The sequence below is a fragment of the Spinacia oleracea genome, chromosome 4, assembly GCF_020520425.1.
Source record: "Spinacia oleracea cultivar Varoflay chromosome 4, BTI_SOV_V1, whole genome shotgun sequence".
NCBI classification, from domain to species: domain Eukaryota; kingdom Viridiplantae; phylum Streptophyta; class Magnoliopsida; order Caryophyllales; family Amaranthaceae; genus Spinacia; species Spinacia oleracea.
Window position 1 is genome coordinate 85,224,667 of NC_079490.1, and position 57,901 is coordinate 85,282,567.

At 37.1% G+C, this 57,901-nt stretch overlaps 3 protein-coding genes across 3 annotated transcripts; all 3 read left to right on the top strand.

Moving 5' to 3' along the window:
• Positions 1–9,274: 9,274 nt before the first annotated feature.
• Positions 9,275–10,858, top strand: LOC130471674 (uncharacterized). Its single transcript, XM_056841927.1, has one exon. The coding sequence runs from the start codon at positions 9,275–9,277 to the stop codon at positions 10,856–10,858; it is 1,584 nt and encodes a 527-aa protein (XP_056697905.1).
• Positions 10,859–29,716: 18,858 nt separating this feature from the next.
• Positions 29,717–34,802, top strand: LOC130471675 (uncharacterized). The gene is made up of 4 exons (XM_056841928.1): positions 29,717–29,978; positions 33,566–33,584; positions 33,645–33,942; positions 34,320–34,802. Exons 1-4 carry the CDS (start codon positions 29,717–29,719, stop codon positions 34,800–34,802), a joined length of 1,062 nt encoding a protein of 353 aa, XP_056697906.1.
• A 1,607-nt stretch (positions 34,803–36,409) lies between these two features.
• LOC110796400 (uncharacterized) lies at positions 36,410–47,352 on the top strand. Its single transcript, XM_022001458.1, has 2 exons — positions 36,410–36,948; positions 47,157–47,352. The coding sequence occupies exons 1-2, from the start codon at positions 36,410–36,412 to the stop codon at positions 47,350–47,352; spliced, it is 735 nt and encodes a 244-aa protein (XP_021857150.1).
• Positions 47,353–57,901: the final 10,549 nt, after the last annotated feature.

The following is a 57,901-nucleotide window of genomic DNA, read 5'->3' on the forward strand; positions in this document are numbered from 1 at the left end:
CTCTCTATTCCCGATCCCAATGATGCAACATCTTCAAACCTGCAGATGGACAATGCTTATTGATCCTTAGAGACTGCTCACCAAAGATTGGGTCATCACAGGATCAATAAGGCATAGCCATGATCAACATGCACAAGCAAAAGCACGTAATCAGCAAAGCTGAGTACTACATACTAAATCAATAATAATCCTAACATGATTCTATTAAACGAACAACCCTAACATGATACTAATGAACACAAACAAGGGTAGACAAAACATGATAGTTTGACGACCATACTTGACCAGACTAGACTAGGCTAGACTTTTAGCAATAATATTATTTTAGTTGAAATAGACAATGGACCGAGTTGTCCGTCCGGCAGTCTTCACTAAGGAAGACGAGGTACAGGCGCGACTCCGTAACCTCAGAGACCTGCGATATCGAGGAACATTTGAATAAAAAATAGAACACGGTGATCAATCCGATCCCAGAAAAGGCCATGGGCTACCACCATGAACCCCAACTCCTGTTTGTCTGTCACTTTAGACGTGCACGGTCTAAAGCTATTGCTACTCAGGTTCACTTTACATGATTTACAAATTGAGACTCTGTTATGACTCAACAATCACATAAGGCATGCAATCCACATTTGTTCACAACTGTTTTTATCTTGGAATTAAGTAAGTGATCACAAAGGCATCAATCAAGACTCATTCCAATTTATCCAACCTTTCTTTAACCATGATCAACCCGTGTATATGGGTATAAAGTTTCAACTTACTAAACAAGGTCCACCGCCCTCATAGAGTAGTGAAAAGCTAAAAAGGGAACAACAACCAACGTATATAGAATAATCTAGCGTTCCCAACCAACATGTTTGTATGAATCATCCATACTAACATGTTACAATTCCCATAATGCCATATAAGTTCAATATGTCCGTCCAACAGTATTAAACATGCAATTTCAACACAACCAAGTTCGTCAATAATATCAACATAACCAAGTTCAACAACAATCTCAACACAACCAAGTTCACCAACAAATTCAACATGGTTTCAACAATTAGCGGACATTCCAAGCACACAGGTATGTACGTACCTTGTGTAAACAAACTGATAGGCCACTTTAACGAATTCAAAAGTCGCCTACAAAGAATTCTCCGCCTAAAAACAACCAATAAAATTCCCCAATCAATATCCAACAATTTACAGCAATACTAAAGTACTCTAAATACACCCTAAACATATTTTGAACCATCCCCAATATCGAAACTTAACTAAATAACCTCCAAGCATAATAACTATTAAACTAATGATCCCAAATCGTTCTAAACTCCAATAAAACATCCCTTTTAAAATTTCCAGCAATATGAAATAATTTCAAACGTCCACAAAACATACTCAACGTTCTTAAAATCATAAAAATAATAGCTTTAATAACTTATAATCATTCTACCATGATTTTAGAACATTAAAACCTAAAAAATTCACGCTTTAATAAGTAAAATCATGATTTCATTTCAATTACCTAATCTGAAAATTAGTAATTTAATTATGCAAACCTAAAATTCTGAAATCCACAATTAAATCATAAATCTTATAATTTAAATTCAAGAAACGCAATTTAAATTATTAAAACGTTATTAAATTCATTATTTAAACATAATATGTAAATCTGAAAATTCTAGTTAAATCATAAAAACATATTATTTAAATTCAAGAACATAATTTAAATTCAAGAGCATAAATTCAAATTAATAAACTTAATTAAAAGTTTTAAATAACTTAGGGTTTAAGAAATAACCAAAAGGAGAGAGAACAAGAAGCTGCCGGCGGACAAGGTGGTGCGGCAGCAAGCGGGCAGGTGGCGTAGCGGCTGAGCGACGCTGTTGGTGGTTGCGGTGGCCGTGCAGCGGCGGCTGAGTTTTTGGGGCAGGAAGAAAGAAGCAACGAGAGAAGGGAATGCCGTTGCGTGCGTGGAGGAGAAAGAAGGGAGATGAGAGGTTTCTGGTGTGGGCGAAGGACGCGGCGGTGCAGCAATGACTGGGCGGCGATACTGCAGTGGCGCGGAGGCTGAGCGAGAACAAAAATAGAGCAACTATTAATGGGTGTGCAACCGAGACCAAGGAGTTTAAGAGAACGAAAGAGAGAGAGAAGGAGAGGGAGGATTACCGGCGGCTGGCGAGGGACGACGGTGGTCTGGCGTGATTGGCTGGACGGCGGCGACAAGGAGAAGGCAGGGTTTGTGCGTCGTGGATGTTGAAGCAAGGAGAGAGAAAAACTGCTGAGAACTTGTTTGCTGTACGTTAAACAGAGAGGAATAAAGGACTTTGGTGTTTTACGTGAAAATAGTTTGGGTGGGGTTTTGAGCTTTGGATTTTAATGTTGGGCTTTCCCAAGTGGGCTAGAATTAGGATTTAGCTTTTATGATTCGAATCCAAAATTGAATAGGATTTGCTTTCTAATTTCAATAGAACGTGATTTCGAAATTCTAATTCGTTTTAACGTAAAATTCAAAAATACATTTTGATTTCATATATCATTAAAAGTATTCAGAATGAAATAAAATAATTATATCTTAATTACATATTCATTTCTAAAATCCGTAAGTTATATTTAAATATATTAATATACGTTAAAATATATAAACAAAATGTACAAAATTACGGGGGATTACAAACTTACTGTAGTTCTCATACACCAACATCTGCAAATCAGTCTTATCGGATAATAATGTACAACAACATAGCCATACGCGTATCAACAGAGAAGCTGTAGTCATCTCTGATCTAAAAACAAAAAAAAAATCAATTAATGAATTTCTATAATATAGTAAGGCTTGAGTTTCTAATACAATATCGCAAATTGTTAGGTACACTCGAGAGTACCGGGAGGAAGGTACTCTCGCGCGTTAAAATAACGTCAGGTTTGCTTTTAATGAAAAAAATAACATTAGCTTTGTAAAAAATAACATGAAAGTGAAAATAACATATATTTATAGGAAAATAACATAAGTCTATAGAAAATAACATAGGTTTAAAAGTGTTTGCCTCTAAATTTTAAACGGCTTATATTGCAAATTTACATCAAATTTAAATCTAATGGACTGAAATATGGTTTAAAAGATAAAAAAAAGTTAAAGGTTGAAGAGAAAGAAAATCACATATTAAGTATTAACCTGATTAAGAAACAAATAACACAAAGTGATACTAACGTAACATACATAGTAATATAAATAACACAAGATTTTAATTAATTATTACTCTGTTTTGCTTAGGAGAACAATTACCTTTTTTCATCTTCATTGTTATTCGTGCTTGAGCTTGCATCCCCTTTATCATCATTACTCTCCTCAATCAGATTCTCTTCATATTCGTTAGTTTCTATATGTTACAAAATAGCAAAATTTTAAATAATCATTGCAAAAACCCTAGGTATCATCGAATATACAATAAATAACATAAGTACAAGATAAAGTAACATATATTATGTCAAAAAAAACATGCGTAATACAAAATTATGAAAACATATTAGCTTAAATTGACGGAAATTACGAACTGAATTTTAATTCATGATGCAATTGTGTCACCGTCTTCAAGTTATTCAAAACTACAATTGTACAATAAAAAATAGGAAAATTTATTTTTAATAATCCAACCTTATAGCGGTTTTCTTTTGATAATCCAACCTATTGATTAATATGTAATAATCCAACCTTTATAACCCACTTTCTTTCATTGCACCTAACAGGTAAATGACCTGATGTAGAAAGTCATTCGTCCTACGTGGCATATTACCATTATAATTTTTACTTTAATAAAATTTCTTATAAAATATCTCTTAATATTTCATCTTCCCCTCTACTTTATTTTCCTGGTTTATAACGGAGGTACCTCCGTCTAGATATCTCCATTCTCGAGGGTGAGCTTTGAGCTTCCAGGGAGTAACACCCTCCACTTCCTATCTCTCATAGGAATATTCACCGTCAACAGTCTCTAATCTCTCCCCGCTGCCCTCTTATGCATTAGTCATCAGTTTATTAGCCTCAAATAATTTTTTGTTAAATTACAGTTTGAAATTTACCCAATTTTTGGCTGAAATTTTCTTTGGACTAAGATTCCTGTTTAAACTCAAAGAAAATTGTATTGCACGATAGTGGAGTTTGGGAAATATTGAACACCAACTATGTGATCGGATGTGTAAATTTTAGCTTGTTGCATCGATTTTAATGTTGTCAAACCGGCGAAATCTTGAAATCCTTCTCCGGCACATCAAGATTAGTCATGCCAGCTGAACGGATCAACGTCAAATTTATTTGTTTGAATATTCCTTCTGCGGGATTCGGGGTGAAATCGACATAGGGAAGAGACATTCCTACCCTTCCTTGTCTTGCTTCTTCATCGAAAATAATTTGTCATGTACTTTAACTTTTGCTTCGTTGGTTCCATTGAAGAATGAGACATTATAACTCATTATTTCAGACATTGATGATTAATTGGTGAAGGAATTGAGGTGTGGTGCAGTGGTGGAGATAAGCTGGAGTAATGCACTAAAATTTGCAGTTTACAAGTTCAAAAATTATTTGCGATAGTTTGGATGATTAACCAGTAACGTTTAATTGTTTTTGTTTATACTTTATGATGACTTTACACCTCCATAGCCGCATAATTGAAGTTAGGGAATCATGAATCATGTTTGGCCATTTTCGGTGAGTTGCTTTTTGTTTGGGAAAGAAGGGTGATTTTAAAAAATATATAAAAATAAAAGTAGTGACCTATTTTGTAGGTTGTCGGTCATTTGGGTGTAATAAAAGTAAATGGGTTATAAAGATTGGATTATTAGATAATAATCGATATGTTGGATTATTAAAGGTAAATCGCCATTATTAAAATTAAATTTTCCTAAAAAAAAAAACTAAAAAAAATTAGGGTTTATAAGTCAAAATCTTCAAAAATATGACAAAATTAGGAAGAAACTACATAATTATTTAGAAATTAGTGTTACTCACCTTGTACTTTGAGTTCCTTGTTTTCTGGATTTTTTCCAGGCTACATCTCTTCCATTTTACTTCAGAAATATTCAAAATTTGCGAGGAGAAATGTAAATGAAGAAGGACTTTTAAGAAATGTTAATGGATAGGAGAGATAAAGCTTAAAAATCTCCAAAAATGGTGGTTTGTGACAATATATTGTGGAGTGAGAAAGTGAAGAGGAGAGAGAAAACTTCGAAATGGCAATGACGCGTTATTGTAATTTTTCTTCATTTTAAGGTTATTTATACTTATAATTTTGGCAGTTATGCTATGTTACTTTTTTTTATTTCGTATGTTACGTCCGTCGTTTCACATGTTATTTTATGTTACCCAGGGTTCTATGTCGCGCACGTTTTATTTTGTATTTGTTGCGTTTTGCCCCGGGAGTACCATTTGGACGGTACTCTCGGGTGTATAATTCAACTATACACCCATAAAAATTTATATAAAAACCTCCGAAAGTATTCAACTCGAAGCCCATAATTCCAATTGAAATTTCTTCCAAGTACGGCAGAAAAATAAATTCAACAAATTTAATCTAATATATTATATATATATATATAAAGGAGGCATATTTACTGAAATATTAGAGCGCCACCTAGGATTACTATTTGTTTCGGCCAATGAAAAATAAGATTTGTAATTTATTTTTGTATTAAAAAAATCAAGTGTCACGTAGATAATTAACTAGGTGCCATATAGATATTTTAATTAATTAATTACTAATATATACAATTCCATTCAAAATCAAACACTCTAATAATTAAAAAAACAAATCTAAAATAAATTCATCCAAAACTATATGAGAAATTATTTCAAATAATTATTTAACGATAATTTTAGGTCGATAACAACCTTAGTCCAACATCCCGAGATTTTAGTTTGTCAACGTTACTAAAGCATTACAATTAATGAGCCTTTAATTGGGCTTAAAAGCCTTTGATAAATTTTTTCTCCCCCTCAAAGACGAGGTCTCATGAGACTATTAAAAAATAATTTCTCATGTATTATTTTTTGGTCACTGAAAAACATCAATCTAAATAACTTCGTAAACTTTTTTGAAAATTTGTCAAAACGACATGTTATTTTAGATAACTCGTCAAATTGGTATGCGCTTATTTTTTACAATACTCTCGCGCCTTTTGTCAACACCAATATATTCCGAGTCCGGCAAAAAAATAACTTATCAAAGACATGTGAAGAATACTTAAGGGGATCAACTAATTTAGTTGGTAAATTACCTGTAATAGAAGCCCGTTTAAACAGCAAAATCATATTTCAGCTTGCCTTTAGTGACTCTCTCTACTACATAAAAGCCACAGTTTGATCTTACCGAGTAGGAGAATAATAATTAACGGTACAGTGAAGATATGCCATCAACTAATGAAATCAATGAAAATTATTCAACTATTACCTATATTAACGTACAATTCCCCTTTTCCATTGTAATTCATTCAACATCCAATAGTAATACTCTTCTCTAAGAATTATCCCATCTACTCCGTAGCTAGATATAGCGTTTCCATTGATTAATTGTTAAAATTAATTTTGAATTAAAAAAATCGAGTGCCACGTAAATATGTTTATCAATTAATTATTAATATTACGCATATACAATTTCATCGAAAAACAGACACTCATAATTTTTTTTTAAATAATCTAAAATGAAATTCAATGCAAAATCAAAAACTAATCTAATCTAATATATAAAATTGGTATGTACATAGAAGTTTTATTTAAATATAACAATTTAATAGAATATGTGCATCACACGGGCTAAAATCTAGTATATATATAAAGGGGAGTTTTTTTTGGAGAGCATTGGGACCGTACACATAGGATTTCCACGTCATCACATATAATTAATTAATTTATTAACTAATTAAATAAATAATATTAAGAGTCTTGTTAAAAAAAAAAAAAAAAAAAAACTTGGTAGGTTTTAAGATAGATAGCTGTTGTGCGGTCAGACCAAATCAGTATGTATGCAACAATGTTAATTTTGAATTGGTGGCTTAATTATGTAACCTTGGAATCGAGAAATGAAAGAAAGAGAGGAAAATAAAGGGGTTTGTGGAGGCAAGGACCAAAAGACTGATGTTGCCATCTGAGACGGGGTGGATGGTACGGCTATAGTTTAAGGACCATTAACTACATGATCGATATGATGACGTTCAAAATGCAGCTTGAAGGAAATTGCTTGAAGATCGATATTAGAATGTATTATCATCTTTTCCTACTTGTCATTGCAAAGATAGATGCAAATGAATCCTTCAATCATATTCATCCACCCATCCATGCCACATGCATTCTGTGAATCTTACACTAATCGTAGCTACACCGCCTTTGCATTATTGTTTTTGGTTTGATAACTCCCATACGGGTCAAGTCATCGAGTTGAAGTTTACACTACAAACATATACTACCTCCATTATTACAAGGAAAAAACTATTAATTGAACAATGGTGATTTTGGTATCTTATTGAAATTGTTTCAGTTATGTGAATTGTGCAATTAGCTATAAAAGTTGTTATATTGGTGAATCATCATGCGTTACTTTTAACTAAATTGTTATTGGTGAACTCCTTCCACGGAATTTTGGATAGAAAACATCAAGTAATAACGCCACCAGTATATAACTTTAAAAAAATAAAAAATAAGATAACATATAGTTTTGCCGCATAAACCATAAATTTTGTTAAGAATAGAAAAGATAAATAAGTACTAAGTAAAAGATAATAAGAGAAAAGGACACTATAAGGAAGCGGTTGATTACCAACTGAATTTACCAACTGCCAAAAAAATGGTCAGTAAAACAAAATTTACCAACCGCTAAAAAAACGGTCGCTAATTTACCAACTGAATTACTAGCCGTCGCTATTTTATAAATTTACCGTCCGCTTGTACAGCAGTCGGTAATTTAGTGACCGCTTTTTCCTGTGTTCCGACTACGTAGCAGTCGCTAAATATCCGACTAATTCCAAAAGCCGTTTAAAATTTTAGTAACCGCTTATTTATGATCTCCCACCAATTAGCGGTCGGTATTTATTTATTTTTTTTTTAAAAAAAAGAGCGGTCAAACAATTAATGCCTTACCAACAACTCAATTCCTAATTGCTAGAAGGAGAAGCAGTCGTTAACATTCCCAAAAAAAAAAAACGCTAGAAGGAGAAGGAGAAGCAGTCGTACCCACCCAGGCAGCTGCCCACCCGCGCCACCCCACCCAGGCTAACCGCCCACCCGCGCCACCCCACCCGCGCCACACAACCGCACCGTCACCCACCCAGGCAGCCGCGGTACCTTCCCCCAAGCCGCGCGTTGTCCCGCTGTCCAGGCCACCCATCCAGCTACCGGCGATTTGGGCCGAATTTCATACCTCAGCTACCAACAGCCGGACCGGATGACCACCGGATTACCGAATTTCCTACCTCAGGTAACCTTTGTTCTTAATTTTTCATGGTATAATGGTTCAAATTTTCAAACCCTAATTTTGTTGTTTATATCAAATGTAGTTTATTCATCGTAAATCTCCGCCTCTGTAAACTCTTCGATCTTTTAAGGGTAAGTATTATTTTTTCTCTTCTAATTTAGTTGAATTAATGACTTATTATTCTTACTGATGTAGCATAGTCTGCCTTCAATTTTGTTTAATTATTGTCTGCCTTTAATTTTTTCCAAATTGGTTGGTTATAGTGGAAGCATAGTCTTTTTTGGGGGAAGGATGGATGACGTAGACTAGGCTTCTTGACAATTGGCATTATGTAGCTTTGAACATGGTCCATAATTAATTAACCGAAACTATAAAAGCAAACGAGTATAACGAAATATTTCATTAAGCATTTGTTTTCTGTAGTTACATCAGTAGTCAAATTAATCGTAGACATAATTTGATGGATTATCATCATACTTTATTCCATTAATGATAACTTTAACCTGAGGGCATTGTAAAAGTAATGATGCAAAACCAGGAAATTAAAAAAAAAAAGTTTAAAATAGTGATAACTTAATGATTATTAGAGATGAATGAAAATGATTATAAAAAAAATAGCATATACCAATATATCATTGACTGCGTAATTTATCATTGAGGCTATGCTGGTAGCAACGTAGAGTAACTATGACTATATAAATTTAGCTTGTATGCTTCTGGTTTTTAGAGAAACAACGAATAATTTAGAGAATGAATTTGAGTAGTAAGTAATTGTATTGAATTCGGTTAGTAACATGTTTTTTGTGAGATGTGTAGAATTTGGTATCATGAAAAGAAGAGAGCGTAGTTGGATGTATGATAGACTTGATGGGCGCAATCTTAAGCCCGACTTTCTCAAGGGGGTTGGAGAGTTCATTGAGTTTTGCAAAGAGCATCCAACCTGCAATGATGGTGACAAAATAAGATGCCCATGCCCCCTATGTGATAATAGACGTTTCCATGATACTGAAACAGTTAGAGTACATTTGTACAAGAAGGGGTTTGTTTGTAATTACTATCAATGGATATGTCAAGGGGAAAGCTTAGTAGAGTCCTCGCGTGTTCAGCCAAATCCATATCGGGATATGGTTATTGATGCTCTTGGAAATAATCAAGAGCATTTGTTGAATGAAGAGAGTAATTCAGTTGAAGAAGAACTAAATGATGAAGCTAAGAAGTTTATTGACCTTCTAAAGGCAGCTGGAGATCCATTATGTGAAGGGAGCAAACTATCTGTGTTGGAGATGGCATCAAGAATTGCAAGTTTGAAATGTGAATTCAACTTACAACACAGGTGTGTGGATGGGTTTGCATCTTTGTTCAATGATGCGATTCCAAATAACAACCAAATGGGTAGAACTTTCAATAGCAAAAAGAAGGTTATTGAGGGCTTGGAACTTCCTCATGAGAGGATCCACACATGTCCTAAAGGTTGTTTGCTCTTCTGGAAAGGCGATGCACATTTAGATAAATGTAGAGTATGTGGAAGTGATTGGTATAAGAAGACTAAAAAGGGCAAGCCTATTCCAGCAAAAGTTCTAATCTATTTTCCAATCACACCGAGGTTGCAAAGGTTGTATGCTACCAAGAACATTTCAGAGGATATGACTTGGCATGCCAAGAATCCCCGAGTTCAAAACACCTTCGCACATCCTAGTGATAGTGAAGCGTGGAAGCACTTGGATACAACCTTTCCTAATTTCGCATCAGAGCGACGAAATGTCAGGCTTGGTTTGTGCACGGATGGATTTTCCCCCCATAGTAAATTTGGATCCCAATATTCATGTTGGCCGGTTATTCTTACACCATACAACTTGCCTCCATCGATGTGTATGAAAAGACTATTCATGTTCCTTTCTTTGCTCGTTCCCGGTCCTAAAAATCCTAAAGGAAACTTGGATGTGTACATGCAATCACTCATTGAAGAGTTGAAACAGTTATGGGAGGTTGGGGCTATGACTTATGACATCTCAAGCAAGCAGAATTTCAACCTCCGCGCAGTCGTTTTGTGGACTATTAGTGATTTCCCTGCATATGGCATGCTATCTGGATGGTCCACTGCTGGAAAGAAGGCTTGCCCTTATTGTATGGATAAAAGCAAGTCATTTTGGCTTGAACATGGAGGTAAAGTTTCATGGTTTGATTGCCATCGACAATTCCTTCCACATGATCACCCTTTTCGAAAGAATAAAACAGCTTTCTGCAAAAACAAAGTTGAACATGGCATGGGTCCGCATATAATGTGTGGAGAAGAATTGTGCCAATGTGTGAAGGACTTGCCAAAAGCAACTGATGGTCTTGAAGCTCTTAAGAAGTTGAAGAGTGCCAAAAAGCACTACTACAAAAAAGGGAATAGAGAACTGTTGAAATAGGCTTTAAAGGACGCTTGAGGACCGTTCTCCTGCTAAGCGATCTCTATAGTTTAGGGGACGGTTGGTATAGGCGTTCTATATACATATGAATAGAGTATGCTGGTCTTAGTTAACCGTCCTCTATTCCCTTCCTTAAATCAGAAAATACAAAAGGAATAGAGAACGGTTGAGACACTTAACTGTTATGTATTTGTTAAAATAGAGGACAATTGGCTTAGATAGGCGTACTCTATTCCTCCTTTTTTTCATAAAGATAGAGGACGGTTTTCTTAGATAACCGTCCTCTATTCCATCTTTTTTTTATTAAAAAAAAATATATATTACAAATTCTAATTCTGAAACTGTCCTCTATATATTACAAATAATGGCCAAATCAGCTCTAATTCTAATTCTGAAACCGTCCTTTATATATTACAATTAGAATTTCAGAATTAGATAACCGTTCTCTGCAGTAGCTTTAGTAATGCAAGGGAATCAGTTTCAACCTCAAGGGAGCATTAGCCTGCTTCATAAGCATACTCATGCCAAACCTCTTGAAGAGCTGGTAGAGCAGCATCAATCCTCACGCCTGCAGCCATTAGCACGTCACCTACATTGTCTCTGAAGGAAATAATGCCCTTGGTCCAAGTATGCATTCTATGATAAGTCTAATAAATGCGGTTCAGTATTAATTAACAAGTTAATAATTCAGTGAGATCAAGTGAGCTGAATGCCTAGCTAGAGGCCGCTTCAGTTCAAGTGGAATTAATGATATTAATCCACAGCTTACTCTTGACTGAACCCGTAGGGTCACACAAATAGTACGTAAACGGATCAAGTATTTAATAGCATTAAATACTCCATCTATGAATATTCGGAACCGACGGATCTTGGTTTCAGTGGGAGCTAAGATCGTCACAGGCAAGGAATGAATACTCCGGAAACGATGATATTGCCGGAAACGGAAATATGGATCGTATCGGAAATATAAATATTATCCAAGTCGTAGGTGTTGCCGGAAACGGAAACATGGTACGTGTCGGAAAAATATTATCGGAAATGGAAAAATTGCCAGAATCGGAAATATTGCCGGAAACGTAAATATTGTTCGTATCGGAAATAAATTCCGGAATCGGAAAATTTAATCGGAAGCGCATCGTACGAATAAGCATCGGACGAGGCCTGCCGGACGAGGCCCAGCACGAAGCCAGGCCATCGCCCAGCAAGCCAAGCGCGCCGCACAAACAGCAACGCCAGGCCCAGCGCAAGGCCAGGCCCAGCAGGCTGCGCGCAGCGCGCAGCGCGCACAGCGCGCACAGCACGCATGGGGCCCATCGTGGCTGCCGTGCGTGTGTGTGCAAGTGTTTGTGTTCGTGCACGTTTCCTAAAACATGCAGAGTTCGGTTAATGATTAAATTCCTAATTCTATTTGATAAATTAATTAAATTAGAGTTCTTGTAGGATTCTAGGTTTAATTAATTTGTATCTGAATAGGATTTCGATTCCCTTTCCATACCGCTATAAATATGAGGCTAGGGCTCACAATTTATAACACAAGTTTCAAAGTATTCAAAGTGAGTTTTTGAGAGAAAAATTCAGTCACACATTTGCCTATAAAGTGCCGAAAATAATAGTACCTTAAGGGCGATTCTAGTTGGTCAATCTTAAGGCGGATCCGGACGTGCTGTGGACTATCTACGGAGGGACGACACTTGGAGTCCTAAAGACTTGTTCTTGTTCGGTTCGGGCGCAGCTAGGGAAGGCACGCAACAAAGAGTATGCATCTAATCTATGCTAAATGATTATGTGTAAATAATATGTTTTCCTGGGTTTATGGTTTTTCCGCATGATTTATGAATTGTCATATGTATCATAACCTAATAGTGGTATCACGAGCCCCTTATTATTTTCATAATCTAAATTGCATGAACATGGTTAAATATTACAAATTTGCAAGAATTAAAAGGGGTGATTAATTTTCGTAATTGTTAATTAATTGCAAATTGCGTTTATTTAATTTTACGTACGCAGTTTTTCGGCAGTTTCTTCGTTACTCATCCGTATTGAGTGATTTTTGTGTCAATTCCGCATGTAAAAGGCATTCTAAAATTTTGACAAAATTAGTATTTTTCTGCCGAACCCAGAATTCTCAAATTCGAAGCCTAACTATGACTTTTCGAAGGTTTTAGTTTTTCGAATGCAAAATTTCGTAAATTTAAGATGTTAAATTAAATATTTGCGATTCTTGTTGATAAATCTTGAATTTTTGATTGACCTACTGCATATGTTTAACAAGTTTGAATGCCTAGTCTTGTTAATTATGCAATCTAATTTGTAATTATGATTAATTTGTTGAAAATTAGAATAATTTAGAATTAATTTGATTTTCATAATTAATTGTAATTTAATTAGAAACCTATGATTAAAAACCACCATAAAAATTGTAAATTTACGATAAATTTTAAATTTTTATGACCTAGACTTGAATCCATAACAATCGGAAATCAATTGGATAATAAATTTTCGATTTTTTCGCCCTAAAATTATGAAATTAATATTATTTATTAATTTGTCATTAATTTTAAATATAAATTTTAAATTTTTATGCGATTCGTTCATATAACTTGCACGCACGAAGCAATGGACGCTTCGTGTTACCCTTAAGGGGTGTTGTATAATGCGGGCATGCGACGACGAGCAAGGGAGCTCGTCGCCCATGCGGCACGAATGCAATGAGCAAGGGCGTAGTGCACGAGCACAAGGCAGCAGCCCTGCCTTGTGTCGTGTGCCACGACCAATGAACGAATGGGCATGGGCGTAGGGCGAGCCAAGGCAGTCGCGTGTGGGCAGCAAGCGAGCTGCGCCACAACGCGCGCTGCCTCGCACAAGAGCGCGCAGCCTCGCGCGCAGCGAGCGCAAGCTCGCGTGCCACGAGCGCTGCGCCTAGCATTGCTCGCGCGCACAGCGAGCGATGTCGCCCGCCCAGCGAGCGATGTCGCGCGCCCAGCGAGCGATGGCTCGCGCGCCCAGCGAGCGATGTCGCGCGCCCAGCGAGCGATGTCGCGCGCGCACTGCGAGCGATAGCCCGCGTGCGATGAGCGCTGGCGCGCGCAGCGAGCACCAATGCGTGCGGAGGTTTGCGATAGGGATGCAGCAGCTATGCGACGAGCGCATGGGCTGCGCGCACATGGCCAGCAATGGCTGTGTGCGTGCGGCCCATGGGCGTGCAACGCGTAGGATGTTTGCGTTACGATTAGATCGTTTTGAATGTTTAATTTGAAAATTTCAGTTCACGTAATTTTAATTTTAAAATTAATAATTTAAATTACTTTCTTGGATTTTAATTTTGAATATTATAATTATAATAAATGTTATTTATTCTAATTATTTTACTAAAATTAAAATCATGAATTAATTTAAATACGACTGAAATTAAATTAAACTTTTTGGATTCAATTATAAATTTATATGAGCTTTAAATTTTAATTAAATTTGTATGTTTCCGGTTAGACTAGAAATACATTTTTATGTTTAAAATTGGTAAAGCATATGAATTTATTGGTTTAAGTGGGAGCGCTTTTTAGTCATAAACTCTTGATTAGGTCTACAAATCCTTAAGGTTAAAACAACTTGATTAGAATTAATAAGGACTGAATAATTGGTAGATTATTGGTGCCCTTGATTAATTGCTGCAAATGTTTACGTGATGCATAATGTGTTTTACTAACCAGCTATGTGGGCCATTCATGATAATGAATGGGTGAATGGTATATATTGTATATGTACTGTTTTGCAGGTTATGAAGTGACTAGTATGGCCCAAATAGGATAGAAAATATGGTCTGCGTACCATTAATTTGAATGTAATTGGTCTAAAGTACCAAAGTTATTTTTCAATTCAAATATGGTCTGCGAACCATCAAATAGTTGTAATTAGTTATAGCTTATCCTATTTGAAGAAAATGGTGCCTCCCACGGAGATTTTCAAGACGGACTTTGAAGTCAAAGCTTCAAGATGAAGTCGGGCCATACTAGATCACAAATATCTTATGCATGTTTTAAGTTATTTATTGTTTTAAATATGTCTTAAAATGCATGAGATCAAAAGCTTGATTATGTTGCATGATTAAGGATTTTAGTTCACTTAAAATCTAACCAACATAGTAAGAGCCTTAAGTTCCAAACTTAAAAATTGAGTTAAAAGGTGCCATGCCAAAATATACACTTGCTTGGATATCCTTTACATCAATCTAGTAATAGTTTTCGCTCAGCGAGGTGTTACTTATTGGTCCTAAAGGGGCAAGGTACACAAATAATTGTGAGTACATGTTACTTTTGGTGAAACTCAACGATATAAGTAAGGAGTCCTTTTATGTCGTGGCAAATTCGATAGGTTTACCTAATAAGTTCTTAGACGTACCTATCAACCAAGAATAGTTTCTAGACTATTAGCAAAAGGCTTTTGCTTACCTAAGATGTTCTAGGATTAAGTCGACAAACTGTGCTTAGTTCTTCAATGATTTTAGGATCTTGGAATCATTTTATTCACACCTGTCGGAACACATAATTTGAATAAAATGCTTAATAAACATTGAATTATGCATGTATGCTAGAATTTAAGTTTATTAAGAGAAACTGTGAATGGTTATTTATTTGTTTATTCTTTTCAATTGTAGTTTTTAATATGGCAAACAACAATTCATTCAACATTCGATCAATTCTCGAAAAGGAGAAGTTGAACGGGAAAAACTTCCTTGACTGGCAAAGGAACTTGCAAATAGTTCTTATGCAGGAAGAAAAGGAGTATGTCCTAGATGAGGCGATGCCCGAAGCTGCAGGCGACGGGGTCACTCAGGCAGCCCTCAATCGTTGGATTGATGCCAACAAGGATGTGAAATGTCTAATGCTCGCCACCATGAGTGCGGATCTGCAGAAAACGTTCATCAACTCAGATGCTTTCACAATCATCAGTGAGTTGAAGAACATGTTCCAAGATCTGGCTCGAGTCGAAAGATTCGAGACTCATAGGCAAATTCTTGAGACCAAGCTTAAGAAAAGCGAGCCCGTAAGTCCACATGTTCTCAAAATGATTGGACTCATTGAGAATATGAGTCGGCTGAATCAACAATTTTCTCAGGAAATGGCTATAGACACCATCCTCCATTCTCTTCATAGCGGGTATGATCAGTTCAAACTGAACTACAGTATGAATAGTCTGGACAAAACGCTCACTGAGCTTCACGGTATGCTGAAGACCGCTGAAAAGACGCTCAAAAGTGATAAGCAGGATGTGCTTATGGTGCGTGGGGGCAAGTTCAAGAAATATGAAAGAAGAGGAATGCTAAGAAAGGTGGCAACAAGGCCAGCCCAACTAAGCAAACTGGCGCCAAATCTGCAAAGAGAAAGGTCAGTCAACCCACTTCTGAATCCGAATGCTTCTACTGCAAGAAGAAGGGGCATTGGAAGAGAGATTGCTTGAAGCTAAAGGAAGATCAGAAGAACGGAACAGTCGTTCCATCTTCAGGTATTTTCGTTATAGACTGTATACTTGCTAATTCAACTTCTTGGGTATTAGATACAGGTTGTGGCTCACACTTATGTTCCAATCCACAGGGACTAAGAAGAAGTAGAAAGTTAAGCAAGGGTGAAGTCGACCTACGAGTGGGAAATGGAGCACGGATTGCTGCATTAGCTGTAGGAACTTACTATTTGTCGTTGCCCTCCGGGCTAGTTTTGGAACTGGAAGAATGTTTCCATGTTCCAAGTCTTACTAAAAACATCATTTCAGTTTCTTGCTTAGATGCTAAGGGATTTTCCTTTATAATAAAAGACAATAGTTGTTCGTTTTATTTTAAAGAGATGTTTTATGGATCTGCTAGATTAGTCAATGGACTTTATTTATTAGATCACGACAAACAAGTATATAACATAAATACCAAAAAGGCCAAAAAGGATGATTCAGATCTCACCTATCTGTGGCATTGTCGATTAGGCCATATAAACTTGAAACGCTTAGAAAGACTTCAAAGGGAAGGAATTCTAGAACCATTTGATTTAGAGGATTATGGTAAATGCGAATCATGTTTACTTGGCAAAATGACGAAGCAACCTTTCTCTAAAGTTGGAGAAAGAGCAAATGAACTATTGGGTTTAATCCATACAGATGTATGTGGACCAATGAGTACAAATGCTAGAGGTGGTTTCAGCTACTTTATCACTTTCACTGATGACTTCAGTAGGTATGGTTATGTCTACCTAATGAAGCATAAGTCTGAATCCTTTGACAAATTCAAGGAATTTCAGAGTGAAGTAGAGAATCAATTAGGCAAGAAGATTAAGGCACTGCGGTCTGATAGAGGCGGTGAATATCTGAGCTATGAATTTGATGACCATCTGAAAGAATGTGGAATTCTATCAGAATTGACTCCTCCTGGAACACCACAATGGAACGGTGTGTCAGAACGGAGGAACAGAACCTTGCTAGACATGGTCAGGTCAATGATGGGTCAGGCCGAACTTCCATTAGAATTTTGGGGACATGCACTAAATACAGCTGCACTCACTATAAATAGAGCTCCGTCTAAAGCTGTCGAAAAGACTCCATACGAATTATGGTTTGGAAAGCCTCCAAATGTGTCTTTTCTTAAGATTTGGGGATGTGAAGTATACGTCAAACGATTAATTTCAGACAAACTTCATCCAAAATCTGACAAATGTATCCTTGTGGGCTATCCAAAGGAAACAAAGGGGTATTACTTCTACAATACATCTGAGAACAAAGTGTTTGTTGCTCGAGATGGTGTCTTTTTGGAGAAGGATCACATTTCCAAAATGACAAGTGGGAGAAAAGTAGACCTCGAAGAAATTCGAGTCGAACAACAAACTCTAGAGAATGCTCAAGATGACATTCAGGATGAAACTCAGAGATCTTTAGAAGAATCTGGTGAGAATCATGGTCAATCTAGAAATGTTACCCCGCGTAGATCGCAAAGATATAGATCTCAACCGGAAAGGTACTTAGGTATTTTGACGAACGAGAGCTATGACGTTCTATTACTTGAAAGTGATGAACCTGCGACTTACAAACAAGCTATGACGAGCCCTAGCTCCAAGCAATGGCAAGAAGCCATGCAATCTGAATTAGACTCCATGTCTGAAAACCAAGTATGGGATTTGGTCGATTTGCCAGATGGCTACCAAGCCATTGGAAGCAAATGGGTTTTCAAACTGAAAAAGGACAAGGATGGGAAACTTGAGGTTTTCAAAGTTAGATTGGTCGCAAAAGGTTACAGGCAAGTCCACGGTGTGGATTACGATGAAACCTTTTCACCAGTTGCAATGCTAAAGTCTATTCGAATAATGTTAGCAATCGCTGCATATTACGATTACGAAATATGGCAGATGGATGTCAAAACTGCTTTCTTAAACGGCGTTTTAACAGAAACTGTGTTTATGACACAGCCTGAAGGTTTTGAGGATCCAAAGAATGCTAAAAAGGTATGCAAGCTAAAAAAGTCAATCTACGGATTGAAGCTGGCATCCAGGAGCTGGAATATACGTTTTGATGAAGCAGTCAGTGACTTTGGTTTCATCAAGAACGCGGACGAATCTTGTGTATACAAGAAGGTCAGTGGGAGCAAAATTGCTTTCCTAGTATTATATGTCGACGACATATTGCTTATCGGAAATGACATTCCTATGTTGAACTCTGTCAAGATTTGACTTGGGAAATGTTTTTCGATGAAGGATCTAGGAGAAGCACAGTACATATTGGGCATCAAGATTTACAGAGATAGATCTAAAAAGATGATTGGACTTAGTCAAAGCACTTATATAAATAAGGTGCTTGATAGGTTCAAGATGGCGGACTCCAAGCGAGGCTACCTACCCATGTCTCATGGAATGACTCTAAGCAAGACTCAGTGCCCAAAAACACTTGATGAGCGTAGACGAATGAATGGGATTCCATATGCATCATTGATTGGTTCAATAATGTATGCTATGATATGTACACGCCCGGATGTTGCGTACGCACTCAGTGCTACGAGCAGATACCAGTCAGACCCAGGAGAGGCGCATTGGACTGCTGCCAAGAACATTCTGAAGTACCTGAAAAGGCACAAAGATGAATTCCTGGTCTATGGTGGAGATGATGAATTAATTGTTAAAGGCTATACGGACGCAAGTTTCCAAACCGACAAAGATGATTTCAGATCACAGTCTGGGTTTGTCTTCTGCCTCAACGGAGGAGCAGTAAGCTGGAAAAGTGCTAAGCAAAGCACCATTGCGGATTCTACAACTGAAGCGGAGTACATTGCTGCACATGAAGCAGCAAAGGAAGATATATGGCTAAGGAAGTTCATAGGAGAACTTGGTGTAGTCCCCTCCATTAAAGGACCAATAGCCCTGTATTGCGATAATAACGGAGCTATTGCACAGGCAAAAGAGCCTAGACACCACCAGAGAGTCAAGCATGTACTTCGTAGATTTCACCTTCTACGAGAGTTCGTTGAAAGAAAGGAAGTCGAGATAAGCAAAATTGGAACTGATGACAACATATCAGATCCATTAACTAAACCTCTGCCGCAGGCGAAGCACAACTCGCACACTGCAGCTATGGGAATCAAGCATATTGGAGAATGACTTTGATGTCTCTGTTTAATGTTTTAAAGTTTTAGAGTTTAAGTCTTTGTAAAACATTATTGGTTAATCATTCACAATAAATGAAAAGAATTCATTTTTCCATTTAATTTGTGGTTTATTAAATGATGAGTCCCTTCAATTTGACGATATATTCAAGATAGACTGTCAGGACCAGTCCTGTGACTAAGAAATGTCTATCAAGTGAACTTGAATGTCAAAGGTTGAAAATGGTCCCTAATCGGAGTTTTCTATAAAATTGGACGCATAGAAAACGTTAGACGATTAGAATGCAAGATGACTAGTAGTTCTGTTTCTTGAACTATGTGGACATGGCAATGTCATAATCATTTGCATAGATACTTACTTTGGGAAGACTAGTATCGGACGAGACCTATGAAACTTTACTGTAAGAGATGAAAGTCTGTCATAAGTAAATTTCATTAAATTATTAGACACTAAATCCTCAATACCTGAGTGATTTGAAGATTACTTGTTTGAGAACTGGTTGCTTTGACGTTGACCAACCGTCGCACCGTAAAAGGAGGCTATAAAGGCAACGCTCAGGTAATCACCTATCAAACGAAGTCTAATCTCAAGATCGCAAGATTGGGATTGTCCTCCCATAAATCGGGATGAGATGCTTAAAAGTTGTACAAGGCCACTCGGAGAGCTAGAAACTGTGAAATGCATGGCCGTGCTCGGATGAATCATAGGCTATGATTATCTGTTTATTTGATCAGTTGAACTCTGAAACCGAGGAACACCTCTGAACATAATAAGGATGACAACTCTTACCTTATGTTCAAGAGCAAGCATCGAGCGACAAAGGAATTAGGAAATGCACACTTGTCCCTAAGGACAAGTGGGAGACTGAAGGAAATAATGCCCTTGGTCCAAGTATGCATTCTATGATAAGTCTAATAAATGCGGTTCAGTATTAATTAACAAGTTAATAATTCAGTGAGATCAAGTGAGCTGAATGCCTAGCTAGAGGCCGCTTCAGTTTAAGTGGAATTAATGATATTAATCCACAGCTTACTCTTGACTGAACCCGTAGGGTCACACAAATAGTACGTAAACGGATCAAGTATTTAATAGCATTAAATACTCCATCTATGAATATTCGGAACCGACGGATCTTGGTTTCAGTGGTAGCTAAGATCGTCACAGGCAAGGAATGAATACTCCGGAAACGATGATATTGCCGGAAACGGAAATATGGATCGTATCGGAAATATAAATATTATCCAAGTCGTAGATGTTGCCGGAAACGGAAACATGGTACGTGTCGGAAAAATATTATCGGAAATGGAAATATTGCCAGAATCGGAAATATTGCCGGAAACGTAAATATTGTTCGTATCGGAAATAAATTCCGGAATCGGAAAATTTAATCGGAAGCGCATCGTACGAATAAGCATCGGACGAGGCCTGCCGGACGAGGCCCAGCACGAAGCCAGGCCATCGCCCAGCAAGCCAAGCGCGCCGCACAAACAGCAACGCCAGGCCCAGCGCAAGGCCAGGCCCAGCAGGCTGCGCGCAGCGCGCACAGCGCGCACAGCACGCGCAGCGCGCAGCGCACGCGGGCGCTGAGTGGGCTGCTGCTCGCGCGCACGCATGGGGCCCATCGTGGCTGCCGTGCGTGTGTGTGCAAGTGTTTGTGTTCGTGCACGTTTCCTAAAACATGCAGAGTTCGGTTAATGATTAAATTCCTAATTCTATTTGATAAATTAATTAAATTAGAGTTCTTGTAGGATTCTAGGTTTAATTAATTTGTATCTGAATAGGATTTCGATTCCCTTTCCATACCGCTATAAATATGAGGCTAGGGCTCACAATTTATAACACAAGTTTCAAAGTATTCAAAGTGAGTTTTTGAGAGAAAAATTCAGTCACACATTTGCCTATAAAGTGCCGAAAATAATAGTACCTTAAGGGCGATTCTAGTTGGTCAATCTTAAGGCGGATCCGGACGTGCTGTGGACTATCTACGGAGGGACGACACTTGGAGTCCTAAAGACTTGTTCTTGTTCGGTTCGGGCGCAGCTAGGGAAGGCACGCAACAAAGAGTATGCATCTAATCTATGCTAAATGATTATGTGTAAATAATATGTTTTCCTGGGTTTATGGTTTTTCCGCATGATTTATGAATTGTCATATGTATCATAACCTAATAGTCTCGGACCACCATACCCAACCCTGTCATTCTCACCGATGTTGTAGCGTCTGTGTTCAGCTTGTATGGAGTATTTAGCGGGGCCTTCCACCGGCTGCTAGTTTGCTCACTCACAGGAGAAGGGGGGAGCTCTCGTGTATTAGCTGCTTCATGTTCACCAAGCATGCCAAGGGTTCTTGAGCAGCTAGCATTGGGTCAGTAGGCTTATAGAAGCAAAGAATACCATCAGAAGAACAGAGTAATATTGGAAAAGGCGGTAATAACCTACATTAGTAGTTTAGTACTTACCTAACTCTTAGAAGAATATCCCATTCAGGAAACGCTCGCCATTGCTATTACAAAAGCGGGAAACAGTGAGAGCCAACTGTCAAAAAAAAATGTGAGGAAATAAATCACTTCATAAAAGGTCTCTGTCTTGCCTTTCATTTTATCAAATCTCGCTGAGTCATTGTGGAATTATGGAGGAAAAAAAATTGATGGCAAACCAGTGTTTGTTTGTTTGTAAAGGGCATGTCATAGGTTCAATTCAGATATTATTGTCATAGCACTCTTCTAAAGTCGATCCATTGAGAAACTTGTCAAAAAGCTCAGCCTACAAAATTTTAGAAAAAAAAAAAATCAAAACAGCAGGCTATAATTACATTTAGCAACAAGAACTCAAGTAATATTTATTCAGATCTGGAAAGCATCATGATCTGGTGGCTTGTATGTTATCTAAGATATTGATGAACAACAAGCCATAGAATTAGAGACTATTATTCAGCACTTTATGCATGAATTTTCCACTCCAGGTATAGTACGATTAAACCTCTGAAGAACATAAACGTGAAAAGACTCTTACAAAGGTAACAAATGTATTAAAGACATCCAGAAAAAATTTCTCAGGGTAACATAAAATATTAGCCAGAAAAATGGTTTACTGTGCATGAGTAAACATGTGGGGGGACATCATCAGAAGGCATAACGACAGTGATAGATGAAAAACTTTGATGAGCTTAAGCTCACCTCTGCGCTTGATCTCAAAACCTTTAAGCTCTGCAAGGGTTCCATCATCATTAAAAACTGCATAGCGCTTCTTGATAAGTATCCCTTCTTCCTTGGAGGCTGGAATTATCATGGCCTATGTTCCAAAGAGATAGAATGGGCACAGTGCTAGATTTTGAAATGACAATGATATCCGTACAGAAATGCAGACTACCTTGTAAGGGCCGTCCACTTCAAACTCAATTGTGCTTCACTATGTGTTGCGTATGTTCTATTGACATGATCCTTCAGTGTCTGTTGACAAATGCGATAACAACACAACAGAATTAGTTGGAGGGAGAAAACGAAAGAAAAAGTAAGTAAATCCTCTAGGGCATTACAGAAAATGGAAATACAATTATAGGTTGAACAATTTTTCAACATAGAGATCTTCTTAGCACTTCCTGATCCTCAATGCCCTCAGATAAATTGTCAGCTTTTTTACTTTATCATAAATTACATCTTACGGTAATCTTGCTCTGATATCTCCTTATTTTAATATCATGCAGAATACAAAGATATAGTAAAAGACAAAAGGCTTTGCTTTTGACAAGAATCACAAAAAAGAAGAGACTCCATAATCAAAAACTTTGACATTGAACAATCAGCAAAAGAATACAACAGACCTGGTACTGATCGTTTGTATTAGTTCTCGCTACATCTACATTAAGCATCACACATGGATAAGAGATTGTCATCTTCCTCTTTGAATCTCTGTGACACAAGATAAGAGTACATTATCAATATCCTCAATTCATTATGGAAATAGGAATAGTACCATATGGTTGTATGTACTAATTTACAGGCAAGTAAGCAAAAACAAAAACTGAGACATTACTTTGTTTTGAAGGTGAAGTTCTCAGGAAATGAACCGGGTAATGCACACCAGATTCCATCTGTATCTAGCTCAAGTGGTCGACCAATTTTCTCAACCAATAAGCGAGCATTTTGAATGATTTTGGCTCCTGTATAAGTGATAACCCCAACCATTTCCATGGAATACCATCTTGCACCCCCTACCAAAAAGGGAAAAGGTAACCAAGAATTTATTATCTTATTCATGAGCCATAATCAAAATGAAAAGGGATTAAAGCAAGCCACTTACTTGCGCATGGCCACGAAGCTGAAACTGAACTTGCATACATAATCCAACTACTAACTATTCTGAAAGGCCCATCTACTTGAAGATTTGACACGGGGAAAAAATAAAACTCTAAAACTTTTTGCAAGAGCTTCTTGAGGCAGCACTTAGGACTTTAAATTGAAATTTCTGACTGTAGAACCAGTTCATTATTCTTTTTGTATATATTTAAACAATTAGAACAACATTACTTGAAAGAAGAGCAAATATTAATTTCCATATATCTCTTCTTCTTCTGTTCTTTATGCACCTTTTGCCTTGTGATCACAAAAAAAATTGTTGTTCACTTTAGGTAGAGTTGCAAACTTTTACCACTTTGTATGTCCATCACATGAAGCCCGTAAGTATACATTAGACCAGCCTGAAACCATATTGATTCAGTTAGATAGAGAACATTTATATAGGATAACATACTTACATGACTTGATCACAATTGTGTAGGATTGTAGGATTCAGAGAGCTACTATACCCATGAATAACAATTTCAGTTACGCATGCCACATAACCAACTAAATTAGGTTACATCCTGAAACTTAATCAATAATAACTAAAAACAGGTTTTATTTATAAATATTAAAAACAACCAGCAATTTCATCCTCTCACGTGCCTCCTCCCTCTTAGTTGGAAACCTTCATTAGAACCGAAGCTTTTCCTGAGTTATATTATGCATGCAAATACAAAAGAGAGAGACAGTCAATAAAGTTGAGCTACTCTTTTATTCAACAATCGTTTAGAACTTCTGACAAAGGTACAATGAGAAAGAACTTACAGAGTATGTTTCTGAAACACTTCCCTAATTGTTGAACTCAATAACACAAGTGTTAGGTAGTTAATTCGCCTACATGATCACCTCTTTCAAGAACAATTGTAGCACTCTTACCCCTTCCTGCAAGTTCAGTACACAATTTATGAAAAATTGTTATACAAAATACATCAGTTATATATTATAGGATAATATTTTAAACTTAGTTTGCTTTACAGATTCCAGTTAACATGTTTTAAGGGTTCACAATTCCGTTTAATTGCACATATGAGATGATGAAAGAGAGAAGTTCAGAAGGCAGTGAGAGAGAGAGAGAGACCTATAAACATGGAAACGACTCCAAATCAGCAATCTGTTCCTCGACGTTTAATTTCATTCAATAAAGTAGCCACACACAAAGCACCTAAGAAAAGAGTAATGTAGGATCCAAAAAACCATTCAAACAGAAACAACCATCAATACACTAATCATTATGGTCTTGTTCTTGTAATCCTTATTTTACTCGAAAAAAAGTGATTTTCACTAAATAAAGTTTGATTTTCAAAAATCGATAAAACCCAGAATTTACAAATTGTAATTGATTTTTGCTGATTGATAAAACCATATTTTACTAATTAAAACCGGTTTTGAACATAATAAAACATATTTTTACTGAATAGGAATATATTTGTTATAAGTGGAAGAGGATAGGCCTAACTCATCCAAAAAAGTGTTTTATTAAGAAGCAAAAATACATACATGTACCTACGAAAGGATATCCAAGAGCTATAGCTCCTCCATTAATGTTTACTTTTGCTCTATCGAGGTCCAGGCGTTCAGCTTTTTATGACACTGCAGTGCAATGCTTGTATAAATGGTAAAAAATTTGAAAAATAGAGTTGTGTCACTAAGGAAAAATAAGAAGAGTAGCATGTTTAGGGAGTTAACCTCATTTATTTCAAACACTTTAGATGAAGTTACCACGTTAGCAAGTGAAATAAATGAGGTTACCACCCTGATAGTAGAAAGTCCATTGTGACATTAGTAAGTGACCAACACTGATTAGAGTGGAAAGGAAAGGAAAAAGGAAAATAAGTAAATTAGGGGAGTCACCTACTTCTAATTTCAAAGGCGTCAAAGTCCATAGAAGATTTCACATAGAATGTAACAGTTATTTTCATCCAAGGTTTGAGCGGCTTTAAATCTAGATAGGAATGTTGTTCAGGTCAACTATTACTTAAGGATCCCTTTTACCCAGAAAACAAGATCTATGTTGTGCACTAGTTCATGATGAGCTGCTAAAATCTTGACATTAAATTACATAAAGGTCATGAATGTATAAATGAGGAACCTTGCTGAGTTAGATTCTCTCTGATTAGTAAATACAAAAAACAAAAACAAAATTGAATGCATTCTAGGCTGATCGATTGAATAACACTGTCAAACAATTTCTTAGGCTGATCGATCGTGATTGAAGCCTAAACAATTGAAATGAGGAATCTAAACAACCCTAGGCTGATCGATCGTGATTGAAGCCTAAACAATTTCTTACTCTTTTTTATTTGGGAAATTAACAAACTGAATTCTTCAATCATATATTACAATTATATAATCACAAATATTCATAATCCTTAGGCTATAGGTTGAATAAAATAGTATGAAAACATAATTAAGTAACCTAGCCGTGAAATTGATGGCAGCGGTGGGGCAACCGGGTTTTACAGGAGGTTGGGAGGCGGCCGGAAAGCGGTGCAAAGTGAGGAGCGGCGGTGCTGAGCGAGGTTTTGCGGGTTTTCTTGCTAGCGGAATTTGAGTAGGTTTTTTGAGGGTTTCTAAATTGCGCGCCTAACTCAGTAAGTTTTAGGAATCATAGATTATGCCGCTTAACTCGTACAATCTTAATTGCTTTGATATTTTTTTATTTTTTTATTTTCTTATTTTCAAAAATGTTTGATTTTGATAAATTAAGGATAATTTTTATTGTGAAATAGTTTTGTAAAAGAATACAAAACAGTTATCTTGAAACAGTTTTATATTTTATTAAGTATTTTATAATTTTTTTTTATTATTATTATGGTAAAGAATATAAGACGGTTAGGTAAGGTAACCGTCCTCTATTCTTTTTTCCACACAACTATTATGAGAGAAATGCGTTCTCTATACACCTAGACAACGCTTAACAAACTTAACCGTCCTCTATTCAGCGTTTTCTATTCCCTATTTTGTAGTAGTGAAGGGTTGGTTCAAACAAAGTATTCTATGGGAACTCCCATATTGGAAGGATTTGCTTATTCGTCACAACTTGGATGTCATGCACATTGAAAAGAAATTTTTTGACCAACTCATAAACACTGTGATGGATGTGAAAGGCAGCACCTCGGACACCACTAGTGCAAGGAAAGATATGGCTAAGTATTGTAAACGTCGCCAGTTAGAGCTTGAAAATGGAAATCAAACCATGCCCAAAGCACCTTTTGCACTTGACAAGGCTCAAAAGAAGGTGTTATGTGAATGGGTCCGAGACTTGAAATTCCCGGATGCTTATGCTTCAAACTTGAGCAGGTGTGTTAATCGTCAATCATGCAAGATGTATGGAATGAAGAGCCACGATTGTCATGTCTTCATGGAGAGGTTACTTCCGGTTGCTTTGAAGGAGTTGCTTCCCTTGCATGTTTGAAAGGCAATTACAGAGATTAGTCAAATTTTTCCGAGACTTATGCGCCCCCACTATCAAAGCGAGTGACATAGATCGCTTTTATAAGAATATAGCTGAGATCTTGTGCAAGCTAGAGAAGATTTTTCCACCTGCATTTTTCAACTCCATGGAACACTTGCCAGTTCATCTTCCACATGAGGCAAAGGTTGGTGGTCCCGTCCAGTACAGGTGGATGTACCCATTTGAAAGGTAATCAAAGTAATACAAATAAGCGTAAATAAATTATTACTTTAAATATCTTATATGTTTACTAGTAACTATTAATCACACTTACATAATTTATAGGTTTTTTAACCATTTGAAGCGTAAGGTTGGAAATAAGGCACGTGTAGAAGGCTCCATATGCAATGCTTACCTAATGGAGGAGATTTCGAACTTTTGTTCCCACTATTTTCAACCTGAGGTTGACACCAAAGCAAGGGATCTAGGAAGAAACGTCCATTCGGTTGTTGATAACCAATATGACGTTAATATCCCCGAGATGTTCAGGGTTGATTGTGGTCGTGCACCTACTAATGGCCGTTTGCGCTTCTTTCAAGACATGGAGTATGATCGAGCACATCTTTATGTGCTTGCAAACAGTGGTATCTTAGGTGAATATGAAAGGTAATAAACTATAATTTAATTATTGTAAACTCTTCTGAAGACGTATTTAACCTTTATTTCCTTAATTACCATAGGAAATTTGAGGAGCACATTCTCCAAACTCAACCTCACATAGTAATGGAGGATATTTGGAGTAAATGCGAAGCCCAGTTCCCTGGATGGTTTAAGTCACATGTGAGATTAATTGTATTTTGCTTTTATTCATATACAATATTAATTAATTACACTAGTCATTGAAAGAAAAAAAATTTACTGACTAATTCTACGAATTAGGTTCTCCGGTCTTTGAGTCCTAATGATGTGACACGGGCGCTTGCGATGGGCCCCTTTAGACAAGTAAGGACATGGGGTCGGTTCTATGTGAATGGATATAATTTTCAAACTCATGACTACGGCAAACACAAGTCAACTATGAATTATGGAGTTTTAGGCAAAATATGACCTATAACGACCAAATAAGACTTAGATGTGAGTAAATATATTTGAATGTGACTTAGCAAGTTAAAACAAACCTTATGAAACATGTTTTAAGTTTAAAATCAGCCCCTACGTGATTTAGTTGAAAAATGGGACCGAAAACGCCTTATTTAGCCAATATATGATCTATATCGACCAAATAGGCCTTCAATGTGCTTAAATTGCTTAGAATCGGTTTTAGAAACCTTGAATATGCCACATAAAACATGTAAATGGTTTGAAATGACAAGTTTGGTTCCTTAGCTCAAAGTTGGGCGAGAAAATGACATTTTAGGCAAAATATGACCTATAACGACCAAATAGGCCTTAGATGTGAGTAAATACGTTTGAATGTGACTTAGCAAGTTTAAACTAACCTTATGAAACATGTTTTAAGTTTAAAATCAGCCCCTACGTGATTTAGTTGAAAAATGGGACCGAAAACGCCTTATTTAGCCTATATATGACCTATATCGACCAAATATGACTTAAATGTGCTTAAATTGCTTAGAATCGGTTTTAGAAACCTTGACTATGCCACATAAAACATGTAAATGGTTTGAAATGACAAGTTTGGTTCCTTAGCTCAAAGTTGGGCGAGAAAATGACATTTTAGGCAAAATATGACCTATAACGACCAAATAGGCCTTAGATGTGAGTAAATACCTTTGAATGTGACTTAGCAAGTTTAAACTAACCTTATGAAACATGTTCAAAGTTTAAAATCAGCCCTTAGTTCTTTTAGTTGAAAAATGGGAGCGAAAATGCCTTATTTAGCCTATATATGACCTATATCGACCAAATATGACTTAAATGTGCTTAAATTGCTTAGAATCGGTTTTAGAAACCTTGAATATGCCACATAAAACATGTAAATGGTTTGAAATGACAAGTTTGGTTCCTTAGCTCAAAGTTGGGCGAGAAAATGATATTTTAGGCAAAATATGACCTATAACGACCAAATAGGCCTTAGATGTGAGTAACTACGTTTGAATGTGACTTAGCAAGTGAAAACAAAGCTTATGAAACATGTTTTAAGTTTAAAATCAGCCCTTAGTTCTTTTAGTTGAAAAATGGGAGGGAAAATGCCTTATTTAGCCTATATATGTTTTAAGTTTAAATGTGCTCAATTTAATATATTTGTTATGCATGGGTGATAATCATTTTAATTCTTGTAGGAAAACTATGAAAAAAATGTTGCTGAATGTGTTGAAAAAGGCATTGCTAAAGATCCCAACCAAATCTACTTTGAGACAGTAGGTGGGAGAAAGAAGGGAAAGGTCCCCGGGATGGGGAGTGGAGACTCTCTATACTTTGCACCATCTAGAAGGGGTGGTAGTTCTTCTAGCTCATACACCCCATCTATTTATTCTTAAATGTCATCTCGATTGGAAGAGACTCAACAACAGTTGACCCAAAAATCCATTGAGCTTGAAACAACAAAAAATCAGATGTTAAAGGCTATGGAGGAAGATCTACTTTTGAGGCAAAGGGAGAGAGAAGAAAGAGAAGCAGAGCGACTAGAGCACCAAAGGGAGATGGAAAGGGAGAGACAAGAGAGAGAAAGGGAGAGACAAGAAAGAGAAGAACATGCCGCCCAGATGAAAAAGGCAATGGAATCTTACGAGCGGATGTTCAGTTAGTGTACTGGTTTTCCTTTCTCGCAGTCGCAGGACCCTCGAGATTTAACCGGCGGCGGGACACCTTTGTATTCTTGTATTAGTTTGAACTAGTTGCAACTTTTCGTATTAACATGTTTGAACAACATTATGTGTATTATGAATCTTTGTTGTATGACTTTGAACAGGTTTAATATTATAACATCGAGCAGGTTTCATACGATTTTACAGAATTTATATAAATTCGTATATATACAGGCATATATAATATTTACAGGTACATATATAATATTTATACAGGCATATAATACAGGTATATATGCGATTTTACAAAATTGGCTGCAAATGATATTTGCATAATTACCGACCGCAAAGGCAGTCACTAATTTAGTGACCGCCACAAAAGCAGTCACTAATTTAGTGACCGCCACAAAAGCAGTCACTAATTTAGTAACCGCCACCAAGGCAGTCACTAATTTAGTGTCCGCCTAGGCAGTCACTAAATTAGTGACCGCCACCAAAGCAGTCACTAATTTAGTGACCGCCACCAAGGCAGTCACTAATTTAGTGTCCGCCTAGGCAGTCACTAAATTAGTGACCGCCAAAGCAGTCGCTAATTTAGTGACCGTCAAGGCGGTCGCTAAATTAGCGACTGTCTTAGCGGTCACTAAATTAGAGACTGCTTTGGCGGTCACTAATTTAGTGACTGTGTATTGCGGTCGCTAATCCTGTCGGTAAATTTTAGCGACCGCCTTCCAGTCGGAGTTTCCTAAATTACCGTCCAGGTGAAAACTGACCGCCTTTTTGCGACCGTTGGCGGTCGCAAAATCTTTTACCAACCGTTTTTCGCGTTTTACCAACCAATTTTAGCGGTTGGTAATTAATCAATTTCTTGTAGTGGGATACATTTATCCCTTTTAAAAATTAAGATAAAATTACAAATAGTGAGTTTTCTCAAATGCGAAATACCGTAGGAAATGGATAGAATAGTCAAAGAAGAAAAATAGATGTAACAACCTGCCATATAGATTTTTTTTTTAAAAAAAACTGAACACATAAGAAATTTTAATACTAATATGATTCTACTCCATTATAATAATAAGATAAAGAATCTTAAAGAAAAAAAAACTAAGGAAACAATTTAATGTTAATACGAAAAAATATTAAGTAATAAAATAAATAGAAAAAGTTATGTAGAAAAGATAAATATCAATGTTAATAAAAAAGTTAGAGATCATCTTTAATACATTATTTATAACTCAATTATAATTACATACGTTACTTTTGTCTGATTAACTGATGGACCTATTTTAACTTTTTATTATGGCTATAATTTATAAAACACCTATCTGTATACAATGATATAATAAGATAAATATGTACTTCATTACAAACCCGTGAGCAAAATAAAAGGGGCCAGTGGGTAAATAAAATACAATATATGAAAATGAAACAATCTCTAAAGATGGACTAAATAGAATTTGGGGCGAAAAAATAAGGACAAAGGGAGTCTATGCTTATACAAATTATATGTCATTCACATCATATGAATAACTAACTCGAGTTTTAACATTATTGAACTAACCATTTTATAACTCGGTTTTTCTATGAGTTTCTTATGCATAAACATTTTAAATATTAAAAACACATTTATACTCAAACTTGAAAATGTACCTATTTTAACTTTCTATTATGGATATAATTTATAAAACAGCTATTTGTATACGATAATATAATAAGACAAATATGTATTTTTCATTACAAACCCGTACAACGGGTTTCAATACTAGTTAACATCTAATCAAGAGAAAAAAATTTCTTAAAATTAAAGTATCTAAAGAAATTAAAACTATAAATAGCTAAATTAATTGAAGATTAACGTCAAATGAGTTAGGATTGTCGATTTTGAGGACACTAACAAACCAGGGTTTAGATTGCAAATCCACATTCAAATGTTGATTAACAATAATAGAATGAGCAAAACAGTTGATACTCATATGGATTTTAATTTTAAGAACTACGGAGTATAAAGATTTGGTTCTATAAGCTAATAATTGGGAAGATCTAATCGCCACTAAAAAACGACGTAAACCATACTTTCAATTTCACCGGAATCCATAGTCTTTGCCAAACTCTTCGAAATCGATATTACCAAATCTCCGATAAATTGTTTTTTTTTTGCCAAATGAATTCCCAAACCCCAAATTAAAAGCTACAAATTCAAAGTGAGAGGAGAAATTCCCAAAGAAGAGAAGGGATAGAGAGGAAGAGACTGGAGAGGGAGCTCCGCCCAGTCAATCCGCATGATTGGAGTAAACATATCAAGGGTTATTTTCGTAAATAAATTTCAAAATATACAATCTATATATTTAAATATACAATCTATATATTTAAATATACAATCTCTTTTTATATTAAAATTATTTTCTTTTATTTTTATTTTTTTGAAATATCAAATATATTGCACATTGCAATTTTTAGATTGTATATTTATTCATTGTAATTACGAGAATGTCACTTGATATGCTAATCAAGGGGATTGTTTTGAAATTTCTTCTGGAGAGGTAGTGTGAGAAAATAAGATTTTCTTTTTAAAAATTATAATTTTTTTTTTGTTAGAAATGACCTTTTTATAAAGGTATTTGTGTGAGAAAGCCTTTTATAAGAAAAATGTCGTTATTTTGGGATCTTAAATTTTCTTTTTGTTGACTAAGACCACCTGCTGGATTATTGGAGTTGACTCTTGTTTCACTCATTGACATGCACACGTGGGACACGTGGTAATTTGTTGGCTAAAAAAAATTATTTTTCCCAAATTCCCTCCAAAACTGAACTGACCCCATTTGCTTAACCTAAAAAAATCGTGACCTTCTCTCTCCTCTGCTTTCTTCCTCGACGCCATTAATGCTGGGAAGTTGAAGCATCATCAATGTCGCAATAAGTTCAGCGAATTTAACTTCATGTAATCATTTCTCTCTCTCTCTCTCCCTTGTCATTTCTCTCTCCTCTGTCGTTCTCAAGAACCCATAAAGGATTCTCAATTACTAATATTTGTCCTTTTGTCCTCGTGCTCTGAAAATTCTGCAAAAATGGTGAAGAAGGGTCAAAGAAATGGTAAAAAGAATGACGAAAGCAAAGACGTCATTTTTACTTTGAGGAGAATAAATAAAACCGGGTCAAATTGCTTTCCCCCCCTTTTTTTTTACCATTTTTACCATTTTTGCAATTTTTAATTAGGTTAGGGTTTAGTGGACTGTAATCTGAGTTGGAAATGGATTAATGAACTAATATTTAATTACTTAATTAATTAATTAAGTGTTTAATTGCTTAATTTTGGTGAACAATGTATTGGTGGTTGGTAATTTCTAGGTAATTAGCCCTAATTTCATTCGCATTTGACCTAATTTCATTAGAATTTTTCCTAATTTCATGAGAATTTGTCTTAATTTGATTCGAATTTGCCCTGATTTTCCTTAATTAAAACCTTGTTTAGAAATTATTATGTTGATAATTAAGGCCTAAATTATTTTGAATATGCCCTAATGTCGATTATATTGTTGCATAAATCTGAAATGTATGTTGTTGTATTTTGCGTGATTGAAACAGGTTTAATGGTAGGATACCGGTAGATTAATTACCCCGTTTATAAATTGATGGAACCGATTAATATTAGGTTGTATCACAGGGGTCGGTTTGTTAATAGGAAGGGTAAACCTGCATACGAGAAAGGGGATAGTGAGAAATATGGGTTGTCCTTGCACCCTAATGTTAGTGAAGTGTGTTATTTTGAGTTTGTTGGGTGGGTGAAGGGGGATTTAGGTTACGAAGAGGCTGGTCAGTTTTGGTATAGGGAGCATGGACATAACTTGTTTAGTGGTAGGAAAGAGCTTAAGGATGATAGTGATATTCCTGCTTTCTTGTTTTCAAGGGAAAAAGATGGGTGGTACCACTTGTATGTTGTGCATGAGGCTGTGAAACCCAAAGTCACTAGGTATGGACCAAATTTTAGGGGAGTGTATACAGATTCAGAATTTGAGGGGGGGGGGGGGGGTCCACATTGGGTAGTTTCATTAGTGAGTCAAATTTTGGGGGTGAGTCATCACAAAGGAGTTGTGTTAATAATGAGAGTGATGAGTCATCAAACCGTAGATCTAATTCCTCCAACCACAAAACACAGTCCACACTCACTCCTCACACACAATCAGCTGCACTTCCTCCCTCACAAAAAAACCCTGCTGCCCTTACTCCTCCTCTACAAACAAACCTAGAATCTATCAACAACAACAACACTTCTAGCTCATCAAACACAGTTAATAACAGGGACAAAACACTTGTTTCTCTTGAACCTATATCAGAATAGGAAGAGATTCAGTGTAGTGGAGGGAAAGGGGAGAGTGAGGAAGAGAGTGATGCTGATAGTGATGTAGTATTGAGTGAAGGTGATTTTGAGGATGACAGTGATGATGATTTGTTCACTGATAATGTGGACCTTGATGTTTCAAAGAATGTAGCTAGGAGTTTAGAGGGGGTACACATTCACACTTCTAACCTACTTGTTGGTGAGGAGGATGAAGGTGAAATTGACTTTCGAGATGAGGCTGATATAAATGATGGCAGTGAGGATGAGGTGTTTTCTCTAGATGGATCTGATGGAGAAGAGGTGAGATATCCCGTGTTCAATCCTAGAACAGACTTTAAGAATGGTGTGAAGTTGAGTTTAGGTCTAAAATTCCTTTCTAGAAAAACATTTAGCAAAGCTTTAAGAAATTATGCCATTGACCATGGGTACAATAAGAGTCATAGGATCACTGTTTTCTGTGCTCAGAGGTGTGACTTTGAGTGAGGGTGAGATGCACTTGAAAGAAGAAGAGAAAGTGCAATTTTAAGGTTCATTGTAAGAAGGTGAAAGGTGAGGAAACTTTTCAGATGAAGATTTTTGAGATTGGAACATGTGTGTGGCCATCAACATGACAACCTTAAGGTGACCTCTGAGTACTTGGCAGAAAGATACCTAGAGGATTGGAGGGATGACTCAACTACAAAGATGGAGACATTCATGAAAAGGGTGAGGAGAGAGGTTAAATCTGAGGTGGGGTATTACAAGTGTTATTATGCAAAGAAGTTAAGTTTGAAGATGATTCATGGAGATACTACAGAGGAATACAAGAGGGTTTGAGAGTATGCTGATGCAATTAGGAAGTATAATCCAGGTAGTACAACTGTAGTGAAACTTGATGGGATAGAAAACAACACTCCTCTGTTTCAGAGGATGTACATCTACCTAGCTACAACCATGCAAAGAGGGATTTATAGCTGGTTATATGCCAATTTTGGGAGTGGACGAATTCCATTTGAGAGGGCTATACCAAGGTATCTTGCTCATTGTTGTGGGGAAGGATGACAACAACAACATATTTCCAATGGCATGGGTTGTGGTAGAAACTGAAAATGCATAAACATGGACTTGGTTCCTTGAGTTATTGGTGAGGACATTGAGTCTGTGAAATATATTATCACCTGGGTTCATGAAAGGGAGGAAGAAGTGGATGCTGATGATCCTGATGTGACTGTCATGTCTGACAGGCAGAAGGTATGGTTTCTCTCTAATTGAAATTGTAAATTCAAGTTGCTGCATTATGTAGTTAGTTCATGCTAAGCTTGATGTTGTTACTGTTGTTTATGTTGTTTTTCAGGGCCTACTTGATGCATTCAGGGTGATTGTTCCAAATGCAGAAACAAGGTACTACTGCAGACACATTTGGGCAAACTTCAAGTTGAATTTCCCAGGGGAGGCATACAAGGAGAGCTTTTGGAAAGCTGTAAGAGCATCTACTAAGGTCAGTAGGGTCAGTTTGTGCCTTCCATAGTCACCAGGTTAGCTTCTTTGTGTGAAAGCATATTAGGATAGGAAGTGAAAGCATGTTAGGATATTGTTAGATGATATTGTTAGGAAGAGAAAGCATGTTAGGATATTGTTATGATAATGGAAGTGAAAAAATTTTAGGATAGGTAATATCGGACATGAGTACTTGTCCAAGTTTATGAATCGGAAACTCATATCGGACACGAGTACTTGTCCAAGTTTCTGACTCGGAAACTCATATCGGACACGAGTACTAGCTTGTCCAAGTTTCTGACTGGAAACTCATATCGGACACGAGTACTTGTACAAGTTTCTGACTCGGAAACTCATATCGGACACGAATACTTGTATAAGTTTCTGACACGAGAACGCATATCGGACACGAGTACTTGTCTAAGTTTCTGACTCAAAAACTCATAACGGACACGAGTACTTGTCAAAGTTTCTGACTCAGAAACTCATATCGGACACGAGACTTGTCCAAGTTTCTGACTTGGAAACTCATTTACCTTTTTTCAAGTAACATCTTTATTCACATATTCCTTTTCTTTTTGTTGTTTTATTTCCAACATCATTTTGATAAATACATGGCTGAGATTAAAGAGTTGAATTCTAAGGCATTTGATTACTTAGATGCGATTCCTATAACTCACTGGTCCAGGCATGAGTTTAGTTTTAGGGGAAAACCTGGGATGTTGTTGAACAATTGTTGTGAGAGTTTCAATAACGTTCTGAAAGATGCGAGGGAAAAACCCATTTTGTCTTTGATGGAGTGGATTAAGAGATACACGATGAAGAGGTGTTGTGCAAAGAGGGAGAGGTTGAAACTGTTTGATGGGTTGATAATGCCATCTGTTGTGAAGATGACTGAGAGGGAACAGAAGGAGTTTAGCTCAATGAGGTTGATTCAAGTAGACTTTCATGAGTTTGAGGTGGATTATGATGGGGATACATTTGTTGTAAATATGAAGACAAAAACTTGTGGATGTTATAGATGGACATTAATGGGAATACCTTGTTGGCATTTACTAGCTTGTATAGCCCAAAAGAGGTTGAATTATGAAGATTTTGTGCATTCGGCATATTATGTGAAGACATATGCTGCAACCTATGCACCCCACTTCTTGTTAGGTTATGATACATATGATAATTCATAAATCATGCGGAAAAACCATAAAGCAAGGAAAAAATATTATTTACACATAATCATTTAGCATAGTTTAGATGCATACTCTTTGTTGCGTGCCTTCCCTAGCTGCGCCCGAACCAAACAAGAACAAGTCTTTAGGACTCCAAGTGTCGTCCCTCCTTAGATAGTCCACAGCACGTCCGGATCCGCCTTAAGATTGACCAATTAGAATCGCCCTTAAGGTACTATTATTTTCGGCACTTTTAGGCAAATATGTGACTGAATTTTTCTCTCAAAAACTCACTTTGAATACTTGAAAACTCGTTGTAAATATGTGACCCTAGGCACCTATTTATAGAGTTATAAAAAAGGATTTGGAATCCTATTAGGATACTAATTTATTTAATTATAATCCTACTAGGACTCTAATTAAATAAACTAAATCTTTTAGGATTAGATTTAATCATATGACGAATCCCGGTAGCCTTAGGATTCGAGTAACATACTTCGAGTAATACGCTAGCACCGCACGCAGGCCTTGCGGCCCACGCACAGCGCCAGCCCACTCGTCGCAGCCCCGCGCGCGCGCGCCCAAGCTTCGGCTGGGCCTGGCTTTTGCGCTGGGCCTGGTCGCATGCTTGGCGTGTGGTTATTGCGCTTGGCTTGCTGGGCGATGGCCCGGCTTCGTGTTGGGCCTTCGTCTGGCAGGCCTCGTCCGATGCTAATTCGTACGATACGCTTCCGATTAAATTCTTGATTCCGGAATTCATTTCCGATACGAACAATATTTAATATTTCCGATTCCGGAATTAATTTCCGTTTCGAACAAATATTTAATATTTCCGTTTCCGGAATTATTTTCGATTCCGATAATATTTCTGATTCTGACAATATTTCTGTTTCCGGCAATATTTCCGATTTCGGCAATATTTCCATTTCCAATAATATTTTCCGATACGTACCATGTTTCCGTTTCCGGCAACATCTACGACTTGGATAATATTTATATTTCCGATACGATCCATATTTCCGTTTCCGGCAATATCATCGTTTCCGGAGTATTCATTTCTTGCCTGTGACGATCTCAGCTCCCACTGAAACCAAGATCCGTCGATTCCGAATATCCATAGATGGAGTATTTAATGCCATTAAATACTTGATCCGTTTACGTACTATTTGTGTGACCCTACGGGTTCAGTCAAGAGTAAGCTGTGGATTAATATCATTAATTCCACTTGAACTGAAGCGGCCTCTAGCTAGGCATTCAGCTCACTTGATCTTACTGAATTATTAACTTGTTAATTAATACTGAACCGCATTCATTAGACTTAACATAGAATGCATACTTGGACCAAGGGCATTATTTCCTTCAGTCTCCCACTTGTCCTTAGGGACAAGTGTGCATTTCCTAATTCCTTTGTCGCTCGATGCTTGCTCTTGAACATAAGGTAAGAGTTGTCATCCTTATTATGTCCAGAGGTGTTCCTCGGTTTCAGAGTTCAACTGATCAAATAAACAGATAATCATAGCCTATGATTCATCCGAGCACGGCCATGCATTTCACAGTTTCTAGCTCTCCGAGTGGCCTTGTACAACTTTTAAGCATCTCATCCCGATTTATGGGAGGACAATCCCAATCTTGCGATCTTGAGATTAGACTTCGTTTGATAGGTGATTACCTGAGCGTTGCCTTTATAGCCTCCTTTTACGGTGCGACGGTTGGTCAACGTCAAAGCAACCAGTTCTCAAACAAGTAATCTCAAATCACTCAGGTATTGAGGATTTAGTGTCTAATAATTTTAATGAAATTTACTTATGACAGATTTTCATCTCTTACAGTAAAGTTTCATAGGTCTTGTCCGATACTAGTCTTCCCAAAGTAAGTATCTTGCAAATGATTATGACATTGCCATGTCCACATAGTTCAAGAAACAGAACTACTAGTCACCTTGCATTCTAATCGTCTAACGTTTTCTATGCGTCCAATTTTATAGAAAACTCCGACTAGGGACCATTTTCAACCTTTGACATTCAAGTTCACTTGATAGACATTTCTTAGTCACAGGACTGGTCCTGACAGTCTATCTTGAATATATCGTCAAATTGAAGGGACTCATCATTTAATAAACCACAAATTAAATGGAAAAATGAATTCTTTTCATTTATTGTGAATGATTAACCAATAATGTTTTACAAAGATTTAAACTCTAAAACTTTAAAACATTAAACAGAGACATCAAAGCCATTCTTCAATATGCTTGATTCCCATAGCTGCAGTGTGCGAGTTGTGCTTCTCCTGCGGCAGAGGTTTAGTCAATGGATATGATGTTGTAATCAGTTCCAATCTTGTTTATCTCGACTTCTTTTCTTTCAACGAACTCTCGTAGAAGGTGAAATCTACGAAGTACATGCTTGACAATCTGGTGGTGTCTAGGCTCCTTTGCCTGTGCAATAGCTCCGTTATTATCACAATACAGGGCTATTGGTCCTTTAATGGAGGGGACTACACCAAGTTCACCTATGAACTTCCTTAGCCATATAGCTTCCTTTGCTGCTTCATGTGCAGCAATGTACTCCGCTTCAGTTGTAGAATCCGCAATGGTGCTTTGCTTAGCACTTTTCCAGCTTACTGCTCCTCCGTTGAGGCAGAAGACAAACCCAGACTGTGATCTGAAATCATCTTTGTCGGTTTGGAAACTTGCGTCCGTATAGCCTTTAACAATTAATTCATCATCTCCACCATAGACCAGGAAGTCATCTTTGTGCCTTTTCAGGTACTTCAGAATATTCTTGGCAGCAGTCCAATGCGCCTCTCCTGGGTCTGACTGGTATCTGCTCGTAGCACTGAGTGCGTACGCAACATCCGGGCGTGTACATATCATAACATACATTATTGAACCAATCAATGATGCATATGGAATCCCATTCATTCGTCTACGCTCATCAAGTGTTTTTGGGCACTGATTCTTGCTTAGAGTTATTCCATGAGACATGGGTAGGTAGCCTCGCTTGGAGTCCGCCATCTTGAACCTATCAAGCACCTTATTGATATAAGTGCTTTGACTAAGTCCAATCATCCTTTTAGATCTATCTCTGTAAATCTTGATGCCCAATATGTACTGTGCTTCTCCTAGATCTTTCATCGAAAAACTTTTCCCAAGCCAAATCTTGATAGAGTTCAACATAGGAATGTCATTTCCGATAAGTAATATGTCATCGACATACAATACTAGGAAAGCAATTTTGCTCCCACTGACCTTCTTGTATACACAAGATTCGTCTGCGTTCTTGATGAAACCAAAGTCACTGACTGCTTCATCAAAACGTATATTCCAGCTCCTGGATGCCTGCTTCAATCCGTAGATTGACTTCTTTAGCTTGCATACCTTTTTAGCATTCTTTGGATGCTCAAAGCCTTCAGGCTGTGTCATAAACACAGTTTCTGTTAAAACGCCGTTTAAGAAAGCAGTTTTGACATCCATCTGCCATATTTCGTGATCGTAATATGCAGCGATTGCTAACATTATCCGAATAGACTTTAGCATTGCAACTGGTGAAAAGGTTTCGTCGTAATCCACACCGTGGACTTGCCTGTAACCTTTTGCAACCAATCTAGCTTTGAAAACTTCAAGTTTCCCATCCTTGTCCTTTTTCAGTTTGAAAACCCATTTGCTTCCAATGGCTTGGTAGCCATCTGGCAAATCGACCAAATCCCATACTTGGTTTTCATACATGGAGTCTAATTCAGATTGCATGGCTTCTTGCCATTGCTTGGAACTAGGGCTCGTCATAGCTTGTTTGTAAGTCGCAGGTTCATCACTTTCAAGTAATAGAACGTCATAGCTCTCGTTCGTCAAAATACCTAAGTACCTTTCCGGTTGAGATCTATATCTTTGCGATCTACGCGGGGTAACATTTCTAGATTGACCATGAGTCTCACCAGATTCTTCTAAAGATCTCTGAGTTTCATCCTGAATGTCATCTTGAGCATTTTCTAGAGTTTGTTGTTCGACTCGAATTTCTTCGAGGTCTACTTTTCTCCCACTTGTCATTTTGGAAATGTGATCTTTCTCCAAAAAGACACCATCTCGAGCAACAAACACCTTGTTCTCAGATGTATTGTAGAAGTAATACCCCTTTGTTTCCTTTGGATAGCCCACAAGGATACATTTGTCAGATTTTGGATGAAGTTTGTCTGAAATGAATCGTTTGACGTATACTTCACATCCCCAAATCTTAAGAAAAGACACATTTGGAGGCTTTCCAAACCATAACTCATATGGAGTCTTTTCGACAGCTTTAGACGGAGCTCTATTTATAGTGAGTGCGGCTGTATTTAGTGCATGTCCCCAAAATTCTAATGGAAGTTCGGCCTGACCCATCATTGACCTGACCATGTCTAGCAAGGTTCTGTTCCTCCGTTCCGACACACCGTTCCATTGTGGTGTTCCAGGAGGAGTCAATTCTGATAGAATTCCACATTCTTTCAGATGGTCATCAAATTCATAGCTCAGATATTCACCGCCTCTATCAGACCGCAGTGCCTTAATCTTCTTGCCTAATTGATTCTCTACTTCACTCTGAAATTCCTTGAATTTGTCAAAGGATTCAGACTTATGCTTCATTAGGTAGACATAACCATATCTACTGAAGTCATCAGTGAAAGTGATAAAGTACTTGAAACCACCTCTAGCATTTGTACTCATTGGTCCACATACATCTGTATGGATTAAACCCAATAGTTCATTTGCTCTTTCTCCAACTTTAGAGAAAGGTTGCTTTGTCATTTTGCCAAGTAAACATGATTCGCATTTACCATAATCCTCTAAGTCAAATGGTTCTAGAATTCCTTCCTTTTGAAGTCTTTCTAAGCGTTTCAAGTTTATATGGCCTAATCGACAATGCCACATATAGGTGAGATCTGAATCATCCTTTTTGGCCTTTTTGGTATTTATGTTATATACTTGTTTGTCGTGATCTAATAAATAAAGTCCATTGACTAATCTAGCAGATCCATAAAACATCTCTTTAAAATAAAACGAACAACTATTGTCTTTTATTAAAAAGGAAAATCCCTTAGCATCTAAGCAAGAAACTGAAATGATGTTTTTAGTAAGACTTGGAACATGGAAACACTCTTCCAGTTCCAAAACTAGCCCGGAGGGCAACGACAAATAGTAAGTTCCTACAGCTAATGCAGCAATCCGTGCTCCATTTCCCACTCGTAGGTCGACTTCACCCTTGCTTAACTTTCTACTTCTTCTTAGTCCCTGTGGATTGGAACATAAGTGTGAGCCACAACCTGTATCTAATACCCAAGAAGTTGAATTAGCAAGTATACAGTCTATAACGAAAATACCTGTAGATGGTCGACTGTTCCGTTCTTCTGATCTTCCTTTAGCTTCAAGCAATCTCTCTTCCAATGCCCCTTCTTCTTGCAGTAGAAGCATTCGGATTCAGAAGTGAGTTGACTGACCTTCCTCTTTACAGATTTGGCGCCAGTTTGCTTAGTTGGGCTGGCCTTGTTGCCACCTTTCTTAGCATTCCTCTTCTTTCCAGATTTCTTGAACTTGCCCCCACGCACCATAAGCACATCCTGCTTATCACTTTTGAGCGTCTTTTCAGCAGTCTTCAGCATACCGTGAAGCTCAGTGAGCGTTTTGTCCAGACTATTCATACTGTAGTTCAGTTTGAACTGATCATACCCGCTATGAAGAGAATGGAGGATGGTGTCTATAGCCATTTCCTGAGAAAATTGCTGATCCAGCCGACTCATATTCTCAATGAGTCCAATCATTTTGAGAACATGTGGACTTACGGGCTCGCCTTTCTTAAGCTTGGTCTCAAGAATTTGCCTATGAGTCTCGAATCTTTCGACTCGAGCCAGATCTTGGAACATGTTCTTCAACTCACTGATGATTGTGAAAGCATCTGAGTTGATGAACGTTTTCTGCAGATCCGCACTCATGGTGGCGAGCATTAGACATTTCACATCCTTGTTGGCATCAATCCAACGATTGAGGGTTGCCTGAGTGACCCCGTCGCCTGCGGCTTCGGGCATCGCCTCTTCTAGGACATACTCCTTTTCTTCCTGCATAAGAACTATTTGCAAGTTCCTTTGCCAGTCAAGGAAGTTTTTCCCGTTCAACTTCTCCTTTTCGAGAATCTTAGGTAAGCAAAAGCCTTTTGCTAATAGTCTAGAAACTATTCTTGGTTGATAGGTACGTCTAAGAACTTATTAGGTAAACCTATCGATTTTGCAAAAGCCTTTTGCTAATAGTCTAGAAACTATTCTTGGTTGATAGGTACGTCTAAGAACTTATTAGGTAAACCTATCGATTTTGCCACGACATAAAAGGACTCCTTACTTATATCGTTGAGTTTTACCAAAACTAACATGTACTCACAATTATTTGTGTACCTTGCCCCTTTAGGACCAATAAGTAACACCTCGCTGAGCGAAAACTATTACTAGATTGATGTAAAGGATATCCAAGCAAGTGTATATTTTGGCATGGCACCTTTTAACTCAATTTTTAAGTTTGGAACTTAAGGCTCTTACTATGTTGGTTAGATTTTAAGTGAACTAAAATCCTTAATCATGCAACATAATCAAGCTTTTGATCTCATGCATTTTAAGACATATTTAAAAGCAATAAATAACTTAAAACATGCATAAGATAAATGTGATCTAGTATGGTCCGACTTCATCTTGAAGCTTTAACTTCAAAGTCCGTCTTGAAAATCTCCGTGGGAGGCACCATTTTCTTCAAATAGGATAAGCTATAATTAAAACTAATTACAACTATTTGATGGTACGCAGACCATATTTGAATTGAAAAACAACTTTGGTACTTTAGACCAATTACATTCAAATTAATGGTACGCAGACCATATTTTCTATCCTATTTGGGCCATACTAGTCACTTCATAACCTGCAAAACAGTACATATACAATATATACCATTCACCCATTCATTATCATGAATGGCCCACATAGCTGGTTAGTAAAACACATTATGCATCAAGTAAACATTTGCAGCAATTAATCAAGGGCACCAATAATCTACCAATTATTCAGTCCTTATTAATTCTAATCAAGTTGTTTTAACCTTAAGGATTTGTAGACCTAATCCAGAGTTTATGACTAAAAGGGCTCCCACTTAAACCAATAAATTCATATGCTTTACTAATTTTAAACATAAAAATGTATTTCTAGTCTAACCGGAAACATACAAATTTAATTAAAATTTAAAGCTCATATAAATTTATAATTGAATCCAAAAAGTTTAATTTAATTTCAGTCGTATTTAAATTAATTCATGATTTTAATTTTAGTAAAATAATTAGAATAAATAAAATTTATTATAATTACAATATTCAAAATTAAAATCCAAGAAAATAATTTAAATTATTAATTTTAAAATTAATTAAAATTACGTAAACTGAAAATTTCAAATTAAAATTTCAAAACGATCTAATCGCAACGCAAACACCCTACACAACGTACGCCCATGGGCCACACGCACACAGCCATCGCTGGCCATGTGCGCGCAGCCCATGCGCTGCGTCGCATCGCTGCTGCTGCTTTCCTTCGCAAGGCCTCATGCGAGCTGGTGCTTGCTGCGCGCGCGCCAGCGCTCGATGCACGCGAGCCATCGCTCGCTGCGCTCACTCGCCAGCGCTCGCTGCGCGCTCTCGCCAGCGCTTGCTTTGTGCGAGCCAGCGCTCGCTGCGCGAGACATCGACGCTGGGCGCAGCACTCGTGGCACGCGAGCTTGCGCTCGCTGCGCGCGAGGCTGCGCGCGCTTGCGCGAGGCAGTGCGCGTTGTGGCGCAGCTCGCTTGCTGCCCACACGCGACTGCTGTGCCTTGCATTCGCCCTCGCCCATTCGTCCATTGCTCATAGCCCACGACACAAGGAAGGGCTGCTGCCTTGTGCTCGTGCACCATGGCCTTGCTCATTGCATTCGTGCCGCATGGGCGACGAGCTCCCTTGCTCGTCGTCACATGCCCGCACTATACAACACCCCTTAAGGGTAACACGTAGCGTCCATTGCTTTGTGCGTGCAAGTTATATGAACGAATCGCATAAAATTTAAAATTTATATTTAAAATTAATGACAAATTAATAAATAATATTAATTTCATAATTTTAGGGCGAAAAATCGAAAATTTATTATTCAATTGATTTCCGATTAACATGGATTCAAGGCTAGGTCATAAAAATTTAAAATTTATCATAAATTTACAATTTTTATGGTGGTTTTTAATCATAGGTATCTAATTAAATTATAATTAATTATGAAAATCAAATTAATTCTAAATTGTTCTAATTTTCAACAAATTAATCATAATTACAAATTAGATTGCATAATTAACAAGTCTAGGCATTCAAACTTGTTAAACATATACAGTAGGTCAATCAAAAATTCAAGATTTATCAACAAGAATCGCAAATATTTAATTTAACATCTTAAATTTACGAAATTTTGCATTCGAAAAACTAAAACCTCCGAAAAGTCATAGTTAGGCTTCGAATTTGAGAATTCTGGGTTCGGCAGAAAAATATTCTTTTTGTCAAAATTTTAGAATGCCTTTTACATGCGGAATTGACACAAAAATCACTCGATTTGGATGAGTAACGAAGAAACTGCCGAAAAAACTGCGTACGTATAATTAAATAAACGCAATTTGCAATTAATTAACAATTACGAAAATTAATCACCCCTTTTAATTCTTGCAAATTTGTAATATTTAACCATGTTCATGCAATTTAGATTATGAAAATAATAAGAGGCTTCTGATACCACTGTTAGGTTATGATACATATGATAATTCATAAATCATGCGGAAAAACCATAAAGCCAGGAAAACATATTATTTACACATAATCATTTAGCATAGTGTAGATGCATACTCTTTGTTGCGTGCCTTCCCTAGCTGCGCCCGAACCGAACAAGAACAAGTCTTTAGGACTCCAAGTGTTGTCCCTCCGTAGATAGTCCACAGCACGCCCGGATCCGCCTTAAGATTGACCAACTAGAATCGCCCTTAAGGTACTATTATTTTCGGCACTTTTAGGCAAATATGTGACTGAATTTTTCTCTCAAAAACTCACTTTGAATACTTGAAAACTCGTTGTAAATATGTGACCCTAGGCACCTATTTATAGAGTTATGGAAAAGGATTTGGAATCCTATTAGGATACTAATTTATTTAATTATAATCCTACTAGGACTCTAATTAAATAAACTAAATCTTTTAGGATTAGATTTAATCATATGACGAATCCCGATAGCCTTAGGATTCGAGTAACATACTTCGAGTAATACGCTAGCACCGCACGCAGGCCTTGCGGCCCACGCACAGCGCCAGCCCACTCGTCGCAGCCCCGCGCGCGCGCGCCCAAGCTTCGGCTGGGCCTGGCTTTTGCGCTGGGCCTGGTCGCATGCTTGGCGTGTGGTTGTTGCGCTTGGCTTGCTGGGCGATGGCCCGGCTTCGTGCTGGGCCTTCGTCTGGCAGGCCTCGTCCGATGCTAATTCGTACGATACGCTTCCGATTAAATTCTTGATTCCGGAATTCATTTCCGATACGAACAATATTTAATATTTCCGATTCCGGAATTAATTTCCTATTCGAACAAATATTTAATATTTCCGTTTCCGGAATTATTTTCGATTCCGATAATATTTCCGATTCTGACAATATTTCCGTTTCCGGCAATATTTCCGATTTCGGCAATATTTCCATTTCCAATAATATTTTCCGATACGTACCATGTTTCCGTTTCCGGCAACATCTACGACTTGGATAATATTTATATTTACGATACGATCCATATTTCCGTTTCCGGCAATATCATCGTTTCCGGAGTATTCATTTCTTGCCTGTGACAATCTCAGTTCCCACTGAAACCAAGATCCGTCGATTCCGAATATCCATAGTTGGAGTATTTAATGCCATTAAATACTTGATCCGTTTACGTACTATTTGTGTGACCCTACGGGTTCAGTCAAGAGTAAGCTGTGGATTAATATCATTAATTCCACTTGAACTGAAGCGGCCTCTAGCTAGGCATTCAGCTCACTTGATCTCACTGAATTATTAACTTGTTAATTAATACTGAACCGCATTTATTAGACTTAACATTGAATGCATACTTGGACCAAGGGCATTATTTCCTTCACTTCTGCCCTATGCCAGGAGAGAAACAGTGGTACAAATCACCCCGGCCACAACCGCTGCCTCCACCATTCAGAGTTATGCCTGTAAGGCCTTCACGGAAAAGAGGAAGAAGGAGTTTGGTGAAAAGAAGAAGGGTAAGCAGGTGAAAAGAGCAAGGAAGCAGAACACTTGTGGGAGGTGTGGAGGTTTGAGACACAACAAAAAGAACTGCTAGAGGCCACCTAAGCCTATACAAACTGGTTCTAAACCTAAGGGTGGCAGACCTAAATCAACAAACACATCATCCACCACTGTAGCACAGTCAATGCCATCAGCTTCTGCTCCACAGCAACAACCAAGAACCAGAACCGCTGCACCATAGTCAGCTCCATAGTCATCTCCAAAGCCTACAAAGAACATAAAGGCTACAACAGCCACAACATCAATATCACAAGCAGGGCCATTAGTAAAGAGAAAGACAATGGCCTCCAAGGGTAAGAACAAGGTAGACTCTACCTCTTCTTCCAACTCAATCCCCAAGAAGAGGAAAACAACCTCATTGAATGCTCTCCAAGCCTCACAATCATTTCAAAAGAGTTGTGTTTCCCTAGGCCAAAATTAGTCATGGTTTGCTTCATTTTGTATTACTGAACAATGCTAGTATTTACATGTAATTTGGTTTATATTAGTTGACTTATTGAACTTTATGTAGAAGTCAACTTTGGTTTATTTTTAGAAAAAGTTAACTATGTTCATTTGGTTCAAATGCTATTTATATAAAGAAATGTAATGGTTTCCGTGGTAATATTACAATTGCATTTGGATTAAGATTTGTTCATTTGCCCACGGGTTTTAAAACTCGAGTTAAAATCATAGCTTAGAATTCGACTTACTACCATAGCTTGAACTCGACTCGCCCTTGATAATTAATGTAATCCATAATTTTACTCATTCAGGAATATACTTTAAAACTCACGTGCTCGGGTTTTAAAACCAGGACATTTAAGACCGGGTTTTATAAAGCGTTAATAAGGTAATTAAATCTCGGGTTTTATAAAGAGACTTCAACGAAATACTCCGCGATACAATAATTATCACTTTAGCTTTAAACAGGAGCTAAACTTAAATATTAAGAAACTAACAATTCATTTAGCTCGGGTTTGAACTTGCATTTTTCAATAACACAACAAATAATTCATTCTGGATTTGTTCACAGGAAACTTGGAGGAAAATCGATATTATTCATAATTGATGATCATCACATTCATACATTTCATACCATCGTTTGATTACACACACCTACACCTAAGCTTACCAAATACTTTAACATAAACTGGACTAACCACAACGGATACAATAGCGCATAAACTAAGAAGAATGTAGACATGATCGGTCCTAAGCTCTGTCTTCAACCTTACTTCTCCCTTCATCCTCATCTTCTCGTACTTCGTCTTCATCTTATCATGCTCCTCATTCACCATCTTATTGGCATGTTCTAGGAATTAAAATCTTCCCTTCAAAATTTTGATGTCCATGAGAAGCCTCTTTTTTTCCCAAAGAAGGTGATTAGTAACGTCCTTTTCCCAACAAAGAATTTCTTCATCAACTCAATCAAATTCATTACAACCTCTTTGCCCAGTTTCAAAGTTGTAGAACTTGCAACCTTTGAATTTCCCACCCGAGTTCTCATGTGTCCACGATGTTCTTTGTACAACGGGAAACCCACAAGATTTTTTTTTTTCTTTATGTTGAGACAAAGACATGCTCAAGCACACAAACATTACGAATCAGAAAAGCCCAAAATCGTTTTGATGAAAATTTGAAAAACCCTAATTCTTATGAGGCAAAATTCAAAAAATTTGGGAAGAATTTGAGAGGGAAAAACGTCATACCTGATTCGCGTTGGTGTTAATCACAATCCCTGGTACTTAATTGAATCGGAGAAGGTTGTTCGCGTTGCTTCGAATTTTCTCTGTAGCTATCAATGGCGTCGAGGAAGAGGGGAGAGAAACTGAGTGAATTTTTTTGGGGGGTTTTGTAAGCAAATGGGGTCAGTTTAGTTTTGGAGGGAATTTGGGAAAAATATAATATTAACAAACAAATTGCCACGTGTCGGTTTCCGGCTGCCACGTGTGCAAGTCAATGGGTGAAACAAGAGTCAACTCCCATAATTCGGCAGGTATGGTCTTAGTCAACAAAAAAAGAAGTTTGAGGTCCCAAAATGCGACTTTTCTTATAAAAGGTCATTTCTCACACAACACCTTTATAAAATGTCCTTTCTAACAAAAAATCCTAAAAAATATTATATGTTTTTAGGTCTTTTAGCACTCCTGGATGTCAGTGGTCACGTGAATGAGTTGGGGTGGGCGGAATTTTTGATATTTAGCGAAATAAAAGGAGGGAATTTAAGGGTCGTTACATCAGCTACCTCTATTACAACGGTTACAAAGTTGCCATTGCATTAGAATACCCATTACGACGGTAAAAGAAGGGTCGTTGCATTAGCACACCTAACGCAACAACTTTAAAAATTGTCTTTGCATTAGCTGATTTTAAAAACGCGAAACACCAATTGGAAAGCTAATTATTATCTTTCTATTCCATATGTACGTAGGTTGATATTGTAGGAACACAATATCCTAAAATATTAACGTATGAATTCAAAATTTGTGAATGAGAATAACATACACACTCCCTCCATGACCTCCCAAAAAAACATAAATAATAATAGTACACTAACTAGACTGGGTTAAAACTTATGTAATTAGCAAACTAAATCATGCTAGCTCAAAGTGGTCATTTTCCTCTAACTTAAAGGAGTCCAGCACCGTGAAACTACACCCAGAACAACCAACCACAATAAAGCAACGACCATATTTCACCTTCACCAGGTCTTAGCACATGTATCGGTGTATGAAATAACTCTCGTCCCCGAACACCTTAGCCCGCGGACTACAGATTTACATCTCAATATCTTATTTTCTTAAGACAATGAACACTTTTATCATGGTCCAATAAAGATATGAAACAGATAATCACAAAGATCAAGGAATGTGTGGTATTCATCAATTTCAGCATCAAAATATGATAATCACATGAGGTATAATCACATAACCAAAGCATGAGCATCAAAATATGATAATATATGTAGATACCACATCCAAACAGGTATAAATCGTATAACCAACAAATAAAAACATGCAAATATTATACTAATAAGTAATTAGGTTGTATGATGTGCTTTGTTTAGAAATAAATTGCTTAAAGAAAGTATATTGACCTGGTTACATTATTGTGTTTCCCCAATTAGGCATGACTCCAGATGATTCAATCTACATAAAATTTATGAAATTATATTATATCTATACATAAATATATAGTCTAAGGTTGAATATATTTTAGAGAAAAAAATACGGGCAAGTCTCAAACGTTTTCTTACCAATTTAGCTTGCAAGTTGTTCATGAAAATGTCCATCTTCTTTTGACACTTATCATTAAGGTCAGCACAAAGTTGTTACTCACATTTCTTCATCTCCACTTCCCTTTATCTTTCCCTTTCTTGCGCTTCATTAACTTCATTTTCTAATTTTTTCGTGGCTTCTAATAACTCAACTACGCGGTTTTGAAAATGTTGCACATCAGATTCAAGATTTCCCACATTCTTCTTTCTCTTGGGTATCACTGGAGCTCCTTTACCCAAGCCGCTAGCTTTTTCCAAACGGTATCCAAGTACATTTGTAAATGCTTCAGGAATTGACAAGTTATCAACCCTCTTTTCTCGAATTTCTTTCTCATGTAACTGTTGGAACTTTAGAAGCTTTACTTCAGCCTCATCACCTAGATTCCCATCTATATGTCTTTTTTTAACAAACGTTAGGATTTCAATCAAACCTAAATTTCCCAAGATTTCTATACCAACTCGGAGTACACAAAATGAAATATTTCCCAAAATCTTACCTTTTTAGTTTAGTCCATGCTTTGATATATAATGGTTCAGCATTTGTGTTATCCCCCACCGTGTTATGTACCATTTCAACATCAGGCTGGGAACCAATTTCTCTTTGGGTTTGCATATCAACCTCTTCTTCAAGTTGAATTTAATAACACATACCATAAATAGTAATCACCATTAAGATAAAATAAAGGCTAACACAGAAAACCATTTAAATGAAATGAAGACTAATAAAGATAATCAAATAAAATACTAAGTTTATACCATTTCAAAGAGGATTCGAGTAGCAGATTTTGCTCCACATGCTGAATTGAGTCTATTAGCCTTTGCATTAAGCTTATTTGTTTCACTCTTTTTCTACAAATAAAAATAGTTAACATGAACCCAACTGACTTATATATGTAAAATACAACTTATTAATTCTTTTATACATTTTGTTTATCGAATCCTAATGACGACAAAGCCATTCTCAGTGATTAGGATGCACATTATCAGGAACATCAGAGATCGCAGTATTGAGTGCTTTACCCTTAAAGCGTTTTTTCTTCATCCTTTCCCTCCAATGCCTAAACAAGCTCATACATTGGACTTTTAACGCTCTATCAATATGATCACTAGGGGGAGATCATATTTGTCCTACCAAATATTTTAACATCATAAATTGAACATCTTATCACAATAATGATATGACTTGAAGACTTGAAGATAATTAACTAACATACCTTGATTGTTCCATACAATCAATTTAACTTGTCTTCAGGCATGTACTGCCAAGATACAACATTAATAGGGCAAAATATTGTCACCTAGTCAGAACATTCTGCCACAAATTGATTAGGTTTGTCAGCGACAACATCACCAAGTTCTTTTGGAATACAAATCTTCAGCTTGCATGGTTGACTAAGTCGTAATTTCTTGTATTTCTTAGCTCTGCTTGGACCACGAAATGGACCTAAATTAAATAAGAAAAATAAACAAATACATATTAGAAGTATGAATTATAGATAGCGTGCAAGGATTACTTATTGTTAAAGTGAAGCATGTAACTTGTTTACCCTTTCTAGGCTTCCTTCGGTGCAAATGTTGTTGAAAATCATGAGCCTCCAAGTCCACGAGAACAAAACCTAGAAAATTAAATATTTATAAAACAAGTAACGATAATAACATCTAACACAAATATACAAGCAACCGTTAAATATACCACATTGTAAAACACTTCAACATGTAATTCATTTAAGATACCACTAATAATACTTGGTGATGTAACTGATGATAGTTTTTAACCACCGTTTGTTATTAACTATTCTGAATTCGCCGAGACACTATCATCATGCATTTCATCATCACAATCTTCTTCGTCACTTATGTCATCATAAAATTCCTCCTCCTCCTCCTCTTCGAAAGAATTTTCTTCATCATCTAGCACATCCTCCTCCTTACTTGCACTAATAATTGTAGGTGCAGTGGGACATCAACCCTTGGACCTAGGGGTATATCATTGTCATCAGCCATGTTAACTACTCCAACATATATTCCCTCCATATCCTCATATCCATCTTCATCGGAATCATCAATTTCCTCAACAAGAAAGTAGTAAAAATTGCGAGGGATTGTTTTGATCACGACTCGCCAATGTGGTTCATTATCTGAATTCACATAATAAACTTGTCCAACTTGAGATGCTAAGACAAATGGCTCATTGGTTTGTAAATTCCTTCTAGTATTAACACTAATAGTTCTATCTTTGTCCCTTTTTATGCCCCGCCCTTCACTATAAACATCGAACCAATCACATTTGAACAACACCACTACATGTTTCATACCACCATTATGAGGAGCATCATATTCCAACTCTATAACCTCTTTCAACACTCCAAAAAAGTCTTTTTCACCACTAGTCTCATCCCCCTTCACGACAACCCCACTATTTGTTTCTTTCTCTTCCTTTGGCGCCATTTAGTATGAAATCGATATCCATTCACAAAATACCCCTGATAGCTTCTCATAGATATAGCTGGACCTCTAGACAAAGATAAAAATTCTTTTGTCGCTCTTTCGTCTCCATCATTATGAAGGTGCCAGACTTGAGTATTTGAATGAAATCAATTATATTTAAAAAGAAATCAAATATCATATTTAAATCAATTTAAATGCGTGCAGGAGAACACAATAAAAAGGGTGTACTTATTTCTTACTGTAGATTGAAACCATTTCAAAAACTTTTCCTTAGGTTCTGGGACCCTTTCGTATTCTCTGTCAATCAACAAAAGATGCCAGTTTAAATTTATTTGATGGAGAAACAATCAAGACTTGTGAAATTAAAAAAAAAACACCCTACAAAAGGTTGCACTTCGGGGTAATTCAAAAGAATACACATTTGAGCTTGTTGCCACGATAAATGAGTTAATTGCACAAAGTCCCCTTTTCCTAAAGGTTTTCCCTTCTTTTGGAAGATGGATACCTTAAATTTTGTTGGTTGGTCATCTATGTCATTTCTATCCTTACAATTAAACTTTGTCTTTATTCTACTCAAGTAAATTGAGCAGAAATTATAACACTCCCATTGAAAATATGTCGATGTTATAGAACCTTCGGGTCGAGCTTTGTTACGTACATCGGTTTTCATCATACGCATTTGCCTACAAAAAATCATATTAGTAGTTATAAGATACAATTTATATTCCAGAACTTGTAAATTTTGAGAAAAGAATGTAAGAAGTAACTTTTACCTTTCAAACTGCCACATTGAACGAAATTGTACATGGCCTACAAGCTTAACTCCAGTTGGCAAATGAATGGGAAGATGCATCATTACAGTAAAGAAAGAGGGAACAAATATCTTTTCCAACTTGTAAAGAGTCACATCAATACTTTTCTCTAGTTTATCTAGACATTTAACACTTACAAACTTAGAGCAAAGTTGCTTCAAATAAGAACTCAACTCCGACAAAGGCTCCAACACCATTTTATGAAGGATACCAAGAAATGTAGGTTTTAACAGATCTTGCATAAACACGTGGAAGTCACGACTCTTCATATCTGTAATTTTTCCATCTTTTACACTTTCACACCGTGCTATAATAGAAGAATAACGATCAGGTACCTTCACTTAATTTGGATAAAAACTTAAGCAGCTTTTACCGTTCTGCCACTGTCAATTGATAAGGTGCCCTTGGCACAAACCAATTATCACCTACTTTAGTTGGATGTAATTTCTTATGAGTATTCTCAACTAAAAGGTCTCTCCGGGCATTTAAGTGATCCTTGGTTTTTTTTAGGTATATCAAGAATAGTTCCTAGAATAGTATCACAAATGTTCTTCTAGATATGCATAACATCCAAATTATGAAGAATCAAAAGCTTACTCCAATAAGGGAGCCTGAAAAACTTACTCTCTTGTTTAAATTGACCATCCAAATATTCAGCCGCTCCTCGCTTTCTTTTAAGTGGTCCATTTTTCCCAAACACCGTCTTAGGAAACCTACTTAAGGCTTATAATATGTCATCCCTTGACAAGGGAGTATGTGGTGGTCCTCGTTCAGTTTTGCCGTTGAAGGAGCTTTTATCAAGTCTCCATCTATGATCTGGTTCAAGCCACTTGCGAGCTCCCCTGAAACATTCCTTAGAACTATATTTTAACCGAATATGACCAAATTCTTTATGGCATAGAGGACATGCTAGCTTCCCACAAGTACTTCACTTTTCCTGTCTTATCGGTTTTTTACCGAATCTTACTCACGTGTTCTATCCTTTAGGAACGAGTTGGACTGCAACTCTTAGTCCTTACCTAATGATGAATCGTAAGGTGATTCAAACACTTAGATATTTTATCTTACATGGTTGCTATTCTGGGCAGCGTTCAAGCATAGCAATTACTATAAATAACAGTTTCTAAAAATGGAAATATGGTTTACGGGATTATCATCAGTCATGGATCGTTCGTCGCATACTTAGGAAAGCTTAGTCAAGCGGTGTTTGGTTTCATCATTGAACACACCGTGTCGGGCCTAGGGACAAATGTAGGCGTCTACACCCTACGCAACCTTTACTGTGATTAAGTTTTTTTTTTTTTTAAGTTTCCTTATGAAGGAAATAATGCCTTTGGTCCAAGTATGCATTCTATGTTAAGTCTAATAAGTGCGGTTCAGTATTAATTAACAAGTTAATAATTCAGTGAGATCAAGTGAGCTGAATGCCTAGCTAGAGGCCGCTTCAGTTCAAGTGGAATTAATGATATTAATCCACAGCTTACTCTTGACTAAACCCGTAGGGTCACACAAATAGTGCGTAAACGGATCAAGTATTTAATGGCATTAAATACTCCATCTATGGATATTCGGAATCGACGGATCTTGGTTTCAGTGGGAGCTGAGATCGTCACAGGCAAGAAATGAATGCTCCGGAAACGATGATATTGCCGGAAACGGAAATATGGATCGTATCGGAAATATAAATATTATCCAAGTCGTAGATGTTGCCGGAAACGGAAACATGGTACGTATCGGAAAATATTATCGGAAATGGAAATATTGCCGGAATCGGAAATATTGCCGGAAACGGAAATATTGTCAGAATCGGAAATATTATCGGAATCGGAAAATAATTCCGGAAACGGAAATATTAAATATTTGTTCGAAACGGAAATTAATTCCGGAATCGGAAATATTAAATATTGTTCGTATCGGAAATGAATTCCGGAATCGGGAAATTAATCGGAAGCGTATCTTACGAATTAGCATCGGACGAGGCCTGCCAGACGAAGGCCCATCACGAAGCCGGGCCATCGCCCAGCAAGCCAGCGCGCCACAACGCACCAGCCAAGGCTGCGCCAAGCCCACCGCAAGGCAGGCCCAGCTGATGAGTCATATTTGTATAGGGTATTTTAGGCGCATTTAGGTTGCATTATTAGGCATTTATATCATTTTAGTTGCATTTAGGATCACATTTGCATAAGTTATCGTTGTCGTACTCTATTACGCCCCGTTTGTGTTTTCTTAATGTTTCAGGTGATTTTACGGTCATTTGGATGCTTTCGGAGTGTTATGAGTTGATTTGGATGATGAACGGATGGAATGTTGACTCGAGGATCATTGCATATCTCTAGGGATAATTTTGAGTCAATAACGAAGCTAAACGCTATTTTTCTAAGCATCAAAACGGACAAGCGTTCACTCTTTTGATGATATCTCAAGTTCTACATGTCGGAATGAGGCGATTTTTATTGGCCTAGAAAGTAGACTTCAAGAGCTTTCCAACGACAGGTCACACGTCCTTATAGGCATTGTAGAACAAGAGTTATGACATAAACAAGATGGCTCGACTATCCGATTCGCCCGAAGCCCAAAACGATGGCCCAATCTTCCCCTTGGGCGCGAAAACCAGCGACCCACCAGCGGGCCCGCTGGTTTCTCCGCCCAGCTACTTCCATGCGGGTTCGTTGCGTCGTTTCTCGTGATTGTTCAATTAAATGATAACTTATGTAATTATTATTATATTCCTATTTTGTTTAGAATTTAAGAAAGACTAAAATACCTCAAGGGAATTAATGTATTCCCTTATGCTTTTATTTTCTTTTACGTTTGACAATTCCGGTGAACGCTTTTCACGTTATTTTCTATTCTCTCGTTTTCCATTGTTGAACCCTAGTTTTTCCATAATTCAATTCATAAATCTAAGGTACTTTTCATAATTTCTTTTGCTTTAATTCTTTCTTATTATTTTCGTTTCTTAGATTAATTCGTCCTTTGATTATGAATCTCGTTTTTATTATTTATTTCATGCTTGTTAATTCAATTATGAGCGAGTAGTTTTATTCTAGGGCTAAGTAAGGGAAGCCATGTTTATACCATGATTGTTATGCATTAAAGTTTGTTAATTTCTAGATTATGCTTGAGTAATTCCAATTGATTTGTTTTAATTATTGATTCATGTTATTGGCCATTTTCATGGATTGAATATCTAGCTAATAGGAATTAGAATCGAAAGATCGTATTTTTAGAGGCTTAGTACAATTGGCAATTCTGATTATGTTAGCGACCGTACTGCATATGTTGGATTGAAAGTGTTAAGACCCGACTGTAGGATTAACATGTACTTTAATTACTCGGCCTAGTTTATTCGTTGTCGAATTGAATTGTGTTATTGGATTGGTATAAGCATGGTGAACCGAACAGACGCCCTAGACCTTTAATTCATTGATAAATTACGCATTTTTATTATTGTTTTAGCTTTAGTAGTTAATACTCAAACTCAACTTTCGTTATTGAAATAGTTCGTATAATTGGGCAAAAACTAATAGAACTTGTCTCCCTGTGGGATCGACCCGTATTTGCTAAGTATCTGCTAACAACAGACACCGTGCACTTGCGGTATCACTTTTTAACTCATCAAGTTTTTGGCGCCGTTGCCGGGGAGACGGCTAGATTCTATTAGTTTTAGTTTGATTATTTGAACTGTTTCCATCGTCTCATTGGAACTTTTAGTTCCAATTGAGGCAAATTTCACTGCGTTTTCTTGTCTGTTGTTTATGCCCAGGTCTGCTAGAACGGGTACCTTAGTTCCACCCGATCCCGATCTTGGTAAGACTCTTCGACAACTCAAAAAGAAACAACAAAACAAGAAGCAGTCAGGGGTTCAAGACTCACAAACTCCACCGAGTCACACGATGTCTAAATCCTTGAAATCATATGGGGTTCCTTCCTCGAGCAGTGTTCCGACTGGGCTCACAATGCCAACTATTGAGGCAATCAACTTTGAGATCAAGCCCGCTCTAATCTCTATGGTCTCACAAAATCAATATGGTGGCCATCCATCTGAGGAACCCACCAACCAT

Excerpts from the sequence above, each read along its gene's own strand:
- LOC130471674 (XM_056841927.1), top strand. The coding sequence starts at position 9,275 with ATGAAAAGAAGAGAGCGTAGTTGGATGTATGATAGACTTGATGGGCGC.
- LOC110796400 (XM_022001458.1), top strand. The coding sequence starts at position 36,410 with ATGGCTGAGATTAAAGAGTTGAATTCTAAGGCATTTGATTACTTAGAT. Across the intron at positions 36,949-47,156 it reads ACCTATGCACCCCACTTCTT|GAGAGAAACAGTGGTACAAA; the intron begins GTTAGGTTATGA and ends GCCCTATGCCAG.
- LOC130471675 (XM_056841928.1), top strand. The coding sequence starts at position 29,717 with ATGTCATCTCGATTGGAAGAGACTCAACAACAGTTGACCCAAAAATCC. Across the intron at positions 33,943-34,319 it reads ATGAGGCTGTGAAACCCAAA|GAAGAGATTCAGTGTAGTGG; the intron begins GTCACTAGGTAT and ends ATATCAGAATAG.